This window comes from Rattus norvegicus, chromosome 19 (assembly GCF_036323735.1).
Source record: "Rattus norvegicus strain BN/NHsdMcwi chromosome 19, GRCr8, whole genome shotgun sequence".
NCBI lineage: Eukaryota > Metazoa > Chordata > Mammalia > Rodentia > Muridae > Rattus > Rattus norvegicus.
Genome location: NC_086037.1, coordinates 32,754,626 through 32,815,573, shown reverse-complemented (window position 1 = coordinate 32,815,573; position 60,948 = coordinate 32,754,626). Strand labels below are relative to the sequence as shown.

Below are 60,948 nucleotides of genomic sequence, written 5' to 3'. Positions count from 1 at the left end.
CAAAAAAACCTAGTAGCAAAAAGTACTCAAGTGAAAATTAATTCCTAGAAATAAGAGCAGAACTGCATCAAGCATTTGCTTGTAGTCTAAGTCGTTCTTCAATGAAACTGTTTTAGAAGCCAATACCCTTAACGCGATCAGGAGGTGTGCAATTTTCAGTGTATCTGCCTTTAAAAAGAAAAAAATCCATTCACAGAACTCCTAAGCTGCTGTCCCGCCTGTTTGCTGAAACATATTCTATTTTTCTGAAGTGAAAGAATGACCTCTTTTGCAGGAACAATTTTCAGAGACAGCGTGTTTATCAAATGGTTTCTCTGTTTTCATAAAAACAATTTATTTCTCACTGAACTCTCCGAGATAAGCATCAAAGCCAGGAAGGACGCACAATGAAGTTTATAATTACACTCCAGAAACAAATCCTAGGTAGTTTTTATTTTGTTCAAGTAAAAAAAAAAGGTTGGTTTTTTTTTCCTCGAAAAGACAAAGGCAGTGGTGGCTGGTGAGGAGGCTTCCACAGGAGTAGAAATGAGGAAACCCAGCCAGTTTACAGCAGGAGGCCCCTGCAGGGCTGCCCAGAAAGCCCAACTGAACAATGAAGGCTGAAGACCCAGTATTTTCTCTCAAAATGGGGTGGGGGGGCGCAGTCCAGAGTTTATTCTTCATTAAGGAATACCTATAGGGGTGTGAAAGAGAGAAAATCCTCAAATAGATATACATGAAACCTCCTCATGACAGATCCAAAGAGCACTGCATGGAAATGTATCTCCATGGCTTCCTTTCTTGGAAAGGCCTCAGCACTCCTAGTCTCCATTTCTATGGGATGTTCTCTTTAAGAACCAGCTCACCATCAGCTTGTAAGAACTCACAATAAACAGATAGTGGAGAAGAGCCCCAGTCTAATAAAGAGTGTGTGTCTTGAGGAAGGAGAAACAATTGCGTTTGATCGGAGAGCAGCCGAGGACTAGCTGCAAAAAAAAAAAAAAAAAATCATCTCCCTTAATTTACATAGATCTGTGCATGCCAAACAGATGAGTGTTTGCGTTTCCAGGAACAGTGCAGGTGCGTCTCCTGCAGGGTCTAAATCTCTACCTCATCAAACTGTTTCACCAGAGTGGGACATGCCCTCTTTCCTGGAACGGCTTCAAGTTTTCTCCCCAGCATTCCAGCCACCTGTTTGTGGAGTTCATCCTGTGGAGTCCATGCATGCAATTAGAAACAAGAGAATGAAAATAAATGACCTTGTTTGTTATTTATAACAAAGAAACTCAGCAAAATTAATGCTGTGGAACGTGACCTCGTGACCCGAGAGAAAAGGCCACCTCATGGCTTTGTGACCAACACACAATAGCCGGGCAGCTCCCATTGTCCGGCCAGTGTGACTTTTGGATGGTCATTAAAACCGTATATCCAAAATATTAAATGTTTTACAAGTTAGATTAGAGGATTTGCACTCTTTTTTTTAAAAAAAGCATGTGTAAAGAGATGAGTCTAGTTAGCCCAAGAGCTTTTCCCTTTAAAGACAGAAAGTAAAATCATTTAGCTTTATCTACTTATTCTGTCCTATGTCAACATGTTGAAGAAAAGGGAAATATTAAAAAATTTCAAATGAGCACCCTGGGAATTGGAGAGAGCTAAGTATATAATAGAAATCAAACAGAAGAATGGTCTTTGCAAGTGGTCCAGGGAAAACACTGTTTCCTTCCTGTTGACGCCTCTCCTGGGCAAGGAAGACACAGCTTCCTTCGAGATAAACACATTGTAAATGCTGCCCCTGGAGTTGTGTGGCGAAATAGCATTGCCTCGTTCTCTCCACTGCTCTCAACCACACAGCCCAGAAGCTGTAGACAGGAAGAAAACAACGAACACAAGGAAGTGCCTAAAGGTCTTTCAATATTGATCTTGAGGGGTTGGGGATTTAGCTCAGTGGTAGAGCGCTTGCCTAGCGCAAGGCCCTGGGTTCAGTCCTCAGCTCCAAAAAAAAAAAAAAAAAAAAAAAAAAAATTGATCTTGAGACGTGGTTGTTCAGGATAAGCAGCAACTCTGGGTGATGAGTCTCTGGTTTACCAGTTGCCTTCCGGGCCTCCTTTTTGGTCCCTTCCCTGGTTAATATCGAAAAGTGTTGAAGTTGCCGCATCAAATATTTATCTAATACTTAAATTTTTTAACATTAAGAAAATTCATTAAGTTTTGCTTTTATCTATAGTAAATGAGACAATTATGTGACCAGCAAACCGTCTTCATATATCTTTTTATAATTTATTATCAGCAAATGTTCGGTTTGTATGTCTATTAAATAGACCTGTATACCCAGGCCAAATAAAAATGTCTTGGGTAGAAAAGAGTTCCAATGTGGGAAAGTCTAGGAAAAGCTGGCAGGATGCGCAAGCCTTCAGAGATGCTGTGGTCATAGATCAGCATCTAGAGCAAGAAAAAGTGATAAATTATACCAGGAAAGCTCCAACTCCCTGGAGAACCTCATTGGGACTAGCTAGGCTTAAATGCCAAGAAGGAAACTATGGGAAGATTTTTAATTTAACTAGTCTGAAGAAACCCACTGGATGGACCAAGACAACAGACCAATTATTGTTTGTCAGAAAGTCTAAGCTATTTTTATTTATTCTTTCATAACTTTATTCACATACACACATTGAATTTTTTATGTAAAAATAAATAATGTGAACCCAACTCATTAGATTTGGCTTTTATCTATAGTAAATGAGAATATTGTGTGACTAGCAAACTACTTTAAAATACCACATCCTTTGACCACATCTACCCTGCGTGCTACTCCAGGATTCCGGCCATCTCTGACTCCTTCCTAACTTCGTGCCCTCTTCTTTACTTCTTTCTCTCTTTTTTAAAACCACTTAGTTCAATTGCTGCTGGCCCATATGTGCATAGATATAGAGCTGACCAATCTACCATGGACAATATTCCTAAAGAAGTAGGACTTTTTCTACTGGAATCACCTACCTTTAGTTCCTTGACTAGGAATGGGGTCTCATGAGGTCCTTCCCCATCCATGCTGGAATGCTGACAAGTCTTGTGTGGGCACACACAGTGAGCTCATTTGTGCAGTTGCCAATTCACATCCAGATGAAATTATTTCATACTTATCTTCCCCGAACTCTGGTTTGTACAATCTTTCTGTCCCTGATCTACAATGTTCTTCTCATCTATCTATCTACCACCCCACAGCTCTTGCTCTTTTGTATATTTTTATTTCTGAAGAGATACTGCTGTGAGACAGATTTTTTTTTCTGGGAAGATGTAACACGTACATCTACTCACCCCCAAAAGGAAGCCCATGAGAGAATGAAGAATAGATACCACCAAAGTCCAACTGTAGTGAAACAGTGAGTTGTTGGGGTTTCTTATGGGAATATGGCTGAAGGTGACTTACAGATGCAGAAATGACTCGAGGACAGCCCTGTTACCAAAGCATAGCCCAGTGTAGTGCCAGGTCACCAGAGCCGAGAGCCTGGAGCACATTGCAAACCTGCCGACAGATCAACAGGTTGCGTGTCCAGGAATTGCCGCACAAATCACATGGATACTGATTTCGGTCAGATAGGAATAGTTTATAGAGTAATATGCCCCAGGACTGGCCGACCAGGACCATGGTGCAAATTTAGGTACTGAATCATGACCCTGAGTTAAGATCCTACAGGGTTTTTAAGACCAAAGATCCACAATCATCTGTGCCAAGTTATTCCACCAATCAGGATTTATAGATAAGGAAAATTTCTTGGGAATAACATGTCTTTGTTGTACACATATCCTGCTCCCATTGGTTGGGCTATTCAACTGTGACACAGGACTCGCCTTGTCTAATATTCATGTCTTAACTTGTCTACCAGGATGGGACTTGTCTAACATTATGTCACAACTTGCCAACCAGGGTGTCAGTTATCTACACACCTGTCTCTTTCTGCCAAGTGCTAGACCACTACTCAACATGAAAGTCTTATTCCAAATAGTTTTTTATATTGGTCCAGGTCTTATGTTAGAGTCTATGCCAGGGGCAGCTTACAAAAGCAAATAGCACAAAAGCTTATACATAGGGGCAGGAAGTACTGTTGGGTGGTTGGTTCAGGTCCAAGCTTATTATAGTTTACTATGCAAAACAGTTCTACTGAATTCTATCATGATTGGTTTCCAAGGACACAGAATATAACAGAATATGTAATCAATCTTGGCATTAGAAAGTTTCCTAGTAACAGCAGAAACATATGAAAAAATTTCCTTATAATGGCAGGCTAGCCAGTTAACTGTTACCTAGGCCTTAACTTTTTACCTATACCTTAACATTCCATCTAGGTCTTCATATTTTACCTAGGGTTCTAACAGAGACTGTCCTTCTCTGGTGGCTTGACTGATCCAAACCTCTTCCAGGCAACTCTGCTGGTTTCTACTTCCTCCAGGCTGCTCCACTGATCGCTGTGTCTTCTTTGCAACTTAGTTTGTATGAAATTATTGTTTACTTTTACCAGGAAGAGGCCTATTGAATCTAATCAGTTTCAGGGACTTCCTGAAGCTGTTTTGAGGTTTCGGTTTTTTCTCTTTGAAGAATGGAGTATTTCAGTCTGGCCAGGCCCAGGGATTGGGTGGGAGTATCTGAGATAAAGGCGGGTGGAGAGAGGCAGGGATGAGGGGATAGAAAGTAGGGGTGAGTGGAGGTGGAGTGGGAATGGGAGTTTGGGGGACAGTGTCACACAACAGAGGCTTTTATAGGTGGCCTGTTGGTCTTAGGGTAAAAGAAAAATTGGGATGCTGTGGAAGGATGCTATGGTGCTCAAAGTGTCTGCTCACATCACTTCCATTCACCTTTGTTGGTCAAAGCAGGTCAGATACTCACATCTTGTGTCAATGAAGCAGAAAGTATAGCTTTTCCAGAGGGACTGGCCTGGTCTGGGGAACATCTAATACTTTGCAATAATCAAGTCGGTAATTCTCAAACAAGTGTGCTGCAGCAGTATTGAAGGAGGAAGTACTTGACAGGGTTGGATGATGGAGAACTAGGTAATAGGTAGAGGACCTGGTAGGAAATGGAAACGTAGTAGAATCTGAAGGCCAGGCAACCAAGTTGCACTTGAAACAAGAGGATCACATAAAATCACAGCCAGGAATTAAACCCTAAAATCTGACCCATATTCAAAAGATTCACTTAACTGAATTTCAACTACATTTGCTCTACACTATATATAGACACCCACGTACTATATAGAACACTATACTATATAGACCACATATGTGTCTTTTAAGTGTACTATCATGACTTTAAGTGTTACGGCTCTCAAGGGAAAGATATCCTGGCGGTCAAGAGCCAAGAAATACCACAATATCACACTGCACAACAGACCACACATGAATATTTCTTTAGGGAAACCACTAAAAGATGGCTGCCTCTGCTCGGGAGAGAAGCAGCAAAGAACTAAGCAGGAGGTAGTCATTATATGGGGTTGAGGGGAGAGGGATTTCCAGAGTGGCTTGGGATTGGTGGGACTCTGTGGTCTGATCTTCAGGCAAAGTCAAGGATTGGTGGGATTCTATGGCCTAATTTTGGAGCAAGCACAGGGACTGGTGTGATGTTGAGCTCAGGGATTCGTGGGATTCTGTGGCCTGATCTTGGAAGTTCAGGGATGGGTGGGATTTTGAGCTCAGAGATTGGTGGGATTCTGTGGCCTGATCTTGGAAGTTTAGGGATTGGTGGGATTTTGAGCTCAGAGATTGGTGGGATTCCGTAGCCTGATCTTGACCTTTTTCTTTCTCTGTAGCGTGAAGCGTTGGCTGCCTGTGTCTCAAGGGGCTGGAAATGGCCCTTTACGTTCACTAGAGTCGTCAGCAGGTGGGACCTGGCAAGATCCTTACAACGATATCTCTCCGGGTAAATACTACTATCGTTGTTCCTGTTGAAAAGGGAGTGTCACAGACGTGAGATGTTATGCTTAAGGACAAAAATGAAAAATGGTGTGCTGGCTATTTTAATGCCAACTTGACACAAGCTAAAGTCACCTCGGAGGAGGAACCTTCTATAAGATGGGGCTGAAGACAAACCTGTAGAGCATTTTCTTAAATCGTGGTTGATGGGGGAGGGCCCAGCCTCAGCCCATTGTGTGTGGTGCCATCCCTGAGCTGGTGTGTCTGAACTTTATAAGATAACAGGATGAGCAAGCCATGAGGAGCAAGCCAGCAAGCAGCACCCCTCCATGGCTTTGACATGAGCTCCTGCCTGCAGGTCCCTGCCTCATATGAACTCCTGTCCTGACTTCCCCCAGTAAAGATCTCTAAGGAGAAAGTTTAACCTAATGAAGTCTTCCTCCCCAAGTTGCTTTGTTCATGGTGTTTCAACACAGCAATAGTAACACTAATGGAGACAAACAGTGGTACAAAGTCAGGTGTTTTCTTTCATCACTACAGGGCAAAGAAATAAACATGTCACTTTTCTTCATCAGAGACTTCTTTATCTTCTCATATCTGCAGCCTGAATGCAAGGGGACAGATATGTCACAGTCTACAGCACACCTCAAGCAGAAAGTGTCACTAAGATGGAGTTTTTATAAACACTCCCTGCATGGTAGAATGTCAAAAGTGGCTAGAAAACAACACATAGTTCTAGGAGATGTTCTCTACAAAATCCTGTCCTGGAAATGGACCATTTTCCAAGTGTCCCTGCTGGAGGATGGGGGCGGTGGGGAGACACTGTCCAGCTTTTCTTATTGTTACTGGGGGTGGAGGGGAGAAGTCACGTGAGCAGTACTGGCAAGAGGGTTGTGAGATAACATATGATAGACAACTGAGAGCTCATAAACCTCTTCCTTGTCCTATGATGGTGTCCTAGGGTGATATTAGATATTCCAAATAACACAGGTACAAGATAGAAGCTAGCATATATGTTCATGTATGTAAACTAAATCCCGTATCCTGATGGTGTTCATGCTTGGTGTTTACAGCAGCATAATCCTCTCAGCCCATCCTCACTAACAAACATCCTTCAGACTTTATTTACAATAAGGAATGAGCACATTTGTCTTTCTCAGACCCTGATTCCTAGTGCGACAGACATAGAGAGGGCCTTTCATACTACATACACAACACATTGTTGGGATAAAATGAATGAATCTCAAGTTTAATCTAAGCTTTGGCTGCTATAAACTCAAGCTATCCATGATCATCTTTGGAAAGTAGTAATTGACACATCTTCCTGGTCTATCACTTCATCATGTGACCTCTTGTAGTAAGGCTTTTTCACTGTCCCAGGAGGCTAACACCCCACAGTCATGAGGAAGTTGTTTCAACTATCTGAGCTTTCCGTGAGTAAGTTCCATATTCTGTACTATTACCTGCAGGAATGAAATAACACGTCTAGTTTTTTAATTATCCAGGAAGATGAAAATCCATACCAATCTTGTGTTTAGTCTTCTTAGGACATATCAATAAGATAGGTAGGACAGGGAGGATGTTTAGAAAGACCTCTGTCCAGTAACATGTTTGCTGAAACGTCCCTGGGCTACCTCATACATGAACTTGAAATCTGGGGGGAGGGGAACTGTTGAATACTTCCTCCAAATACATTCCTTATCCTCATTGCTTCCTCTTTAGTTGTACTTGTTACTTATTCAGCTCCTCCTTCTCTCTGGGCATCAGTGTTCATCCAGAGTAGATCTTTCACTACAGCCTCGTTTTCGTGGTCAGGGATTACAAGTTCACTGTGGGAGTTAACCTTGGTTGAGAACTTGATGGGATTGGAAAGTGCACGGGTAGTAAAGGCATGTCCACAGACGACGAACTAAGAAGGAAGGCTTCCCCTTCAATGGAGCAGTACCGTGTCATAGGCAAGAGATTAAAACAGAATGGAAGGGGGCAAAGGGAGAAAGCTAGAGGGCATGAGAATTCTCCACACTGTCCCCCCAGCTGCCACGATGTGACATTGTTGACATGCTCTTCTCCATCCGCCCCTCCCACCTTAAAACCTTGACAATTGCAAGCAAAATAAATCCCCGCCTTCTCAACTTGTTTCCTGGGGCGTTTCCTTACAGCAGTGAAAAACTCTGACTGATACAGTTAGCCGCCGGCCATGATCTATTTCTGCTCCACAAGACGGGTATAAAAGAGTGCAGAGGTGTATTCCATGATTTTTTTTTTAACTAAGAAATCAAGGAGCAATAACTTCTCCAGACAATGCCAATGCTACGCCTCAAAATTGCATGTATATTGTGTCAGCTTACGGTGATCTCTGAGGTCAGAGCCACTATGCAAATGAGAAGATGGCGGAGCAGAAACATGGAAAGGAAGGTGATGTTTGTTAATGTGTGAGTTACTGACGAATCAAGTCTGGACCGCTTTTTGTCTTGATTGCTAGGTATTTAAAATAAGTGACTGGGCCTTTGGTATAATTGACTCTATTTTCTGGTACAATATGGCAATTAATCCCACTGACACTCACTGCTTTAGTCAGTTGGGGATGCTGTAGCAAAATACTGCAGACCGAGTGTCCCTTGCAACAGAAATGTCCTGCGGGCCAGTTTTGAGGCTGGAGTGCCACAACAAAGAGTTGGCAGTGTCACCGCCTTACTTTTGCCTTTGATGTCTCGTCTTGGCTTAGAGATGGGTGTCCTCTCACTGTTTTTTCTCACAGCCTTTTCCATACTCACATGTTCTCAGAGACTCTCTGTTCTCATGGCCCCCTTTTATAAGGATCCTGGTCAAACTGTCTATAGCCTACCCAGTAGGCCTCATTTTAAGGTAACCTTCTCTTTGAGGTCTCTATCTACAGGAAACAGTCACTTTCTAAGGTACTAAGGATGATGACTCCAACATATGAATCTGGGAGAGACATGTTCAGTTCATATTTATGCTCAAATTTTGGTTTGTTTTCCATTACAGAAAAGCCCTTATAGAACTAAAGGTTATTGTTCTAGTTTGCTTCTCTATTGTCGTGATAAGACACTGTCCAGAAGTCCTTTGGAAAGGAAAAGATCTCTTTCACTTGTAAGTTATAGGTCATCTGTGAGGGAAGCCAAGGCGGAAACTCAAGGAACCTGGTGTCAGAAACTAAAGCAGAAACCATGAAGCAACTAGGCTTATGGGTTTGTTGCCCCCATCTTGCTTGGCTGTCTTTCTTACACAACCGAGATCCACCTATTCAGGAATGGTTCTGCCCACAGTGGGCAGGTCCTCTTACATTGATCAACAATCAAGGAAGTGCCCCCAGGCCAATCTGATGAAGGTGATACCTTAGTTGAGAGTCTCTTTTTAGAGGTATCTAGGTTTGTGTCAAGTTGACAAAAACTTACCATAACAGTTACAGAGTCAGATCTCGTAGACCCTGTGGACTGTCACTCTCTCTGTCGTCTTTCCCCATTTTGGTTTCAATTTCTAGCCAATGGCTAAGTTCATTCACTAAGAAGATTTAAATGACAATAAGGTTTTTGGCAACTCCAGTGGGCCAGGAGATCAGTTCATACATTTATGTTGTAGTTAAGGGGACTGGAGGCAGACTAAATAGTCAAAGTTGTCTGTTTACCATTGATTAAATAAAGAAAAGTTTTTAGTGAAGTTGTACTTTATTCTGCTGTTAGTTCTGAATTATTTTTAATTATACTATTTTAGTGAATAGATTAGGAAATAGAAGACATGCCTCTGGAATTCTTAATTGATAAAATGACTGAAGCACGAGTTAATGTAGCTGGGAAAAGAACTCAAAGTCAAAATAATCTTAAAGGACGAAAAATCTAGGTAGAATCAAAATGAAAGAAAATTAACTGAAATTGATATTCACTTCCAATTTTGGAAGCATTGCTGGTATTAGCTGGCAAAATAATACAGCGGAGCTTAAATTGAGCCTTTCTGTAAATTACAGACCTCTGTGGAGATGTGCCTCTCTTTCTGAGAAAGAAGCCTTTTAATTTGTTGTGTGTTTGTATAATGTTGGCTTTATAAATGTTAGAATAGAATATTCCTGTAATTTTGATTTCCCTGTTATTTAAAACAGGCATATAATGAGAAAATAATTTGTGTCCCTTAAGCTAATTCCACAACCTAGAAACAACCCCGAGGAAAGAGGCCTCTTCCTACGAGAGCTCGGTGTAGTATAGCTACTGTAGGACACAGCCTAGTCTCCATGACTCCCTACCCTGCCATCAATAAATGAACATCCATGTGCACATTTCTCTCCAAAGGACAAAAATAATATACATGAATCCATTTAGAGCCATTTTGTTATGCTATTTTATTTCTTTGCCTTTTCAAAACAACCATATTAAATTCTTCTTAAGAAATAGATCCTTATTGAAAACTGAAACCCAAACGTTATTTGAAAAAATGTACAGGAAATGAAACACCGTATAACAGGTAGTCCGGGTCCGTAGCTACGTGAGTCTTCTTTCAAGTTACAGGTCCAACGCATATTCAGTGAATCATCGATATTTTATGGAAGACCATGCTACACGTGTTCTTAAGCACTTGCTTTTCCAGTGTAATCATAGACCCTTCAGTAGGCAATGGTAGATTTGTTTATTATAGGTCACTCTGTCAGCTATCAACAGCTAGCAAGGCAGGATGTGTGTATTTGATTGACTTCATTTGAAGACAGTGTAGAGCCCAAGGCAGCAAGTTGGTGAAGAGCTAAGATCTCTAAGAAGTGCAAGTGCAGAGGGGTGAGTTCTATTCTCAGTCAGCTTCTGTCATTAGGCCTCAATTAGCTTCATAGCCCAGATTTAGAAACTCCTCCGGGACAATACCAAGGAAGAAATGGCAATTCAGAACCTGCTATGATTTGAATATGTCCACTAAGGGCACGTGTTGGGAACTTGATGTTCAAGGGCACAGTGTTGGTAGGTGTGGCCTAATGAGAGGTGATTAGTTATAAGGGCTATCACCTCATGAATGAATTAATCTCTTTATTACTAGAACGGATTAGATATCAAAAGAAAGATGTTTCAAGGTAGAGGTCAGCCTTCAACTTACTGTTATGTTTCTTGCCATTTGGTTTTCCCTGGGGACAGGAGCGGCAGGGAAAGACCATAGCATAGAAACCCTCCGAGGGTGCCAGGATGCTAAGAAACACATCTCGTTCTTTATGCGTCTCCAGCCTGCAGCATGCTATTATAGCAACACAAGATGAATTATAGTGAAACCCACTGTGCCAAGCATCCTAGGTTTTCAGTTGACATCACAAAGGGGTATGCCTTAGAAGTGAGAGTCAACTAAAAATAAACCAGTTCTGTGAAGAATGAATTCAGATCTGAACAGCCTTAATCCCTGACCAGATTAATGATCCACCTCTACCTTGTATGCTGGGTGGGGTCAGAGTATGGGAACAGGAGAGCAAATCTTTTATGAAGTACTCAGATTCCCAAACTACCTTAATTTTGTTTTTATTCACACACTACCAGTCACCTCTGAAGACGGAACCATGTGACCAGAGGTACAGATTTTGAGGACATACCCAAAGTGTGCCCAAATGTTGAAATCATTAGACATGAACTTTTAAAAGCCACGGTTGTTGGAATAGAAATTGTGGCTCGAATCTGGACAAGCCACACAAGGCCAACACAGTCCCATGTGGAAGAGGTTTATTGGTACGACAGAGACAAGGGGGGGGGGGTGGACAAGAGAGGGAAAAGAGAGAGAAATAGAAGAGAGAAAAAGAGAAGAGAGAAAGAGGAAGGGGCAGAAAGGTATGCCTTGTACTTGAACTGTGACATAACTACTCCCAGGTAAAGGTGGGAGTTGAACCAAATGTATGAGGGGATGCACAGCTGACCAGGTAACGTCTCTGCTGGAGACGAGAGTGGTTCCTGATACCAACAATGGTGAAACCAGTCCTCAGCATCCCAAATCCTACTCAAGAGAGACAGATGCTCCTGAGCTACGATGGATGAGGTTACATTCTGATAAACGCACTGTAACTGAAGGACACTGCAGTCTGAACTTCAATCGTCTTAGTCTTACCAAGCATCCTAGCCTAGCTTTAACCTCTCTGGAACATACTCAGAACACGGGTGTTAGCCTAGAGCCTGGTAAAATTATCTACCTTTACACCTGTTTTATAATAAAGCATTAGCCATCGCATATAGCTACTAAGTAGCCATATTTTCCAAATGCTGGCAATACGGTACCGTGTAGGACACTTTCTCGTTTACCCTGGTGATTCTACACCTAGGTGGGATGTGTGGCTGCTGTTGCCCAACATTGTAATAAATGCCATGGTATATTCACCTAGCCTAGGAGAGGATTAAAATCCAAAAGTCCAAGTATAATTTCTACTGAACATATATTGCTTTTATAGCATAGACAGAGCTAAAAATTATTAACCCAGATCTCCTAAGTCATGGAATTTCTGCACTTACTTAATATATAGTCTTTGCTCAGTGTATTTCCCCAGTAAATAATTAGAGACGTATACTAGTAAATCAATCCCAATTAATGGGACTGGTATATTGACAATTTAAGCCTAAATAATTTATGTGTAATTTAATGTCGATTTCTAGATAGCCTACCATAACCCCAAGATCCTACCATAAGTCAAGATGATTTGCAGTAGTGCACAGGTACTAAACTACATGGGAAAGTCACTCACTCCTCCTCTTCCTCCTCCCCTTCCTCTTCCTCCTCCTCCTTGTTGTCTTTTTCCTCTTCATCTTTATTAAATTATTTTATTTATTTACATTCCAAAAGTTTCCCCTGTCTGGGTCTCCCCTCCCCAAGTTCTTCACCCCCTCTCTTATACTCCCCACCTCTGAGAGAGTGCTGCTCTACCCACCCACCTTCCTCACCCCCACCAGCAACCTCTTCCCTGGGGCATCAAGTTACCACAGGATTGAGGACATCTTCTCTCAGTGAGGCCATACAAGACCGTACATAATTCCCTGGAAGTGTGAACCAGCCCATGTATGCTGCTTGGTTTTGTGGTTAATCTCTGTGAGCTCTGAGGGGTCCAGGTTAGTTGACACTGTTGTTCTTCCTATGAGGCTGCAATCCCATTCAGCTCCTTTAGTCCTTCCTCTAACACTTCTATATTGGTCCCGACCTCAATCCAATGGTTGGCTGCAAATATCTGCATTCGTCTCAGTTGCTAGTAAAGCTGCTCCTAGGACAACCATGCCAGGCATGCACAATATGGCCTTAGTAATAGTGCCAGGATTTGGTGTGCACACACGGGATGGACCTCAAGTTGGGCCTGCCACTGGGTAACCTTTCTCTCCATCTCTGCTCCACTTTTGTCCCTCCATTTCCTTTAGACAGGAACAGTTATGAGTTAAAATTTTTGAAGATGTGTTGGTAGCCCCCTGCCTCAATTGGGGGCCGTGTCTATCTACTGGAGGTGAGCTCTTCAGGTTCGATCTCCCCACTATTGGGCATTTTAGTTAATGTCATACCCATTGAGTCCGGGTAGCCTCTCACATCCCAGTTCTCTGGGACTTTCTAAGGTTCCCCTGCCGCCTAACCCCCACTGTTGCATATTTCATTTCGTTTCATTCTCCTGTCACTCTGGAATTCCTTCTGTCTCTCCCCATACCTGATCCTTCCCCTTCTTCCCCCCACCTTTCCTCTCTCACCCAGTTTCCTCCCTCCCTTTGCCTCCCTCCATTATTTTGTTTCACCGTCTAAGTGGGTTTCAGATATCCACATGTAAGCCTTCCTTCTTGTTAAGCTTCCTACCATCTGTGAGTTGTATCATGGTATTCTGACATTTTTGGTTAATATGACATTTTTTGGTTAATATCAACTTATCAGTGAGTACCATACCATGCATGTCCTTTTGGGTCTGGGTTATTTTCTAGCCCTGTCCTTTTGCCTGCAAAATTAATGATGTTACCATTTTTAATAGCTGAATAATAGTCCATTGTATAAATGAACCACGTTTTCTGTATCCTTCCTCTGTTGAGGGACCTCTGGATTTTTCCAGCTTCTGGTTATTACAAATAAGGCTGCCATGAACATAGTGGAGCATGTGTCCTTGTGGTATGGAGAGTATCTTTGGGGTATATTCCTAGGACCATTCACTCTTGACATTTAATTCTAATGATCATGTCATGAAGAACGTTTCAGCTTAATGACAACTGCCTCCCACCCTACCCTAACACTATTAGATTTTCTCTTTTAAGAAGGAAACCACAGGCCTCCAGCTTGGTTCATTGGATAGAGAGAGGTCATAGCTTCTCTACTTGAAATTGTTTAGACAGATGCCATGGGCTTCTTGGCTCTCTGGTATAACTAGAGCCTTTCATCAAAATAAATAAACAAGTAAATAAATAGATAATAAATGCCTAAGATAGACAGAAAAGGAAAAATGTAATGAGCTAGGATTCTACCTGGTTTTCCCTTGGCTCTGAGGTAACAATTACTCGGGCTCCTCTTATGACTGCTTTTTGGTCTATGGAGAGTGCTTTGACTTCCTTTACGATTAGGAAGTACAACTGTAATCTTTGCATTTATTTGAAGTAAACAAAAGTGACTTAAAGAAAGATTACTTAAAGAGTAAGAAGTGTGAGAAAGACAGGGTAGGCCGTGATGGAGACAGCATGCTGGCTTAACCCAGAGTGGTATAGTTAGCTATGAAAGTGCAGACTTGTGGCTATGTGTCAGGCTTGGAGCTAACTCAGATGTCCACTAGTCAGCATTCGCTTACTGAGCAGCACCAGAGGACACGGACATTTTTCCAGTTGCGGAAAATTGAAAACTGAAAATATTTATAGTATATCAGAGGGACAACGACAATATGCAGGCTGAAGGTACTCAGAAACAAGCTGGCGTTTCTATAGGAAGGTAACTGAAGAGCCACCAACTTGAGCAAGGAGGAGAAGAGTGAAGGGAGCCATCTTGCTTGAGGCTGGGTCAGAAAGAGACCCGCTTCCCACTCCAAGGGTGCCTGGAAGAACTAAGAGGAACAGCTGGCCTCTCCGCACCATGACTGTGAGCAGAGGAGGAAGCCTGAGTCCCCTCAGTTGTTCCTCTTGACACCTGGGTGAATGACTGTTTACACAGGCAGATCACCCAGCCGCTCCCTGAAAGGCAAACAGCTGCTTCCTGCCTTGTTAGCTGGCACAAATTGGGGCCCTGACATCGTGCACCCCACGAGAAAGAGGAGGCATCCTTCAAGTGGGTTTTCATTTGCTGGTTCAAGCAAGGCATCATGGATGCCTCCTAAGGACAAGGATGTAGGTGGGAATCGGAAATAAAGTAAGGACAGGAAACCTGTCACTCTTCACCTGGTCTCTCCCCTCCACTTAAAATCCACAGTTATCCAACTTCCCAGTGCCTAAGTCCATCCACACACTACCCAACACATACGGGTAGAGACTTTCCCAAGATCCAGATCAAAATGACTGTAGATTCAGTCAAGTCAGATGTCTGAGCTCTCTTCTTGATTGTATTCAATGGCTCCTGACTCTCTCAGTTTGTCAATCTGGGAAGCATTTGGATTGATTCTTCCTAATTTTGCTTTACCAAACTTTCATGGTTGAGTGAAGACCATGAGTTCTCTCTTATAAGTCCACCAAAATTCAATACAATCCAAGCCCCTAAATTATCACATGGACCCTTTGGACTCAATGAGGCTTATGTTTGTTTATCTTCCTTCCCATACGATACCTCTGAATATCATTTCCCACATGGATATTAATACAGCCTATGGTTAAGGCAGCTGTACATTCCATTTGGCCATGTGTCTATTTGCATACATGTTGTGTTTTCCAGTGTTTGTTTGCTCTGTTAATTCCACAAGTGTTCCTGAGCTCCCCTTGAGACTTAATGGCAGTTGAAGTAAAAAAACAACCCCAGATCTGGTCTCTGCCTTCATAGTCCAGTCCTAAAGTGTGTCAAATGATTGTGCATGTCAAGTCTTCAGTATACTAGATACTCTTCCCTTAGTTTAGGTCCTCCAAGAGCCACGTGAAAACAGAAATAAGCAAGAAGGCAGTTTAACAGGTCTAAAGTAGGTGAAAATGAGAGAGACCTAGAGAGAACTGCTGTAGACATCAGGTGAAGTGCTTCTACAAAGGAGAGAGGATAGGAGGGGTGCTTGCCTTTGTTACACAAAGTACATGAGGCTAGGTAGCTTATAAAGAAAAGGTTTTGATAACAATTCTAGTGTCTAGAGGGTCCAAATAGCCATAGACTGCACCACAATGTAGAGGAGAACAGAAAGGACAATGGCCACAGACACAGAAGTACGAGACCATGGAAGTGGCAGCCTGTTCTTATTAGGGCAATCCTCTCTTGGGGACTTGGGGACTATGCCTTACTAGACCTGAACCACACTCCCAAGACAGCATTAATGCACTCCCAAGGATGGTACCCCTGTGGCCAGATTCCTTTCTCTCTGACCCTACCTGTTAGTTATTCTTGCCTTGAGGACCAAGCCTCCAGTCCATGAGCCTCTGGAGGACCAGCCAAGTCTAGACCTTTGTTTGCCGTGTCAGACCACACGATGGCTCTGAGGGAGTTCTGGGAAGGCTGCATTTGAAGACTTGCTTTTCCTTCTGTGCTCAGTGATGGGCTGTCAGCAAGACTGGACCTTCAGACTTGGCATAAATAACAAAGCAGTTGATTGTGAACAGAGAAGTAAGATTTAGAAGCCAGTAGGCAGCCTGGCTGCTGGCCTGATCTCAGTCAGAATGAAGAGGGATATAAAATCAAGTCCAGAGTATGCTAGCGCCTGTTCCACAGCCCACTCATCAGGGAGAGAAAGTCTGTATTTGTAGTGTGCACTGATGTTCGTGAAGAAACTAAAAGACTCCCACTCCGATGAGGTTAGGACTCCAGCCTGCTGTGCCTACACACAGAGTTGGAAGAGATATGTATAACCACGTCTCGCGAGATGGCCAACCTGGTGCGAGCTCACCACTGCTGTGTGTGAGGCTGGAATTACTAAATTAGTGGAATTGTGACCTTCTGGATCAGTGCCTGGAGTACAGCAGGTGCTTTGCAAATGGCTGTTTACCCAGGAACTGGGTGGACTGAAGCCCACAGATGGGAAATCAGAGAGCAGTGGGGGAGGGCAAGAAGGAGGACATGGAGTTGACGATGTTAACCCTGGGTGCACAAGTCAGAGAGAAGTTGTGATTGCTTTTGAGCAATTACCTTTCAGACTTCTAGATACTTTGTAGGGCAAGTGGAGAGGAGGTTTCTGTGGTCTCTGTGACCCTTTTATAATCCTGTGATTGAGAACAATAGTTTTAATCATTGCTTAAAAAATACAGTTATCCTTACAAATAAAATATCACAGATAAAACAGATGAAGTATGCCCTTCTGTTAGGGTCCCTGTTCTGCCTTCCTTGAAAGACCCCACTAAGGTAACACTGACTCCATGAGTCCCAGTGAGCTATACTTTCTTGTGCCTGTGCTCTGTGAAGTTTCTACTCCCTTAGCTGTTGACTTGTCCTATGGTCCGATATAACCAACAAGATGCGTCAGAAATGAAGATGGTCTTGGGGCCTCTCCTGGCCTCCTCATTAGAAAGTCAGATGCCCTGCAGGAGAGGACATGGAGAGTGATCACAGAATAACTCAGGGATGCTGAGACCACATGAACCCAGAGAAAGGGAGAGAGCCCTAGGTATGTAGCATTCCAGATGAACATGGCTGAGGCCTAAATCATGTAGAAAAATGTTAAAAACTGTGAGTACACTGGATCGTTGTTGTTTCGGGGCTTGACATTATGCTCCTTTGGATTTAAACTATGTCAAAGTTAATCATTTGAAAAGCATGCTAGAGTGGCTGCTTACTAGTTAACAGCTCTGGCTAGGGCTCCAGAGAACCTGGATTTGGTTCTCAGCACCCACATGGTGCCTTACGACCATCTAAAGCTTCAACTCCAGGATATTCAATGCCTTCTTCTGACCTCCTTGGGCACCAGGCACATGTATAATATATATATGCACAGATGCAGGAGAACATCTATACACATAAAATAATAATAATGATAATAATAATAATAACCATTATTATTATTGTGGGGTGGCAAGCTGTGAGGAGTAACCTGATTCCTGGTCAAGATAAGTAGAATCTGCAGGGACCCTAAAAGAAACAGCAGGCACATCTCCAGTCTTCTAGGATATCAAGGTAGCACTGTCCCCCACAGACCCCTGTAGAGAGGTTTGAGACAGATCAGTCACAGAGGGCAATGCCCCAAGCCCCTCTTCCACAGGTGAGGATTTGACTGCACATAGGCTCAAGACAGAGCAGACAGAAAACCAGGACCACACCCCCAGATATGTAGATAAGGTCTTCAAGCTCTCAAGCCAAACCAATAGGAAGCACCTGCTGTCGGACACTGACCTATCCAAAAACTGTATTTAAGAGTCGTGTTCAGGATTAAAAGTGTGGAGAAATTATTCCATCATCTGAGAGCTTCTGTCGTAAAAGCTGTAACACCACAGCTTGGGGAAGAGATCTGCTCTCCTGAAATCACTGCCAGAAGCTCCCCTGCGGTCCTCACCAGCTAGTCAGTCTCCTGCTGGCTCAGCCTGGCCGAGCAACAGAAGCAGCGGTGGAAAGGAGAAGAACCAGAGGCAGGAGGAGGCAACAGAAGCAGTTCCCGCTCCCTGCCTCAGTTCTCCCCCCCCCCCCCATGCACCTAGCCAAGTGAGAGATCTCCATGGAAAGCCCCAGGCACCAGAGCCCTACAAATAATAATAAGACTGTAATAATAATAATAATAATAATAATAAGGATGATGATGATGATGATGATGATAATTAATCAACCAGGCAAAGTGAACATTGGGTCACATACTTTGATTCTAGTAGGGAGAGAACAAAGTAGGAGGATCCCTAAAGTGGAGAAGGGGAAAAAAAAGAAGGAAAAAAAACCAATGAAGAATATCAATGACTCAGCATTGGGCTCCAGTCGCGCAGGGACCATTGCAGAACAATGTAGAGCATGCTTTCCAATCCTCCCCACCCCCAAAAAGGAAGAATCTGAGATATTGCCTTCTGTCTCTGGGTTCATCCGTTCTGTAGGATTTCTAGGGAGCCCCACTGAAAGGCTGAGATACAGAGAAAGCGATGATAGAAGAGCTTCAGGCAGGGCACTAGGATCTCCTCTCCTCACTTATAAACCAGAGCTTCAAGCCAAAACTCATATGCTAATGGAATGAGGAAGAAAACAGAGCCAGAAATGACTATGCACCACATTTGATAGGATGGCTGCTTAGCCCTACTGGATGTCTTCTTGGAGGCCATGGGAAGCTGCTTGATTGCCCCACCATTCCTGGAAGAGGAGGAAGGAGAAGAATTGCCCACTCCTTGGTTACATAAATGTTGATGGTAGTGGGTCAGTGGGTCTTCCACATCACACATAACTGTTAAGTTCTGGGCTGACTAGTGAGTGAGAGACCTGTGATATAGATAAAGGAGAAGAGGTACCTAGTAACCCTGGGAGGCTGAGAGCCACTACCTCAGTAAGTTCTTCTATCTTTCCTACCACCTGTAGAAGCTGAAATATCCAGGAAATATCATGAGAGGAAGAGGAATACTTTTACATCCAATACCAGGATGAAACTTGACGTGGTAGGCAAATTAAACCCATTCCAGAAATCAATGAGAGAGACCAAGACAAAACTAGGTGGCATGTTCTGAAAGTCACAGATCTTCGCCAATGAGAAGGTTCATAAAACACTTAGAGATTGACTCTAAGGAGAGAGACATTATCTCAGTATTGCTTTCTGATCATTATAAAGTAGAGGATATTAGCACAGAGAAAAGAAATAAGAGGTTGCTAAGACCCAAGCCTAGTTCCCCAAAATATCATTTTGTACCAAATGTCCTCTCTTGATGAAAATGTTGCAGTTACAATACTTTGTAGTTTGACCTAAGCAAGGCATCTTTCCTACTATAGACCAAAGCACGACAGCAGACATACGAATTAAAAGTGCATTCGTTGTTCCTTTTAGACAACAGCGCTCACATCTCCTGGGCTCTGGTTTGTGTTGCTGTGAAAGAAGAGAGAACAACCACATTCACCGGATGCACAGATGGTGTAATAGACCGAGTAGTCCTTGTGTTTGGCTGCAGAATTAAGGCTCAACTTGTATCGGCAGGACAGGACATTAGGGAACACCAGCTTGGCATAATATTTAAAGATAACAGAATCTTTATTTAACAATACAAATGAGTCAATCTTGTCTATATAGAGTTGGGGAGCTAGATTGATAGCCACTGAATCAGAAAACCTGAGGGTTTTAATTAACCCAAGACTCAATAAGATCTACCAGCAGAATATTTATTTTTTTAAAAGCAATTTTAGGCTGCAGCAGCAGGTCTTATTTTGAGCAGAAGGGCAGTGATGATCTTAATAGATTCTGTGAGGGGCACACTACAGCTGGAGCAGTGTGTGTTCAGTTCTGGGTGAAAGAGTAAGCAATTAGATGCAGGCAGGATTTCAAGCACGTGTCATACAAGGAATGGTTATCAGCGTTAGGGATAAATGAGAACAAAATGATCCCATTTTGTAGGAATAATAGTGGCCTCCATCCATCTGACGAGCACTCAGGTGCAAAAGGGAGTCAACAAATCCTCCTGATTCCGCATTTTAGTCAGCTACGGCCACACTAATACTGTGTGGGCTATAGCAACATCTGTTTACCTTGCATGCATTTACAGGTGAGCTAATTTCTCTGGCTCTCTGTATCTCTTCGCCTCCTCCTCCTTCTTCCCTCCTCCTCCTTTTTGGAATTTATATACTCCTGAGAATAACTCTCTGGTAGTAATAGCAGAAGCACAGGAGACATTGCAGGCTTCATATTGACCAACATCCCAAGCTAAGTCATCTAAAGTTGAGGGGCCGGGAAGTATATCGAGTCTACTCTGAGACCACCAGAAGGGAGTTGCATGCATTCCTATCACGATAGACAAGAGCCAGTGATCCTCTTCACCCACTCGAAACTAATAAGCTAAAACTACAGCCTAGGTCTAAAGTTACTAAAGGAAGATATATTTGGATTTAGGGCAGTGAACATCTGGATGGCAGCTAGAAACACCTAAGGATGGAAACGTGTGGCAGCTCAGAAATTGAGAAGGATCCATTGGCTCATTCCTAAGAGCATCGGAGACCTGAACCAATATCAACTGGAAAGTTTACCATCCACTGAGCATCTCATGGTCCCATTCTATATCCCTTTCCCCTGACTATACATGCTAGGCTATTTCTCTCTGGGCTGTTTCTTGGAGGTCCTAAAAAGATATGGCTAATTTGTATCCATGGCAGTTTCTTCCCTTCCTAACTGCCCTGAAAGCGTAGGCGTGGCAGGCAGCCATCAGCTTCTCTTGCCTCACAAGTGATGTTAGCTCACTGGCAGGCACCAAGTCCATAAGATGGCATCACTGAACATCTAGTTCAGTCTAGTCTAGGCAAGCCATCATTCCAGATTCTATACCCAGTCTCCTCTATAGTCCACTCCAGTGTCGCTAGCTGCCTGTCCCTAGCCACATGCTGTACGTGGCAGGGCAACTTCAGACATAGCATTCCACCCTCACAACCTCAGATCCCTACCCATTCCATCAAACCAAACCAAACACTGTCTTCTCCCAGATGTTTCTGCTCAGGGTCCACCCAGAGAAGCTCCTCATACTCATAGTCCTACCCAACATCATGGTATTTAGCATGTTCATAGCACAAGAAGGGTGACCTGGGAACATTTAGCACATACATACTCAGATCCCATTTTTACCATAGCCTCACATGATTGGTCTGATAACTTCAAGCAAACTTAGCTTAAACACTGAAGACGTTTGGTTAATCCAGGGTGTACAGAATTGAGTGGTCCAGGGTTAGCACTGCAGTTATCTGCCATTCTTATGAGTCATCAGTATCTGTTAAAACCTCAGGCATCGCATCCTTCAATCAACAGTAAGCAGTTTATGCTGTCTCTCTCATCAGAATAAGAGATTACAAGTTTCCTGTAGACAGTTCCTTTCACCTGAATGGTTAATACTGGTGCCCAGGCCCGCCTCCCTGGCCTGTCACTAGCAAAATGAAATGGATTGGTAAGATAGCACTAGGTCAAGCATGAACCATTTTGGGGGCTAGACTGTGCTGAAAAAATTCCAGGCTTCAAACTGTAGCCAAGAAAAAAAAAAAAAAGAAACAAAAACCACGTGTTCACATCTCATCCTTACATGGCTTCAGGATTTGTTCTAACTAGGGGTGACAAGGTAATGAAAATGACAGACAGACAAAAGGAAGCAAAGAAAATCTGGGACTGGGTACATGGGGCTTTCTGATAGAGACTATATGGCTCCTTGAAAGCTCAGCATGTTTATGGTACACACCTGAAAAGCAGAAAGGATTTGTGGTAGCTGAATCCAAGAGGCAGGTTTAGCTATGCTCTGTAGGAGCAGTCTCTGGAAGGGAACAGTTGAGGGAGAAAGCTGTCATGGTAATATTTTCTGCACACACTATCAGCAGCCACACACAAACCAGAGACGCTTTAGATCCCTCTGGATTTGACCTAGGGAAGGTTTCACCTCCCGCATGGGTCTGAGGCATTGGGATTCTTGACATGGCTGTGACATTCATTTGGGACTTTACTTGCTTGCTACACACTCATCTTTGCTAACCCATCACTAAGAATGGCCTCTTACTGAGCTGTCCCTGTGAGGAAGTAAGCTTGCCAAGATTGGGCATATGTCCTGACATCCTTCTTCACAGTGCAGATGTAGTTACTGACCCTCTCTTAACCATTAGCTCAATGCTGTCTTAAAGCTGTTGTATAGCACACAGGTACCAGTTTCCCTTGTCTTGTTTCTGAAGCTGCCCATCGCCTCAGGACCTCCAGGAGTGTTTGGTCTTCACTGAAGCTGGGGACTTAGAAGTGTAGCAATCCTATCAACTCATACTGATAAGTTAAGTTCCCAGAGCAACGTCTGAGTAAAGCACCTATGAGTTAAGCCTAGCTCTAGAATAGGCCTTTATTTCTTCTTTTATTGCCTGCCATAAGGAAGGATGGGGTGTGAACATATGAGATAAATGAGGAATCAGACCCTATCCTAACACCTAGTATCCACATGAGCACGGGGAAAGGATTTAACTTTCCTGAGATTCAGTGCTTGGGTTTGCTCATGTGAAACTATGAGCCTTTCCCAGGGATGCTGACCAAGGCTAATAATAATGCAGGCTAGACCCTATTCTAGATGTCTAAGTTCAAAGTCATTTCTAGAGCAGGTCAATTGCTCCATATTTGTGGGTTCCCCTCCCTCCAGTCACCTGATGCTCTCAAACCCCTCTGTGTGATTCCCAAAGGCATTCCTCGTCTTGATTGTAGAGTGTGTGTTTCTGTTTTCTCCTGTTCCTGTTTTGTCTCTAGGTAAAATTGCAAATTTTTCCTTCAACAAAATGCCCATATATTGAAAAAGCCCTGTGAATATACCCTCTTTGGATATGTACACATGTTCAGGAAACAAAAGAGTGGAGGGAGAGGGAAAGGAAGATGTGACCTGAGAAAGCCTCAGCGGCTCTCTGCTTTCACTTCAGAATGCTGTGTCACAGGGGAGTGGCCTCCTGGTCATCTCTCCTTCTCAGGATAGTACCAATCACCTTTCACTTCCCTTTTAAAGTGACCATGGACTTTGTGCCCTGGCCACTGTGCCTGCCTTGGATTCGCCCTGACAGGATTCCAAAATGGCAGAATGAACTTTTGTACCTAGCCAATCACCACCTTTATCCCAGATACCACAGGTACAGTCCCCTGGATCCACCTGCCCTTCTTCTTTCATTCAGGCCCAGTTTCCATTTTTACTCTCCTTCCTAAGAACTAGGATTATGTTTTCCCCTAGTCTTTGAGTTACTAGTTTCCATTTTTTCCAGTTCCAATTGTTGTGGGATGTGAGTTCACCAGGATGGTCTCCCAAGACTGAGAGGCCTGTTCTGCATGTATTTCTAAATAACTGTTGGATAACCCTCAACCCCCAACACACACACACACACACACACACACACACACACACATACACACACAGAGACACAGACACACACACACATACACACACACATATTCTATATCAGCAAAATTCAGTAACACATCACAGTCTTTCTTAAGGGACTGCAAGTCTTGCTGGCCATCATAAAGAAGACATTACTGCTGGACAGATGGACTCACATCAAATGTGGCTTAGCTTGAATTTAAAGAGAATATACTCTGGATGTTTAGAAAGCATAGTATCATAAAAATCTTGATGTGATTTTTTTCTTCTGAAATGTGAGTCTAGCAAAGAAATTTGAAACAAGACCAATATAAGATCATTATTGTTTAGCAATGCCTAGGTGCACACATAAATAAGTAGTATCTTTGATTGAATCCACAACAGTGCCATCAGTCTCTTCAACATGTCCTACATGTGAGGTCATTTGATCTGTATGACGAGTCTCAAAGGAATATATGACCACCTCAGGTTTTCACAGAAACTTAAGGCTAAGGAGGGGCTAAGTGGCGCGTCTCCTACCCCACAGTCACTGTGCATCAGAGGGATCTGAACACAAGCCTTGGCTGCCTTACAGTAACTGATACCATTCTGCTTCACTTGCATCTTTTTCTATGGACTGCTGCTTGCTGGTCCTTCCGTATTTACCTTCTGGTTAATATTTACTGCCTTCTCCCTGGTACACCATGTCAAGGGTGTGGCATGAGCCTTTCACTTCCCGAATGTTCATTACATTGTTTAAATCAGATTCCAAAAGGACACCAAAAGTGGCAACCCTGAGCTTGTGAAGAATTAAAAGTTGACACATGCACAATCTAGTAGTGCACAGACGGTGGCCTTTCCTTTTCTGCAACGGGAGTCTCTTGAATGGGAAAATGGCCCAACCACCTTCCAACCTTCAGATAATCCCAGACAACATGTGAGAAACTGTCAACTGTACAGGGAGCTTCCTGGGAGATAAATAGACTCAAGAACTCTGGTAGATGGGATCATTGGAGCACAGTAAGAGCTTGGGTAGGGAGAATTAGATGATTTTTCTCCCTCTTGCCAGATGGTGGAGAGAATGTTAGCTTTGAGCCCCAAGCCTGTTGATTCTGAATTCTCATCAGAATTCTGGGCAGCTTCCTCCCTGGTAAAATAAGAATGATAGGCATGGGAAAGTTTTTTATGGAATTATAATATTTTGTGTATAAAGTACTCTGTAGATACTTGGAACACTGTAGATATTCCCAAAACCAAAGTGACCATTATATGTGGAGGCAGCTCAAGTCCCCTTGGCATTGACACATTAGTGATCTGTCAGCATCCTTCTAAGCCACTGGCTGGAACTGGTCTTGTTCATTCTACTGCAGAGTCCAGGTTCCTAGCTTGGGCAGGGGGACTCCTCAGTGCACATCACTGTCTCTTCATGTGTTCTGATGAGAATCACTGAGAAGTCTGTGGAATGTTTTCAAGATCTAAAACACCCAACAAGATTGTTCTCTGTTTGCTTATTAGAAAGAAAGGAAGAATAAAGGAGGGGAGAAATAGAGAAGCCAATCCAAGGCAGATGTTTTCAAATTTGCAAAGTTCTTTGATGGCTTATCCTTCCCCCTTACAAAGACCAGAGTATGTTCAAATCACCTTAGCCAGCCTCTAAAGAGATAGGTGAGAGAGGGGGGTGAATATTGATTACACCACATAATTATACCACAGAGAAAACTGCCTACTTAAGCCAATGGCCTCACAGCCTGTCCTCTCATCCATTGAAATATATATTGAGCAATAGTGGCCGTTACATCCAGGTTGACAGAAGAGCATAGTGCAGAGGGGATTGAGAGACATGAACGGTGTTCATTTCAAGGTGAAAACTCCCTAAGAAAGAAGGATTCTCTGGTTAAGAAAACTGAGGAAGAGCCCTCTATGAAGGCATCTGGAATATTGCATGCACGGGACACATCATTTCTCCCATCTTCCAAGATCTGATCTTTAGTAAAGGTACCTGTCTTTCTTATACAGAAAAGTAAATTCTTCAGCCATCTGCATTTTTAGCAGCTGCCTCTGGGGTTATTTTATCGCTCTTGACCTCTTCAAACCCTTTATTAAGTTTAACTTAATTAGCTTTAACTGTCAACTTGATACAGCCTAGAGTTATCGGAAAAGTGAGTTTCAATTGTGGTATTCCCTAGATGGAATTGGCTGTGAGCATGTCTGTGGGGATAGTGTTGATTATTAATTGATACCAGCCCACTATGGGTGGTACCATTCCCTGGGTAAGTGGTCCCTCAATGATGGACTGTGACCTAGAAGTGTAAATCAAACCAATCCTTTCCCCCCTAAGTTGCTGTTGGTCAGAGTGTTTTATTACAGCAAGAGAAAGAACACGGAGATGAGCCTCGAAGCAAGCAAGCTGAATGTAGGACAAACCAAACATGGGCACTGAGTTAATGACACAAGCCTAGAAGGAGCAACTGGAAACCAGTGGCAGTAGACAATGGCCATGAAGTAGAATGGGTTCAAGGTGTTCACAGCTGATTTTCAGACTTCCATTGCTCTCAAGTCTTCAACAACAAAATCTGCTGGAGTTTTTTTTTTTTAAATAAAGGCTAAACAATTGTAAACACTGTGGAGGACAAATGCTTGCATCATTTGGTACAGCTGCCCATTGTTGGCGGCTGAAAACCAGCTAGTAGTGAGGGACGCTTGGCTAGTCCCCAACCAAAAGCTGCAGCCACCTGGGTCAAATGCACTCTTTGTGATTCTTTGCTGGCCATAGCCAGGTGTCCAAAGTTCCTAGGCAGCATTTGTCCCATTATTTTGTGTTTCCTTCCTGTAAAGGAAAGAAGTGAGTGACAAAAAAAGCAGGTGGGGAGAAGGTAGTGAAGGAAAGAGGGGATCAGTTTCTACCTATATAACCTGTGAGCTCCCAGAATGCCTTTCAGCAGAGCAAAGGTGGATACACGCTTCCCTGCCTGCTCCAGCACACCTGGATTGTACACACTTGATCACCAGAATCCTGCAGGACACTGGCACTGTCATGGTACTCTGAGGCTTGAAGGGACTTTTTTTCACAAGAGATTGGCTTATTAAAGGCTGGCGGGGTTGGCTCCATTCCTCTCTCCATGCTATTGTGCCAGGTGAAGGGGAAGTAAATTGTAAAATACTTTGAATATTATCAAAGGTCTCTCTCTCTCTCTCATACACACACACACACCACCACCACCACCACCAACGCACCCCAGCTAATTGTGCTGAGCTCATGATAGGAGGCTGGAGGCATGGGTCTTGATCTTCCAAATGTTCCACAATTTCTGACTGGCCCTTGGTCCACCTGCTTTCTCTGGGATGAGTTGAGAATACGCTTTTCCTCTTTATTTTATTCACTGCCTAGTCCCTTCTTCAGAGGCCCAGTTAGAAGGGATAGCACAGTGTGCCTCAGTGACTGGTGTCAGGACAGGTCAGTGTTTGGACAGAGCTGTTTACCAGCCATGTGGTAAAGTCATGAGTCTTGCTGTCCTTAGCACCAAAGTAGTAATGATACACAGCTCAGCCTCGATGAAGAACTCAGTTCAAGCAAATGAATGTAAAGTGCCTGTCAGAGGATGAAACACCCAGGGAATGTTTAACAAAGTGTTGTTCTAATGAGAGAGGGCATCTCTAGTGTGTCTAGTGCTTCTAGACTTGGATTCTAGGCAGAGAGCTGTATGACATAGTCAAGGCTCTGGTGCCAGGCTGCCTGGGTTAGAAAATCCTATGTTAGCAAGTTGTTTAGGGTGCAAGATGGAGACCACAGTGGGATCTTCACGGGATGTTTTTGCAAGCTGAGAGATAACATGTACCACGTACTTAGCACCATGCTTGGAGCGTGTGCCAGGCCATCCATGTGGCAATGGTGTTCATCAGGTGGTCATTACAAATGCAGGCTGATGTGTTAGCTCAGCCTTCCTTGTCCTTGGGGACATTTATAGCGTCCATGAGGTTTTCGCCTGACCATGCTGTGTCCACTTATATCATCCCATGCCTCACCAGGACAAGTAACTAATGACTCCAGGAGGCTGTTAGCATTGGTGGTCCCAATGTCTACTACTGCTGTTTCTGCACTTCACCTCACTGGCACCTTCCACCTATTCACAAGAGTAGGAAGCCCGTCCATGTTCCTGCAAGAGCATCTTTCTACCAACAACACGCAGGAGCTGCTCTATAAACATGGCCAACTCCCTAGTGAAGGGGCTCTGAGACGGGTGCTCCTTGCAGTTCCTAGTGGTCCCTAGTAGGCCTGAGTCCAGATACCCAGGGCTTCACGGACCTCATTCTCCACCTAGGTTTTACTGGGCTCATGATTTTCAGTGCACTCAAATCCTCACCTTCTGCTTTTAGAGACACATTAGGATGGTCTTCCTCATTGCTATGAGCAAGTACTCAACAAGAGTAACCAAAGACAGGGAGCCTTCCAGTTTAAGGGGATGCAGGACCCAGTGGAGGCATGACGGCAGATGACTCCATGTTGTCTTGAGCATAGGACAACTACATGTTACATACATGGCCCATAACAGGAAGCAGAGAACTTGACTGAAATATGGCTGGCTGGAAATCTTCTAGTCCTGTCCCCACAACCCTGTCTGCTAGCGAGATCCCATGTTCGAAAGGTTTCCCAAAATAGCATCATTAGTGGGGACCAAGGGTTCAAACCCATGAACCTGGAATAGATGGCTACATCCCAGGGTTACTCTGAAAGGCCGAGCACTATGATTTCTGGTTGTTCTATAAGAACATAGAATCTGTGGTCAGCACCAGAGGAAGAGACCATAGCTACGATTCCCTGTTGCTGTGTTCCATGACTCTGTGCTGAGTCCTTGTTTGGAAGCAAGCTTCCTTGGTGATGGCCCCTGGAGGCCAGGAGCCATGGGTGGGCTGATGCAAGAACCTGAAGTTGTGTCTCTAGGCTATGACCATGCCCCAGCTGTGGACTTCTTAATTTAAGCACATCTGTGAGCAAGAGGAAGCATACTTCATCCAGGCTAACTAGAGCTCTCTGTTTCCTTTTTCTTAACAGGAGGAATATAAAAACACTTAACTCTTGGCTCTTCGTCTGGGCTAATAATAATAATTGGAACAGTAGATCCAACTGAGAGAAGTTCGTCTCACACTAATGAGAGAGACAAAAACCACACTCCAGAACACACAAATAAGACAGAGGCTCCCACTCCTTCCCCCCAAAAATCAACCTAAGAAGTTCTGCACCTGAACTGGGTAATTGCGTAAGTCACTCAAGTTCTAACCTAATGTCTTATAAAAGGTGAAAATAAGAAAGAGAAGAGAGTCTAAATGCCAGCCATGGCACTCTGAAACGTTACCCCCTCACCCCCGCTAACACCTCCTTGTGGTCTCATGCAGACAAGATTTGAAAACGCAGCAGTGACCTATGTTGCATTCAGCATAACCACTGTGGTTGAGCAGGCTTTCGGATGAATGAAAAGAAAAAGGAAAAGGGCTTCTCTCCCAAGAAATTAAACTTTTGCATCAAATTCAGAATCTGGATTGGACATGCACATAAAGAATAGCCCTGTTCCCCTTTTCGTCCCCTTTCAAACACACAGAGTGGAGTTTCCAACCACTCACAGATGTGTCTGCTCCCAAAACAAATACAGCAACAAATATTTACAGAACTCTGCAAAGTCAACACAAGTCACCTGGGCACAAGTTTTCCTTGCCTGGGCCTGAGCTCTCTGGCTTGGGATTATTAAACAGAATGTCACACCTAGTTTCCATTGCTGTCAGGCCAGGAAACCCTTGCACCCCAAGCAGCTTAGTTCCCAGAATGTATTCATGAGAATAAAGACCACATCTTTTCAAGAAAGCGTTTGCAGCCCCAAGAAAGAATAGACTAGAGACAAAGATATTGCTGGTAACATTTTCTCATTGGCCAATGTGTGCAGTAAACACCCCCGGGAGAGCTCATGACCCCTTCGCAAATCAACCCACTGTATTTAGCAACAGCACAATGGCTGCTGGCGGCCCATTGCCCACCTTGAATAATTTCTCATTTGGTCATTTGCGGGAAAGGCTCTTGCTTGCTTTTCGTGAATGTTCCAGACGTGAACAGGTCTCCAAATTAGAAAACAGAGCAGCGATTGCTGTCAACAGTCTCTATTTCACTGTGGGGCTTTCTTCCACAGAGCTAGAAAGCCTGACAAAAAAAGATGGGAAATGGCGTCATGCAAGAAAGAGAAGGAAGGTAGGAGGGGGGGGGAGGGAAAAATGGGGAAGGAAATGAGGGAGGGAAGGAGGCAGAGAGGGAAGGAGGGAGGGAGGGAGAGAGTAGAGGACAGTGAGGGAGAAAGGAAGGGAACAGGAGGAAAAGCAGCAGCCAGGTAAGAAAAGAAGGACGGACTAGGCAGAGAAAGCCCCGCTGTGCTCAGACACTAGCTGGTTCACACGGAGGGAGGGACCGGATAGCCTCTCAGTGAAAAGCTGAGATTAAGCCCACAACATAATTTCCATTATGTTAATGTTGCTTTAAAATATATTGCACAGAGTGCTGCAACAATCAAATTATCAATTATAATGTCTACTCAGAGTAGAAAAGTGTTACAAACAGAGGGCTGATGACTGCTTCAGCACATCCAATCTGCATACTCATTGTTCAGTACAGGGAAAACAAATTATCTGGTGTTGGCCCCAGTTCAAATTTAATTAAATGAGTGCAAAGCAATTATAATAAAGTACAATAGTGTAGTAATGAAAGGAAAATAACTCATTAACCTATTAATCTTTATTTATGTTCCTCTCAAATAACTATGTAATTTCTTTATCACCACGTCCCATAAGAAAAAGTAGGGTCTCACTGCTCCTGGCCTGCTTTAAAGATTCTATTTGGTTAAGATTTTTTTTTGTGACTGCCATTTATATTAATTTTCTTTACCTACAGGGCCGCCTCTTCCTTTCTCTCCCATCATGCTGCCTGTCCACATGTTCATGTGTGTTGTCTAGATTCAGGTTCCTCTCTTACATGCGTCCGACACGTGTTAACTGTGCAAGGTAGATCTCTCTGAAAGCTGAGATGTGGTTAGCTTAGCAAATAAGAGATGGAAATCTTCCACTACCCATTACATAAGACAAGAGAGAGGGGAGGGGGGAGGAAGTTGACCATTTCTGGGGTAGAGGGAGCCCATGCTTAAGGCTCGATGTGCTTACCAGCCAATAGTGTTTTGCCTTGCATCCCACTAAACCACTTTGTGAAGGGGCCTGATTGACAGTTGAGAACAGAGTCTTGGCGTGAAGAAGTGTTTTACCCAAACCTCATATGACAAGTAGGAGCTCCTGGACTCTGACTCACATCGACAGTCCCTATTTATACCCTCGTAGACTTCTTGTACAGAAGTGGTTCTCAACCTTCCTAAGGCCATTGTTTAGAACAATTCCCCATGTTGTGGTGACCCCGTAACTATAAAAATTATTTTTTGTTGCTACTTTAGGACTGTCATTTTGGTACCGTTGTGAATTGTGATATAAAATCTGTGTTTTCTGATGGTCTTAGGCAGCCCCTGTGAAAAGCCCATTCTACTCCCAAATGGATCATGACTCACAGGTTGAGAACTGCTGCTTGAGGATCTCTATACTCAAAGTATAAGGTGCTAGACAACAGCTCAGAATCTTTCCCTGTGATTCCTACAGAGTAGAACCTGGGTTACACACTCCCCTGGTGATTCCTGTGTATCCTAAGGTTTGAGCGGCAGCATGCTGCCAGGTACCAGCCACACAGCTTCTTGTGAAGAGTAGCAATTTGGGGAAGCCTCCAGGGACATTATTCCTTGAACTTCCATACCATTTAGCTAAGAATTTCCTTAAAACGACATAACCCCCAGATACAATCTCTAGAAGTCAGGACTGACTCTAGCTTCTCTTGCACAGCCTATAAGAAGGTAGAAAATATTGTATGATCACAAAAGCAGAATATTTTCTCTTTCCTGCCTAACATCCAACTCTACAATCTCCACCCTTTCCTTCAAGGAGAATTTGGGGAATCACCAGGAAGAAGAGAGATCTTGATGGATTGATGAAGGTTTCTAAACATTGCCCCAGTATTAGCAAACTTAGTCTTTGAGACCCTCTTCTTTTTAGGTGAGGTTACTAACGAGTCTTAAGTGTCATGGTTAAATGCACCTTGGTAGCAAAAGTAGGCTTGGCTTCAATGCCAGTATTTTCACAATGCTGAAAGGAGCTAGAAAAGGAGGAGAAGAAAGAGAAAAAGAAAAAGGAGAAGGAGGAGGTAGAGTAGGGAGAGAAAAGGGAGAAGGAAGAGGACCAGGGGGAGGAGGATTAAGAAAAGGAGGAAGAGCAGAGGAGGAGAAGGAGGAGGGGCAGGGGAAGGAGGGAGAGACTAAGATACTAATTAAAAGATGGTGTAGAGGTCACTAGGGCTAGTCACAAAGTTTCTCTACTTCATATTCTTTTCGACACCTTGGGGACTGTACTTCCTCCCTCTCCATGTCTGGGTGAGACTACACGTGTCACGCTGACCAACCAGCAGGTTTCACTTCTAGATCAAATACTTAATTGCTTGTGGACGCTGTACAGAGCTGTCTCTCTCTTCTCTGCTTCAGAGATCGACAGCATTCAACATGCTGGCTGCGCCATCAGCCTGTGTCTTGAAGTGAATGAGAATCCCGCCCAAGGGTCCCATGTCAACTTGCTATGACGCATGGTCTGAATGAGGGAAAAAAAATCAACTTTGGTTTTTTTGTTCAAGCCACTTAGGTTAGAGGTTGTTTGTCACTGCAGCACAGCCGAGCTTATCCTGACTCAACAGACACTACTCCTCTCACCAGAGACAGCACTCCCGTAGAAGAAACATGGAGTGAGTCGTATTCATTTTGTATTGAATCCTTACTATTTATTTTACAGGTAATTAACAAAAACATGGAATAAAGTGCCCTCCCTACCCAATGTCACAAAGTTTCTAAGTGGCGGGGCTAGGTATGGAGCATAAGCCTCCTCAGGACTAATCCTTTCTCAGTACAGAACACTGCCACTGAGTCTGGAGTGTATTCCCCTTCCTACAAATCAAGTGTGCCCCAAATTGTTTCTGTATATAGTTTTTACCAAGGCTTCTTTCCTCTCACCTCTTAGGAGGAACACAAGCGCTCTCTCTCTCTCTCTCTCTCTCTCTCTCTCTCTCTCTCTCTCGGTGTGTGTGTGTCTGTCTGTCTGTCTCTCTCTGTCTCTGTCTCTGTCTCTCTCTGTCTCTCTGTCTCTCTATCTCTCTCTCTCTCTCTCTCTCTCTGTGTGTGTGTCTGTCTCTCTCTGTCTCTCTGTATCATGGAGAGACACACAGATACACTTACATACACAGACATATTGAATGCTAACTTGCACAATAAAGACTCTCTCTTCCATAAGAACCACTTAACCGTTTCAGTAAATTAGCCAAAGCGTTCTCTTCTTCTAAAGCACACCACTACTGTGTCCCACCCGGCAGACTGAAAGCTTTGACAAGTGGGTTCCTTTGCCCCCCAGTCAGGCTTTTGCACTCTTTGGGCACAAGTGTTCCTAAGAGTCCGTTAGGATTTAGTCCCAATCTGCTTCAGTTGCATCCATTAGTATAATCACGCACATGAACATGAGTGGGAAAGGAAACAGAGCTGTTACTGTGAAAACAAGAATGCGTTGGAAAGAGTCAATAAAGGAAACTCTAAACACAATGCTGCAAAAAAAAAAAAACTGCAAAAAAACCAGGAAAATTGTGACAACTTATATGCAAACTGCCCTAGAGTACTCCTTCAGTCTCTTAAGGTTTCACATCATACTTTTAAAGAAACAGAACCTTCTAGGTACAGTGCTCTGAGTGCGGTTTATATAAGAAAGAGAAACTACATGTCTCTCCAAAAACTGTTAATTGAAGGAAACAGTCAGAAACCTTCATCAAACAGTGCAGACTTGGTAGTTAAAATTCAGTGTTGATCGATCTCTCTCTCTCTCTCTCTCTCTCTCTCTCTCTCTCTCTCTCTCTCTCTCTGTGTGTGTGTGTGTGTGTGTGTGTGTGTGTGTGTGTGTGTGTGTGTAGGCAGGCATATATGTGACTGTATGTGACTGTGCTTGCCTGTGCATGTACTGTAAAGGCCCAAGCTTGACCTTAAGGACCTTCCTCTGTGATTCCCCCTCTTATTTTAGGGTACAGAGTTTCCCACTTGCTGTACTCGGCACAATTCAGGGCTTGTCCTGACACAGGTCACAAAGGAATGAAGAACGTACAGACACAGAGATAGCCAAGCTGGGGTTGGGTGGGTCATACATGTTCTGATAAGGAGGCAGCAGCAGCAGCAGCAACAGCGTAGAAGCTCAGACAGTTCATATTAGACATCTGAATCCAAGAGACAAGGTTATTATACGCAGCCAAACAAGAAGTCAGGTTTATGGTATAGAGTTGAACCAGGAAGGAGATTTAGTGCATCTTGCTAGGAGATCTTTGTCCCGACTTCATCCCGAAGGAGGAAGCTCTGAGGGACAGCTTCTGCATACATTGTCAGAATTCTCACTCAGACTATAAAGGTCTGATCCCTCTGAGCCTAACCCATGCTTTACCACACCCTTGAGTCTGAGGCATCAGGGTCCTTGGCTTAGCTGCACTCATGCCAACAACTCACTTCATTCAGAACTTCCTCTGCTCCTCATTCACTCAGCGCTTCTTCAGTCCCTCTGCTGAACCTTGAGCACATTAATTAACTAAACAGAGGCTATCGTGGTGAGACCTAGGATCCCCCTGTTTCTACCTCCCCAGGGCCAGGAGTGCAGGCATTGCTATCATGGCCAGAATTTTACATGGGTACTGGGGGCCCAGTACTCATGATAGTACAGGAAGCATGTGAACCCGGTGAGCCCTCTCTGCATCCCTTGTATGGATCATTTCAAATTGCAATCTTCCGTGTTTAGTTGCCTTTGATTAGAGGAGTTTTGCATTACTGCCTTTGTTGCCCATGCTCCCCTCATCACATAGGAACATTATATATTTTTATGTGTAGTTGCTCATACAGTCTTTATTTAATTAGCTAATTCAATAAGTATTTATGGAGTGACTCCTGTGGTAAGTGTTGGGCTGGGTGCTAAAGAGGGGTCAAGGAACTGTAGAGCATCTCAATTTGTGGATCTCAGCCCTTTGGAGAGGAATGACCTTCTTACAGGGTAATATAAGATCATCAGAAGCATATTTATATTACAATTCATAACTAGCAAAATCACAGTTATAAAGTAGCAATGAAATTAATTTCCTGATTGGGGGTCACTGTATTAAAGGGTCACAGCATTAGGAATGTTTAGAACCACTGCTCCAGAGCCTTATGGAACTTTAAATCATCACAGAATCCTTAATTGATCAAAATTTGAATGCTGTGTGGAAAGCTAGGACCCACCGCTTCTCTATGTAACTCAGATCAGGGATGATTTCCTTCTTCTGATCTATGAGCCACACACCCTCTTCCTTGGGTCCCATGTGCCCAAAGTTCCTAGGGCTAACTGGCCACTCTCATCCTGAATGACCTGAGACTATAATTCTGTAAGTGCTGGAGCCACTTGGAGAAAATTCCACCATCAACCCACATCTCTCCATATTCTTCTCTCTTTTGCTACTGGGATGTTCTTCCCTCCATTCTGCACCATGTCATGTCTATCCCTGTCATGGGCTCTATGACCTCCTTTCCTCTCCCTGTGACCTCAAAGGGATGAGGAGGGTGAGACTAACTAAGTCTGTAGTTTCTGTCCCTCACCTCCAGAGAGGTGTCTGTGTATAGCCCACTCCAGGAAGGATCAGCAAATCAGGTCCATACTTGAGGAACTAGCGGGTTTGGAGGACACGCTCACTCTCAGGGATAAGAGTTAGTATTTCTGTAAGCTTTGTGCCACAAGCGCCTCATTTCCACATGCTTGCCCTGGTCCTGCAGCATCTGTCTTTTGTAAAGGCTAGACCATGAATGTCTTAGCTTCATAAGTGGTGTGATTGCCATTACTATAGTCAGTGCTGTCTTTGGACTATGCGTGACTATGTTGGAACAAATCTTTATTTTCATAGACCAGTGGTAGACCTGGCCTGGTGCATGTCCTGCAGCTTGCCAACCCTAGTTCTAAGAGAGATCATTGCTGACTCCAGGGTACAGCATGATCCTTCCTGGTTTCTTGTAACCTTACACACATTGTCATGAAATGTCCCTTTACTAAATTCCCCTCAAATTACCCGCATGGAATGCGCCATCTGGCTTTTGCTAGGACTTAATTGATGCACTTGGCTTTGCATTTCTCCAGGCTTTAAATGCAAACTAAGAGCAATAACAACAACAACAACAGAAAGGAAGACAGACTGCGACCAATTACTGTACGATGGGGACATGGTGCTTATCATGCATGCATGCATGCGCTCCCACACAGGACAGAACATTTCGCCAACCACAACACACTCATAGAGTGGACCAGAGAGGAGCTAAGCACACCTCCTTTCTTGGAGCCTATAGCCACTGCCATCCTGCTGCCCTGTTTGTCTTATAAAAGAAGCTAGGTCTATTCTAATTAAACAAGAAAACACATCTTTTCACAAGGAGAGACGGGACCATTGTACTCCGTGTCTCGAAGAAAGCATGCTTTAATAAGAATTCTTTTGTAATCCCTGCTTTTATTTGTGGCTTCCCCAGGCTTTTGCTGCTAGTAAAAGGATTGTAAAGTTGACAAATATAAGGAGGGACAAAGAAGTTTGGGGAGATAATGCTGTGGTGAATGGGCAAGGTTTTGAAAGTGTATTGATTCCACAACACAGAGATGATCATGAGAAGCCAAGACTGCCATCCGTTAGTGTGATATTTCTATTACAAAGTAAAAGTCTCTCTCAGAAGGATCATGTCTTTCTTATATCACATCAAATTATGCTCTGTGTTGAGGAAAATAGTTCAGTCCGAGCATATCTAAAGATCTATTTTCAAATCTGGATTCATAGCCCTTCCCACAACTCAACGTGTTATCATGTGTACTTGGCAAATGGAATTTCAGACACTGGTGTGCATTCTTTTATGTGTGTCATGGGTACCCATTGTCCTTCCACACCTTGACCAGTCACAGTAACTGTTCCTTCTTCCAGGAAGTGCTCCCCGTCTCCCCTGGAGGTTTTCTTTAATCCCACACTTAAAGCTTTAATACTTCCTGTGAGACCCCATCTGGGTTCATGTTCTGGACAGTTCACATACTGTGTGCCCCTGGACATACAGATTGGTTTGATCATATAGCCATATGATCTAGTTACAGGCAGGAGGGTTCTCTAGGAAAGTGAGCAGACAGATGTTCCTTTTCTACTAACCTTGGCTGTGGGGCTGGAACTGTTGAAGCCATTGTAGTGATACAAGGAACCTGAGGCTGAAGTCAACAGAGTCGGGTGACGACACTGGTCAAGCTCCAAATGCAGCCTTAACTAAAGCCACAGATGGGAAACAGGTAAATATATGAACGCCGTTCAATGCTTTTCACCTGTAAACCCTTGGTGATGTATCTTTTCAGACTCTTTACCGAGACAATTGAGAGTGGGAAACATTTCCTGCCCCCTTCAATATGCACTGAAACTCCTTTTGGGCAATGTAGTGAATGGGTGATATGCATTTTGGTTTTTCTCTGGATCCAACTATCATACAGAAAAACCTGGACTAATCTTGTAGGAGCCCAGGACAGCATGATAAAGAATTATGTCATGTCGACAAATAGCCAGCAAGCTGCATGAAGTAGGGCTGCCCAGCTCCCCCTCAGCTTTGTTTGAGGGATAAAGAAGACCCAGAAAAGATACCCAAGTGAGTCCAGCTTAAATTGCTAACTCACAGACTTTGAGAACACAAAAACAAACAAATGAAACCCTCCAGCTGTTTTAAAGTTCATCACCCACTAGCTGATGCCTGCCCAACCCTGGCTTTCTTATGTCTATGAGCCAACAATGTAACCTTCGTTTTAGTAAGAACTGGTTTTTCTGTCATTTGAACTAAAAAAGCATGTGCCTCTGTTCCCCACTCAGGTAATACTTGCAGGGGTCCTGTTTTACTTGTACTCCAAAATAAGTGAGATATCTATAAATATTAGGAAGTTATATCATGTTGGTAGATTCACAGGTCACATTTTGAAGAGCAAGGAATACATTTGAGTCTCTTAGACTGTATCTTGGAGAAGGTGGTTTATACAGATTATTTTAGACCATTTTCTGTTGCCATTAACAAAAGACTCATGGAAGGGCTAACTTACAAAGGGAAAAAATGTTTTCCTTCACAGTTCTGGGAGACCAAGACTACAGCTTCATAGTCAGCTTGGGTTTTCGTGATGTCCTCATTCTTCACTATATTGTAGTGGAGCAGTAGACAGAGGTCACACATGAAAGGGATGTGCTTTGTGAAAGGCATCGGACTTGCTTTATAGCGATTCACTGCTATGAGAACTCTTCCACTCCTCCTAGAACTAATCCAGTCTCAAGAGAACTGTGCTGGTCTCTAGAGGAAGCCACTAGCCCAGTGTGAGGGTGATGCTCTTGTGAGCTTCCTTCCTCTTATGGGCCTACCACCTCCCAGCATCATGACACTGGGGACTTCGTCTCTAGAACAGGGATTGAGGTAAGAAAGGACAAACCAGACTCAAGCCATCGCACTTCACAATAAACTTAGAAGACACAGCTTACCTCTCTAACCCACACAATAGCCGAAAACAGGCACATCTAAGAGACATATTCAAGGGAGCACACTCAGCCATCTCCCTTAAGGGAATCTAGAAAAATCCAGGCCTGGAATTTTAGGCCTGAAATCTGAAACTAGGAATAATTCTTTTTTTTTTTTGGTCTAAAATGGAATAAGCAAGCAGGAAGCCCAGCTCTGTCTGCCCTTTGATCTCCCAGACACTAGCTATTTATTGCTGTAAGGGGAGCATTATTCCTATTAATTAATTCTTACTTAAAACTAAAAGGCCTGAAGCCAGGTACCCACGAGGTCATGCCCCATCTGACCTATCTTCCGTATCAGACTGGAAGTCGGTTCTCACCAACTGTTGACGAATTGTGCATGTGTGTGTGGGAAAAGGGGGAGGGGTGCACACTCTAATTTTTATTCTTAGAGGGTTGTCCACCCTGTTCACCTCTTAGCTTATTCTGCAAGTTCTCAAGTATCCCCTCTCCTCACATCCTCAGGTGAAGGTCAGAAACCCTTGCTGAAGTCCAAAAGGATGGATGTCCTCGGCGGATAGAACACACCCCAATTCTCACCATGCATTTCACAGTTTACCTCCTTGACCTCTGCAAATCCCGTGTATACCTCGTCTCTCTGGACAATGTGCCTAGCAACCTGTTAGCGACTTATCCCCACCCCTTCGCATGCATCAGACTGTGTGTACACCCTCTCTGAACAGCGGGACCACTTTCTTCCCGCTAAGGGACCATCACACTTAACTTCTATTTACAAGTGTTTCCAATACACCCTGGTACAGGGTAGCAGAACAGAGCCAGCTAGGACTCGTTTTGGCTACCTGGGTAATAAAGCAAAATTGTGTTCTCAAATGAACTTCAAATGAAAATTCCCTAATTCAACATCTTCTTTAATATCTTCTGCTATGCATCATTGGGTGTCCATGTGATTAAAATCAGATTTGTCCTGGAAATGGATGTGTGCAGTAGAGAAAGGATGGTCTCGTCTATCCATCAAAACAGAGACACACTCTCATTGTAACCCTTAGTAACTAAACTCCTCTCTTGAACCCCTTAAAGGGAAGACCCACACAGTGACCAGGAGCCTTAAGTAGCTTCACTCATGTGGCCCACTGCCCTCTCACAATGAGCTCTGATCTTTTTAATTGCTAAGCTTGAAATGGAGTTCCCTTGGTTTTTTTGTTTGTTTGTTTGTTTGTTTGTTTGTTTGTTTGTTTTTGAAAATCAGTGTGACCCCATTCTTTAACTTAGGGACTAATTTAAAGATCTGGCAAGACCTAGTCTCCTTCCTGCCCTCCCCCAGACCACAGGTAATACTGCCTTTGTCTCTGTTGTAGACTATGGGATATCTACTACCCCTCCTGACACCTGCTTGGAACATGGTAGAAATCCAGGACTTTCTTAATGGAAACAAATATAACAAAAGCACATTTGGGAAGAAAAAAAAGTGTTAACTGCTAATAATGAAATATGATTTTATTTCATTAGCTATTAACTTGTTTCTTAAAAATAAAATATTAATTATCCTTATAGCAATTTTTCCTTAGTTTTTGAGGTTGTGCCTCATGCATTTTTCACATTCCTCAGGACTCACAATAAAAGGTGGCAGCGCAGGAAAGCTCATAGGGAGCTACCCTGTGCTGCACTGCGGGGTCACTTGCCTGACAGTCCAGCAAGGACAGACCCCAGTGTGTCTTCAGTGGCAGAGTGGGGAGTGCCTTGGAGTTGCGGAAATGTAGGTAGAAAATAAAAGCCACTTGTGTTGGTTAATCTTCATTGCTAATTTGATGGGATTTAGAATCACCATAGCAATAAATCTCTGGACATGCCTGTGGCCGATAATCTAGGTTGGTTGACGTGAGGAAGCATACCCTAAATGTCGGTGGTAGCATTCCATGTGCTGGCGTCCCAGACTGAATGAAAAGGAGGCAGGAGCTTGTATAAGTCATTTTTCTGTTGCTGTGATGAATCACCATAACCAAGACAAGACAACATGGAGAAGAAAGGACTAATCTGACTTGATGGTTCCATGGGGGGAGCTTGCAATGCCAGGGGAGGCGTGGCAGCAGGTAGCTGGAGAAGGACCCTGTAAATTCACACCCGTCACCACAAATAAGCAAGGGGTGACTGGGAAGTGGGGTAAGGCTATGAACTCTCCAAGCCTGCTCCCATCGAAGTACTTTCTCCAGCAAGGCTGCACCTCCTAAAGGTTCCATAACGTCCCCCAAATGGCACCCCAAACTGGGAGCCGTGTGTTTAAATACCCAAACCTACTCAAACCACAAGAGGTGCTGAACCGCAGACACGATAGGACCAGCTCCTGCTGCCACCCTGCCTTCCCGACCACGATGGACTGGATTACCTGGCACTGTAAGCCCAAATAAGTCCTTTGCACCTTTCACCTTTCAACCCTGCTTATGTCAGTTACTTTGTCACAGTGACAAAAGAAGGAGCAACAACTCCTACAGGTAGTTGCCGGTTTCCCACAAATATTACACCTCTCACTCCTACACGCTGAGCAGACCGCTTGCTCACTCCTTCCCTTCATGTCCACAGAGCACTGGATTCATGTTTTGAGTGCATTTAGTATGAAAGCAGATATCCTGAAGGCAAGAGGGCCAGCCCCATGCCAGCCAGCGTATCCTTACAAACACATGCAGAGGAGGCCTAACAATGAGAATCCTCCCTCTGGCTGCTGTGAATCTGTGTCAGGCCACTGAAGCACCTTGGGAGTTTGTCTACTCACTCCCACTTTTCCTGCCTCAGACAGGTGTTCCTTCCCTTGCTGACAACTCTGAAGGGCAGGCAGCTCTGTTACTGTCCAGCTAATCCAGGATACAGGGCATCCCACTTCCACCGAGCCCAGTGAACAAAAGTAAATGTGGGGTGAGTCACAGGGAGGACATGAGCACTACGAGCCCTGTGAAGGGAGGGTGGGACTCCGGTGTTAATGGAATGTTCTTCTCATTTCTATTTCAGCTCTTTCCATACTGAACAAACCAGGCCATCGGTGCACTATAACAATGAACCAGGGACCTGTCACCTTGTGTCTGACCTTTGGTCACTCCTGTTCCAACCCTGATAGCATGTCCTAGTCACAGAAAAAAGTTCAGACTATGTGCTACCATAGTTCCTTGGTTCCTTCTTCTATACTCCCACTTCCTTTGACAATAAGCCTTTTAGTAGCTTTGGAAGGATACACAGGGACCTGTACACAGATGCATGTCATGCTTCCTGAGCCTTGGCGCTTGATTTATGCTGTTTTCCAAAGACTGTGCTGACCATTGTCATCCTTGGCTACAGTATTTATTCTTTAAAGGGCTCTCCATGTGTATGTCCTCAACCTATATTGTCCATTTTCTCACCCAGAGCATATGAGAAGCAGTAGGCTCTCATTTTGTTGTTGTTGTTGTTGTTTTGTTGTTGCTGTTTTTTGTGCCAGTCACCTGACTCTTAAGAATATATGACTGACTTCATTTATTACACCATAGACCACCAAAAGTGGTAAGCCTTTCACTTAAACGATGAAGTCAACTGAGCATCATTTCTTTTTTTTTTTTTTTTTTTTTGGTTCTTTTTTTTTTTTTTTCCGGAGCTGGGGACCGAACCCAGGGCCTTGCGCTTCCTAGGCAAGCGCTCTACCGCTGAGCTAAGTCCCCAGCCCCCTGAGCATCATTTCAAATAGAGGAAGAGATGCTTCCAGAGAGCGAGGAGCTTTATAGCTTTATGACCCAGAGTTACATCGATGACGTCACATCGGTACTTATCAGTGAATATAATCCCTTCCCAGAGTTACAAACTGGCTGGTTCACAGAAATAACACAGACCCCTAACGCTCATAATCCCAACTGTGAACAATTAATTTCCAAAATCCATCCTGAAAGACCCAGACGAGCCTGGCTTGGTGAGTTTCTCACTAGTCACTGTTTAAACCTCGAAACTTGAAACTGTTGTCAAGACACCGCTGACTTAGGCAATCAAGATAACAATATTCAGCAATAACCCGGGTGAAAGCAGGGACTAAGTGTGAATTAATAAGTCGGCTGACACCGGGTCCCAGATGTTTTCAACACAGGCAATATGCTCGAAGTGATGCTAGGCAGATTTACATACTTAACTAATATGTTTATTTAAAGGAAATTTCCAAATCCCAAATAACATCCAGATTTCTTCTTTGGCGGCAGATCAAAAGACAGCCTATCAATAAAGACAGACTCCAGGATAAACCTTTCAACATCTGCTTCAAACCACTAAACAACAGATTTGAGAGTTCTGAGAAACTCAATTGCAGACAAATTTCACTGCCTCTTACATAAATATATATGTTCGTGTCCCTGCGATGGTGCTGACCTCATCCATTTCCACATTCACAGTGTTCAGTCACCACCAGCAGCAGCTCAGTCTTCACAGAGAATTCTAGAACCGGGCTCTTCTGTCAGAATGAGGGATGGATGAATAGACCTTCCACCCTGCCAGAAAATGCTACACAGAACTTGGTGGGCACGATTATTTGAACATGGAACGTTGTAGAAAAAGAGGCCCCACCCTCTACCAGCACTTGCTTTGTTTGATTGACAGTGAGGGTTTGCTTCCCCTGAATGTTCTATACTTCTGGTGGGGAGGGGCGTAGAAGCAGTGATGCCTCTGATTTAACAAGACGTTGTATCTCAGTGTTGTCAGCGACTCCTCATAAGGAAACACAAGGACCAAATAAAAGCATGAATAGATCTGTGTTCATGAAGGGGATGCGAACAGGAGAACCTTGGTTCCATAATAGCTCTTTTCTTTGTAGTACGAACAAATTCACGTCCTATGGGTGGTACCTACCTGAGATTGGACTGTGACCGCTGAATACAAGAGGTATCCTTCCTATGCAATAGCCATGATTGTAAATAAGAACCTTTTTCAAGAAAATGCTATGTCATTAGTGACATAATAATTAGCCCTATGTGACTGCCATGACAGTATCTATACTGAGCCTGCTCAAACATTTTTCTTGTCATTATCCCCTAAAGACATTTACAGAACTCTTAGACTGTATCAGACGTGGCACGTAACTTAGACACACTATAAAGTCTCCAGAAGTGAATACCTAGGTGACATTTTAAATGAAGAATTAGAGGATTCCAGGATGGGGTATCCTCAGGGGTCCTTGGAACCAGCCCTGCATGGATACGGAGGGGCTGCTGTTTTGTGTATGTGAAGACACGTTTCTTTGCTACAGTAGAACAGGGAAATTCTATTAGAGAATGGACTTTGTAGGGAGACATTGTAGAACGAACCTTCAGGGTTGTGGGTCTAAAGCCTCTGTTCCTCTGGAATGAACCGTCTTCTGTCTGGTGCACCCCAAAGCTTACTTCATACGCACATGTCCACGGTGCCTCCACATGCTGATGGCACATTTTCCCCCATGGACCTCTTGCATTGACACTAGCTGTTGTAGATGTCATGGCTGTCTTTGTGTAAATAGTGGTGGGTTAGTCAGAGAAACAGAACTGATTGAATCGATGCATATATGTAGGATTTATTAGAGTAGCTTAGAGTCTGGGTAGTCTAACAATGGCTGACTCACAAAAGAAAAGCTGAAAATTGAGTAGTCATTCAGTTCACATCCCAATCTGGCATTGGAGTCCATAAGGATTCCTAGAGAGCTGCTGGGTTTCAGTCTATATTGGATCCCAAAGATGCTGGACTGCATCCTGGCTGCAGCAACAAAGTAGATGTAGTTGCTGGCAAGAATGGAGGACAAATGAGAAAAAATCAGAGCTTCCTTCTCCCATGTCTCTTTTTTTGTGGGTTTCCACAAGAATGGCCCAGATTCAGGGCATCTTTTCCTTTGAATACCCTTATTAAGAAAAAATCCTTCACAGAAGTGGCCAGTAGCTTGGGTTTAGTTAATTCCAAATCTAGTCAAGGAGTTGACGACCAAGATTAGTCATCAGAAGTGCCTAGTGGAGAACAGGCACAGAGTAGAATAAGAGCCCAGTGTGTGCCTTCTGGGTATCTTCATCCATGCATGGATGGATGATTGTTTTGACTATAAGGAGGAACAATAACAGCTACCTCTATGGTTCTTGTGGTTTAAATGAACCAACACAGGAGGTCCAGTCATGTCTAGATCATAGCAAGCATGCTACATACATGACTGATTGTTTCTGTGCTGTGGTTTGTATGACTTATTTCTTGTAGAACAACTTTTCTTGTTGCAATGGGTAGATGATGATGGTCGTGATGATATCATAACTCTCATATCTGAGGCCCTGTGTGCTACATAGTTTTAAGTCGTAATAGCATTAATTTATGATTAATATTATCTGGATTATTTATTTAAATCAATGTGTATATGAGTACATCTGGTTAGATGTCTTTAGAATCCAGAAGAGAGTATTGGATCCCCTTGAGCTGGAGTCACAGTGGTTGGGAGCCACCCAATGAGTGCTAGGAACTGAGTTCAGGTCTTCTAAAAGAGCACCAACCACTCTTAATTTGTGAGCCACCTACTACTTCTTTTTTTCTAGTAGTAATTGGAATAACACACATGAGGTCGTGAAGTCAGCAGGTGATGAAGCTGGGAGTCAGACTTAAGCTTACTAGAATCTAAGTTCTTTAATCCCAGTCATGCTGTCTCTTCCAACACTCTGTCCTTTCCACGGTGTGTGTGGGTGTGTGAGTGTGTATATCTGTGTGTGTTTCTGTGGGGGTGTTGGTGGTGGTATATATGCATATTTGTTGGAGTCTGGGGGTGTGTATGTGAATTTGTTTGTGTATGTCCCTTCCAGCACTCTGAGCTTTCTACTGGAAAGTCTCTGACTTACCAGCAAGGATGCAGGAAGCCAAGAAGGAGGTACAGGTCATATGCACAGGAAGAGGTAGACTACTCAGGAGGAGACAGGAACCAAGCAACTTTGGAGACTACAGTCAGTAGTACCCTCCCTCCCTTTCCTTCCTTCCTTCTTTCACTTTCCCTTCCTTCTTTCTTTAATCCTTCTTTCTTTCATCCTTTCCTTCCTTCCCTTCTCAATTGGTAACTACCTCCACATATGACAGAAAATACAAATATTAATGGCTGGAGCAAGATAGAATTTTTCCTTTTAGATAAAAAAATACAGTGACATTTTACTTAAAGCTGGTGTGTTGTATCCTAGTCCACAGGAGCAGGCTTCTGTGGTCTTTTGCTACCAAAAATAAGTGGCAGACCACTTTTAACAATGCCAACATGTGGAATTAAAGTATTCCCTGATAAAGGAATTTGTAAAGAAAATGCTGTGCGTACACACACTGGAATCCTGCTCACCCATAAAAGACGGAATTGCCATTTGTGGCAACATGGATAGAAATAGAGTTTATTGTGTCAAATTAAATAAGTTAAGAGCACGAAGATGAAGAGCATTTGTTCTCACTTAAATGTAATATAAAATATTGATTTCATAGAGGCAGGAATTAGAACAGAAATTACCAGAGCCCAGGAAGGGGAAAAGGGATGGGAAGAGGATGGTTAATGGGAACAGGAGTGCAGCTGGATAAAGGAATGGCTCTTCACCTTCTATTTTTAAAGGCTCTGCATTGGTCAGTAATGGGCATCAGACCCACAGCTCTGCACATTAGGCAAATGCTCTACTGCTGACCTACATCCCTAGTCCACTTTAGTTTTTAAAATCTCAAAACAAGCCTGAGTGTGTGTGTGTGTGTGTGTGTGTGTGTGTGTGTGTGTGTGTGTGTATTTGTGTCTCTCTGTGTGTATGTACATGTATATGTATTTGTTAGGGGTGAATTTACATTTTGTGTAGGGACTGGTATGTGTCTACATATATTTGTGTCTGTCTGTATGTATGTATATATGTGGAATTGTGTGTGGAGGTAGATGTGTGTACTTCTGTGTGTGTGTGTGTGTGTGTGTGTGTGTGTGTGTGTGTGTGTGTGTGTACGTGAGCGCGTGTGTCCTCTTTACTTAATATGCTAGAATTTGTTGGGGTCTTTCATTCTGATGATTAATGCCCTGCAGTTCTTGGAAATTTTCATGCACAATTTCTTAAATAATTACCTCCCGTCTTTCTATGTTCTTTCTTTCTGGACTCTCTCCCCTCCCCCCACTTCTAATGTTCTACAATGCAGTAATGATGGTTGACAACAATTAATTGAATATTGCAAAAGAGCTAGTAGGGAGGATTTTACATGTTGCCACACCAAGATGACAGATATTTAAGGTGGTGGATATATTAATTATTTTGAACTGATCACTACACTTAGTGTCTCTGTACTGAAATACTAGACTGCATGCTTTCTCCATGTGTACGATTATGTGTAATTAGATTTTTTAAAAAAAAATGTTTAAAAAGTAATCAGCCAGAAACATGCTCTCCTTCTTCACAGAGTTGGAATTGTCCTCCTCTGCTACATGTTTCTTCTCTACGGGTTAGGAAAACCCCTTTCTCCTTTCTTTCAGCTCCCTAGCGTTCTGTGGAAGTCCAACAACACCAGATGGGCAGCAGATCAAAACAATACTGCATTCACTCTGAGAATTAACTTGTTACAGGAACCATAGACCACAATACTAAGCAGGACTTCTGAGCTAAAGCTGTCACAGAGTGGCTGACTGGGAAAATCAAAGATTAGAGCAGAGTCAAGAGTGTCCTGACGTAATAACCAAGATGTCCAGGGCACAATCAAAATGCACCATATGAGGAACCTCTTAGCCCAGGAGAATCACAGTTTGAATGAGCAAAGATAATCAACAAACCCTAAGGCTGAATCAGTTGTTGGAATTATCTGAGAAGGATTTTAAAGTGGTCATCATAAAAATACTTCAGCAATCACAAATTTTCTTGAAACACATAAGAGAGAAATAGAAACTTTCAGTGAACAAATAGACAATTATTTTTTAAAGAACCAAATGGAAGTTGTAAAATACATAAGCAGAAATAGAAAGAACATGCCCTCAGACAGGGTCCACTTCTTCACGGAACCACAGAAGAACCATTTGATGATCTCCGCCTACTCACATTGCTATTTCCTAGCTGCAAGGGAGTCTGTAATATGAAGTCTCAAACTTGGAACAACTGGGCCAGACTGGAGTTTCTTGAGTAAATTGAAAAAAAAATGGCTTATTAATGTCTATGTCTGCCATTAGAAAAAAAGGTTTGGTGAGATTGAGATAGGCTGTGAAAATGTAAATTGGAATATGTACTAACTTGCCACTTACCAGAGAAATCAAGTGCCCTCTAATGAGATCAGTGTCACTTTTGATTCAGACTGGCATGATCCACAGTTACCATGGTTTCTCTGTCTAGCATAGAGGCAAGTTGATGTGACCTGATGTCACAAACACCTTGGCAGGGTCACCTTCTGGGAAAAGGCCACTTAATTACCTGATTAATTTTCTCATCTTAATTAACTTGTCCCCATTGTTGATAACCTTATATTGATTGCTCTGCTGGTAGTAATTAGAAAAGTAGGGAAGAAATAAATAGAGAAGTCATGGAAAGGCCATGGCACACAGACTCCTGTCTTCCTGGAATCGTCTATCTAGGATTTGTGCTTAACATTTTTGCTTCCCCTGTTGGGTGAATGTATCAGAGACACCACTAATCATTTCTGTCTACTCTTCATTCCCTCTTGTGGAATATGTTCTTATTTTATTTTCCAGGAGACTAAAGTCTAACTACCACATGGTCTAGTCATTCAATCATGGCTCTTCAGACAGTAGATAAGCACTTGACCTAAGTTGGGGCAACCATTTTCCGTTCTGTTTTGCCTTGGAACATGAAGATACGGCATCATCTCATTTCCCTTGATGAGACTGTTGGATAATATAGATGCAAGGAGCGGCAGAGGTAAGCATTTTGCAGAGCCAAAAAGAATCCATTAACCTTCCAGCAATCAGGGAAGACAGGCTCATCAGACTCACGGCTTTCCTGTTCCTAGACCCAGCCTTTTAGCCTTTACTGTGGTTTTCACTCTAGGGGTTACAGGGTACCCCTGTTTATTGTTTTTTCAAAAAAATTTCCCATATAAGATAGTTCACTCAAGTCATCGGCCACTTCTTATGACCTAAAAAAAATTCCCTAATAAATCACTCTCACAACTCCTGTGTTAGCTTTAAACACTCCTAGTGAAAATAAAAATCTAAGCATCTATGTTTAAAACCAGCAAAGAGTGAATTGTCTTGTAGACATATACACTGATAAACTGCTATGAACTCCCTGAGGGGCATTCTGTATCTACCTCTCCTTCCTAGTGAGTCAGGACTCTCCTGTCTGACATTGACTATTTCTCTGTACTGACTTCAGTCCTGCAAGATCCCCTGGTTCTCATACTCCACAAGTTCCCCAGAATCTCCTTCCTGAAGTAATCCCAGACAATATGGCCAGTTACTTTGGCTTGGGGCCGTGGCCTTGCAAAGCTGGGACTGAAGTGATGTTCACCGATCCAATGTGACTGGATTGAGTGCTCCTGTAAGACTGGTGGTGTGTTCTTGCCTTGGGGTCCATAGGAATGAGCAAAGGCTGCCTCACTTCCATAGGGGCTGTAAATAAGGACTTGCAAAGAAAATATTTACAAGCACTTCCGGGTGACTCTGAGCTCACACACAGGGTTATACATGGAAATGTGCTGGGAGAGTCTAAAATAAATCTGGTTCATCCTGTTCATTATGTTTATCATTCAATATTTGTTGTATCGGGTGTGTATGTGCATAAGTGTGTGTTTGCGTGTGCGCTTGCGCGTGCGCGTGTGCATGCTTCTCAACCAGGATTTGAATCACCAACTTAAAGCCATGGCCCTCCAGAATCCCAGACTCATCCCTTGTCTGGAGTCTTCAAAGCACTACCTGAGTTTCCACATACCATCCAAAGTAGAACGACTCTCAACTCAGGGAAAAACAAACTTGTTCTCTTGGAGCAGGAAAAAAAAGGCACAGTAGACATTCATGCACACCGCTCTTCATGGCTCCTGGGTGCCGAGGACTCTGAATTTCTCACCAAACAGAACTCTGGAAACCCTGTTCTAGAAAGACTAGCCCAATGGTAGCTCCAGATTCACATTAGAGAGATGTTCACTACATCCATCCAGTGCTGCCATGACAACATATTCTAGAATAGACCATTCGCAGTTAACAGAAAGAAGGTTGTTTCATACAGTCCTGAAACTGGAAAGACCGAGATTAAAGTTCTAAGTCCAAGTATATGATGAGGTCTAATTTCTGCTTCATACCATGGCTGGGCATAGAATGGCTAGAGGAGGTAAGCGTGAAAAACAAAAGGGGCCAACCTCACTTTTTTATAGGGAGCCCATTCTCCTGAAAATGGCATTGACCTAGCCATGAAGTCCTAAAAGAGGCAGAGTCCTCACAGCACAGTAACCTTCAAAGGCCACATCATCCCTAAGGAGGTGGTTGTCCTTAGATCCAGAAAGTATTCTAAGTTGAATACACAAAAACATAAATAAAAATAAAGTATGAGTTTTACAGCCATACAATCTTCTTTTCTGTTATCTGTAGTCTAGTCTACCGCTACTCAATGCGCACACGCCTATTATAACAAATATGTATCTACAGAGACATTTTCGATAGCTGCATGGTATTCCAGGATGTGAAAAGACCCCAATTTTCTTCGCTAGTCAATATTGTGGGATGTTGAAGCTACTTTCAAAAATTTCTGTCTGTTAAAGCAGTAACGCCCATCCCAGCCCTTTTCTTAGAATAAATTCTGAACCTTTTGAGGTCCCGTTCCAGCCGGACCTTGGTAAACTAATGCATACATTTCAATCTTTTGATGCTCATTATCAATGAGCGTCTCAGACAGGTGGTATAAAATGAAGCTTTCGGGGCTTTGCCTCTTCATGCTCTCAAACACGGTAGACCTCGTTTTGTATCATTTGGCAATTTGATTCACGCTGAGGTTTTGCAACCAGGCCTGGAATCATGAATCAAATCATATCCCTCCTGCCCACTACCATGAGTACTACCCATTCCTGTGCCACAGGAAGAGCAATGCCAACAACATTCTTACCAGATTTACTTCATGAGGGGCAGAAAAATCTCACCCTTCATCCATCCATTCATCCCGTCAATATTCTTGAGTACCCATTGTGCTGTAGGTGTTGATATACTGGTGGCTGTGACTGACAAGGGGCTTATCAGGAAGTATGTGCTACCATCCACACTACAAGCTGTCTAAGGCCCCTCGTCTGTTCCCATCTCGGCATAATAGAGGCAACTTCAATTCCAGGTCTTACATGCTTTTCTGCAGGTGATTACTCCTTGTGCAGAACGTCGCGGTCATTTCCTTCTGTCCTCTTCTGGCTGTGATGAGAAGCATCCACTAAGACTCACCACCATACTGGTCTGCTGGTAAGCCATCTCAGAGTGGTCCTCATACTCTAGTGAGGAGGCTCAGCCAACCATCCCATAGAAAGTTGTTGTCCTGAGTGAAGTTCCTCATATTCTGGAGTGTTCCATGGGTTGTACAATCCTTAAGGTAGATGGAATTGTGGAACTCGTGTATAATCTTCTTCCTTTTCCTCCATTTTGCCTTAGACATCCTGATTCTTCATCATTGAGATATTCCAAGATCAGTGTAGAGAGGACAGGACCAGAAGCCACAATTCTTTCCCAGATGCAGAAAAGAGTCAGCAGCAGCAGCAGCAACAACAACAAATGTTCAGATGCTTTTACCTCAGGCACTAGAACCTAATAAGCTCCCTAAACAAACTGGGGTGTCTCTGAACTTTTTACAAGGCCAATGGGCTGGTTAATTTTTGTCAACTTGACACAAAGTCACTGGAGGAGTGGGAACCTTACTTGACGAATCGCCTCCATTAGATTGCCCTATGGGCATTCTGTGGGTCATTGAAGATTTGTGTGAGAGAAGCCAGGCCACCAAGGGTGGTGCCACCCCTGGACAGGCAGTCATGGGAGATATAAAAAAGATTACTGAGCAAGCCAAGGGAAACAAGCAGATACACCCTTTTGCCCCCAAGTTATTTTTGGTCAATGTTTTACCACAGCAACAGAAAACTAAAACTGGGGAATCATCGTATTTATCATTAGGTCTCATTGGCCAACTGTAGATTTCTGTAAAAAGATAAATGTGCACTTTAAGGGCATTCTGTGTGCAAGAGGTCTGTACATGTGAGTGTAGATTGGGGTGTGCATTTGTGTGTGTGTGCATGCGTGCGTGCGTGCGTGTGTGTGTGTTTATTTGGAAACCACTCAGAAAATCCAGATGAGAAAGTCTTATCTAATCTATGTTTGCAAGTTTCCTCTACTTCGTTATTATCCACAACATCAAGAAAAGGCTAGAGAAGGTTGATTTCATAGGAACCATCACATCCATTTGGGATTTTTTTCCATATTCCCTGAGAGAAGGAAAAATCTGTTTGGGCAGAGAGCCTGCCTTCATACTTCGCAGTATCTCTCAATAGCATAGAATGATGCCTGGCACCGAACTATACTGTGAACAAACACATCACATTCCCTTCAATGAACTGTTCTATAAGGAAATGTCTACTGTTTTTCTGAACACTTCTCGACACTCCACCACATGCCTGTCTCCACATCACTCCAACACTCCGGAGCATCTTCTACTTCTGCTCACTCTAGCATCCTTAGGGACCTGAAATACCACAAGGGATGAGCATGGGCCTTAGATAGCAAGTTGTAATGACACTTGAAACTCCATTGGCTCCTGCAAACTCCGCACAGAACTAGAGAGGAGTATTGCCGTAGAATCTGACAGAAATGACTCAAGGGAGGAAAGAGTTATCTTGGTGCCTCGTTTCAGAGGGACTCAAGAAATGTGGCAGGAAAACCAGGATGGAGCAGCTAAAATTATGACACTAGGAGTGGGTGACAATGCGGGTACACAGGGCCAGATAAAGCAGGGTAAGGTGATAGCCGGAGGCCTACTCTTAGTAACCTACATCTAATGTCTAAGGCTAACCTCCTAAAGCTTCCATAGCCTTCCAAAAGGATGTCCTCAGCTGGAGATCAAATGTTCAAACACGGGCTTGTGGTGACATTTCAGATTTAAATATGAGAGGGAAACAGAAACATTTAATTTATCATGGATGGTGTAGATGACTGGTTGTCTCTTTTCTCTACCTCATTACACTCACTATAAATGTGAGGGGGATATAGAGCCAATAGATAGACATGGCGAGGGGAGAGGGAGGGAGGGAGGGAGGGAGGGAGGGAGGGAGAGAGAGAGAGAGAGAGAGAGAGAGAGAGAGAGAGAGAGAGAGAGAGAAATACATAGTTAGATCTATACCCCAGTGCAAGCAGGCAGGATACCACCCATTTCAAGTACAGACTCAAATTTACCATCTCTCTTCCCAAATATCGAGTCTCACCTATGATTGGACTCCAAGGAAAAGCTTTTTCTCATCCCATGTTGAGGAACCTCCAAGGGACAGGAAATTGAAGCTGCTAGTGATCTCATGGTTCCCAAGGGGAGCTGGAGAGAAGGGTCCCCAGAAGGTCCAATCTGCAGCAGCAGTTTGCTGTTGATTGGCAGCTAGGCTTAATGGACCAGGCATGGTGCCACACTGACAGATGGCCACATGAGTAGATGGCCAACAGATAATGTATGAGCAACAAATGTGTTTGCTGAGGGCAGCTTTTCCAGGTAAGAGCTTTAAAGCTACCTCAGCGGGACTCTCCACACTTGTGCTCCACTCTGAGAACCTGTGAGACTGTGGGCCCCAGTATCGGACCTGCACAGGTGACACGGCCCTCCCTCTGAGAGAAAGGGGTGATCCTGATGTGCAATGGAGCCATCTGAGGAGCAACAGAGGCTGCTACTGTCTCTTGTTCATGGAGGCAGCAGGGAGAAAGTAGGCCCCATGCACTTGCCAGGGTCTCCCCACTCTCATAGATGACAAGTCAGGAAAACGTAATTTGTGGCAATCCGGGAGTCGTGACGAACTTTGAGGGAAAAAATGAAAGGTAAAAAGAATTGACTACCGCCCTGAGGTCATTTCCCTCAAAATAGCCTGTTCCACTTTCCTGAGGTATAAGTGAGGGCAGGTGCCAGTGTCAGCCTGAGGTTATCTTCTCCTATGCCTCTGTGGCAGTTGCGGTGCATTGAATGCAACCCATTCAGTGTTTCCACCTGAACCAGCTTTCAGGACTTTTCAAAAGCTGGTGTACTTACAGGTACCAACTGTGTAAACTATGAAAGCGTATATGAGGAAACCTTCCATCCACACAGTTGCCTTCCCGCACTGAGACAGAATTAGCCAGTCTCAGAATTTACGGGAGACTCCAATAGATTTGAAAGGATGTGGTTCCGGAGGTCAAACTGATCAATTTCAGAATCTACCATATTAATATCAGAAAAGCATCTGGCTCATTGGTACTTTCAACTGTATAAAATGTATATATTCTTTTAGATTTCACACATGTATGTAATAGATTTTGGTTGTACCCACTCCCCATTCTTCTCCTCAGACTTCTCCCAGACAGCGTCCCCTGCTCTTCTCTCACCTTCACAGCCCTTTCCTTTTTACTTTTATACTCAAAATCTTTCTTTCCAGTGTGTCAGAGCAGACTGACTCTGCAGCAATGCTCTAAGTCCACAAAAACAATTTTGCAAGTTTAAGTGCTTCGGGAGCCATGATGAATCAGCTTGGATGGTCCAGGACTCCCGAGGTCAACATCCACTAAACAGTGTCAGAAGACCTAACCTTTACCAGCAAGACTGGACTCTTAGAGTTGGGGGTTGGGGTTCAAGAATAGATGCCGTACTCAGAAATTTCAGAGGACTTTGAATATTGAGGAAACCTTGAGTAACACAGGGCTCCTTTCTCCATTCTAGAATCAACTAGCTGATGTATCTAGAGCTCTATTTTCTTTTTCTGAAATAAAACACTCTGCTAAAGAAGGAGATTTACTTTCGAGTTAAGCCTGCTGGACCTGAAACTCATCTTCACTGACTACCAGCCTTGTGACCCATATGCAAGACCGAAAACCATTGGGGTGGAGAGATGGCTCAGTGGTTAAGAGCACTGTCTGCTCTTCCAGAGGTCCTGAGTTCAAATCCAAGCAACCACGTGGTGGCTCACAACCATCCATAATGAGATCTGATGCCCTCTTCTGGGGTGTCTAAAGACATATGCATGTGTCCTTATATACATAATAAATAAATAAATCTTAAAAAAAATTAAAAGACATAAAACTATTTCTAACCTCCATTTTTCTCCTAAAATAAAGGGAGAATAGTAAATGGAGTTACTACTGGGAGAGCTGATGGGCTCAGAAAATGTTTAAGATATATATATATATATATATATATATATATATATATATATCTCCTAATGCATAGCACTTGGTACATTGACTATTGTTTAAGGATTACCTTCGGGGGGTGGGGCAGTAGAAAGTATAAGGAAGACATGAAGGATGATTCACTTATTTTAATATCAATAGTATTGTTTTCCTCTGTGTTGTGGTCAAATACCTAGAAAGAACACTAGGGGAGAAGGGCTTATTTACAACTTGAGTAGGGACATAACTAGAAGGTAACGTGTACTAGCATGAATGTGAGGCAGCTGGTCACATAGCATCCATGTGAGTGGAACATGAATGTTCAGTTCATGTCCCCCCATTTCATTCGCTCTGGGCTTCCAACCTATAGAATATTGGTGTCCATATTCAGGTAGGTCTGAAACATCTTAGATAGCTTCACAGATACTCTCAGAGGTGTGTCTCCTGGGTGATTCTAGATCCAGTCCAGTTGGTAAGCAAGATTAACCATCACTGAAGCTGGAGAGATGGGTCATTGGCTAAGAGGACTTGCAGCTCTATCAGAAGACCAGAGTTAGGTCTCCAAAAACTCATCAGGTGCCGTAACACTATCTGTAATTCCAGCTCCAGGGGATCTCTGTGGGCATGCATGCACTTACTTACACACACACACACACACACACACACACACACACACACACAACACCACAAATCACAAATACAGACACACACACACACAAAAAAAAAATAAATCTTAAAAATATCCACCATCACAACTACCAATGACCCTGGTTGCTAAGTAACTGGAAACTCTTCAGTTGGCCGCCACTCACATGCTTCAAAGGCAGGGCTACTGACTGTCACGTTTGTTGACTCAATCTAAATGTGTTGATAATGCTCTATGCTTTTATCAAGATCAAGCATCCACTTTAACATCAAAAACACTGCTTTAGCCAAAGGGAAAAACAAGAAAATGAGCCATTTAACATGAGCTCTTGGCTTTTGTCCTCGGTAGAAAAATGTCAAAGATATGTTTGAAATGCTCTAACACTCTTGCCCTGGTGAGATGTTAATACTCGTAGTGAGGAGTGTGTCATTCTGGACCTCACCCAGAAGGCATCCCTGTTCATATTAGACACATAATTCTATATGTCATGTACTCTATAAGGTTTTCGACTCTGATACCAAACTTGCATCAAATCTCTTTGCAGACATCTTCCTGTGATATAATTAAAAATTCTTACATGTGTTAAGCTGCACTACCTCCCCACCTCCCCACCCACCCAGCAAACCAACTGAAGTCTGAACTCTGGATACCTGTGAATATGACCTTATTGGGAACTAGGACTTTCACAGATTTAATTAAGCTAATTCTTCATCACTGTGATATGCAATCATACTGACTCAGAGTGGGTCATAATCAATATACCTGGAGGCCTCAGAACAGGAAAGACACAGAAAGAACATGTGATCATGGAAACAGATTGCAGCAATGTGTCTCCAAGCCAAAGGGGGAGCCAAAAATGTCCAGCAAGTCCTGATAAACATGTAAGGCTTGTTTTCCTTCCTCCGTTTTAGCAGTGTAACCCTGCTGGTGACAGCTTTCTCTCAGATGCCGAGCCCATGGAACTGTGAGGAAATGCATTGCTCTTGTTTGAAACCACGGAAGCACCCCAGGAAATGGTGGAAGTAAACTAGGGATTTGGTTTTAAAACAATTATAAAGGACTCTCAGATAAGTTATTTAGGAAAATATTTGTCTATCCCACATGCACATGTTTAAAGAGTTATGCATATAAGGGCTATGCCACTTCAACCCACTGTTCCCATTTCTGGAATCACAGCTGTTCCCTCATTCTGGAAAGCTCTTGCCCTGGTGAGACGTTAATACTTCTAGTGAGGGTTGTGTTGTTCTGGTCCCTACCCAGAAGCTAGCCTAGCTTATAAAAGGCACATAATTCTGTATGCCATGTACTCTACAATGACCTCAGTTATAGGAGGTATTACTCTGTGTATGTGACATTCAGAAAGATTCTACCAAGTAGCTCTGACTGATAGTGGAAGAGAGCTGCTCCCCAGCCTTGAAGATGTTAAACCGAAAAGAAAAGAAAAACTTTAGAGATGGTGAGAAATGGCAAATGTTCAGGTAAAAATGACAAAAACGTCTCCTGACCCTTGTGGAGACCAACACAGAAACTTCAGCACTGACCCCAGACAAGGTCCTAGGACTGTTAGGTCCTCATGTGTACAGAGTAGGAGGATGACAGAGTGGGTCAGGCCAACATGTCTATACCCAAGAAACTTGTCATCATCTCCAAGGCTCCTGACAGTGTCTTGAACTTCAGAACCCCAGCAAAAGTTAAAGGTCATGTGATCCACTGAGGATCCAACTGTTGGTGGGGGGGGGGGATTCACTTTCAAAGGGAGAGCCTTGCTTTTCTCTCCTTTTTGGGGTGCCTTAATGCAGACAGTGAGGGACCCGAGGTTCAGCTAACTGCATTGACGAAGGTCCACAGGTAGTTGGTATCATAGCTTGGATCCAAGCAAGCTCTCCAAATGACTCCAGTGCTAAACCCAGGTTACTTAAAGAGCTTGTACTTAAACAGTTGCTAAACAGAATTAAACCACAGTGGCATTCTGTAATGAAGATTCTCGAAGATTCCTGAACCTCTGGACCCTCCACTTAGACACATATCCCCATTCTGAACCCAGGGACCTTTCTGTATGACTAAGCCACTGCATCATTGTCAGAAGAGGGGTCTGCGCTCCTTTGTGGGCACATTCTGACGTAATTTGCTGTTTACTTAAAGCCTGGGAAAGACTAAGAAGTGATCAATAGTGAGATGGGCCTGAATCTTGGAAGTTCGATGAAGGTGGTTTTGAAGTCCATCACAGCACTTGATCTGCAACTTCAGCAGGAGCCCAATGACTAATTTCTGTCAGCTTATTAGCTGAAACCTTTTAAGGTTTGTTGGCATCGTCTCAGAAAGCAGTAACGCCTTACGATGTGCATGTTGCAATTGACCAGCTGGTTGAACTCTCTCAGCTTGGCAGCTGAGATAAACTAGAGTCTGTGGGAGCCATCCACGGCACTGAGGCAGAAGAGGCAGCCCAGATGAGGCTCTGGGTAGTAGGCACACTCGCTGCTATAGCTGCTGTCTCCCTGGATGCAGGCTTGAACCTGATATTTCACATCTAACAAGATGCGACGCCATCCTTAGAATTCAGAAAGCAGTTGTCAGTGTGGTGGACCTCTGCAGGAGAAGATAATTCCAGAATGAGGTTGATACCAGTGCACACGCGGGGCATCGGGTAGCTTGATTACCTGAAAGATGGGACTGACTTTTCGTGACACTTTACCCAGGTTGCCAAGGGAGCTGTGGGTCACTTGGGACTCAGGGTCACTTCCAAATGGAATGAGAATGCAAAAGCTATCTAACGTATCATAGAGTGGAGTTCTGACCCCAAGTGCATCCTACCTGTCCTCAGGGTCAGAACTTCCCCCCAAATCAACCCACAACACGTGGAAGCATTTCGGTAGGAGCAGACTGGACTGCTGCAATGGAGCACAGGCTTGGTTGGTGGGTATACCCTGGAGCAGCACAAACATTGGCCTTAAAGACTCCCACACCTACTCTGGAAACAGGTCCCATTGCCTAGTGGCTTCAGTTTTAGCAACACTGCAAAGCTTCCTGGGTCCCCTGGCAACTGTGGGGTTTGGGGTGCGAATGTAGATGTTACATACTCAGCATCCAGCAAAGCCGAGGTGCATCCTTTCTACTCAGCACCGATTCTCTAGCTTTCCCCCTACTCGGTTCTCTGTGGTTAAAACTGTGTCTTCATTTTTGTCCCTGGTTTTCTAAGTTCTCTCCTGCTCATTACGGAACTCACAACGGTAAGTGAAACAGGTGGTAGTGGTCCTGTGCCTCATGTTGGAAAGAAAAAGGCAAAGAACCCCCTGATGTCATACCATGGAGACCAAAGGCTGGAAAACCACTAGATTCCCAACCACTGCTCCAAATTTCTCCATTCATATTAATAAAAGCAACCAACACGCTGAGACCCAAGGCCCGGAGCCGAGCTTCACCGAGCAAAATTCCCAATGATTTAAAAGCGCTTGGATTTGTGCTTGGCTCACAATGGGTTCTTACTTTGGGGCAATGACACGAATGTGTTGGTGATCTATACTGTCTCCATCAGGATTTTGGAGAAGCTGGAAGCCTTGTGAAGTATAAGAGACAAAGTGGTGTGATGGCAGAGACAGAAAACACTGGACTTGTGCAGCTGCCTGTGATCATTCAACAAGCACACGGAAAGTACACTCCTTTCTAAATCAAAGGCAAGGCCGACTCTAAGAGCAAGGGGCAGAAGTTCAGGCAGCTCTGAGTTGGTAGTGCCTGAAGGTTGAGCTCTCCAGGTAGTCAGGCCTCACTTCCCACACCTTCTGCTAGAAGATAACAGTTGGCAACTTAGCACTGGGGCTTCTTCAAGACCCTTGGAACTTGTCTGAACACACTTCACATCCTTGGTCTCCAGTCCCTGGCTTCCAACTCCACTGCAGTGCTTTTTCTACATGAAATGGTGAGGTTTAGGTATGGCCGGTTTTATTACCTCTGCTTTATGGCTAAGGAAAAGACAGAGAGTGAACCCACTGGGAGATCTTCATTTTCTTATAAGTCTATTTAAATAATTAAATAGCCTCGTCCACAATAGCATTGTCTCAGTGTGGGAGATGCTGTGGTAAAAGCAGTAGGCAATGCCCGGCCCTAGGGGAAAGAACATTCTAGAGAAGAGAGCCAAGGGGAGAGCATGTCCACATCACGGTACTGAGTTGGAAGTTCAACAAATAGTGAAGGTGGAGAACCAGTGTTTTCAGGGAAATCTAACTGGGACAGTATGGTCAGAAAGCTGGTCAAAATACTAGATGGGAAAGACTTAGGAAACAAAGATACAGAAGAAAGAAGGGGAGGAGAGGGAAGAGGAAGAGAAGGAGGAGGAAGAGGAGGAGGTGGAAGAAGGGGAGGAGGAAGAGGAGGAGGTGGAAGAGGAGGAGGAGGAAGAGGAGGAGGTGGAAGAGGAGGAGGAAGAGGAGGAGGAGGAGGAGGAAGAGGAGGAGGAGGAGGAGGAAATGCAGTAGAAGCCTCCATAAGAAATTTTAACTTTGTGAAAATGGCAAACTGTGCTCGGTGAAAGAAAGCTCATCATGTAATCTGATTTGGGGAAGAGCTGAGACAGTCTGAAGAAATAGAATGAGTGCCAGGGAGTAGATGTGAGAGTCTTTAAGGCCAGTGTTTTTACTGCTCCAAATTCAAAATTCAGGCGAGCATGAAAGCCTGGGGTGTTAGCCCTTGGGGAGGTGTGAGGTAATAAGATAGATTTCCCTTGCTTTGCTCTGAGAATCAACACTGACCCCTGCCACTCCGTTCTAAGGCATACAGAGCACCTACCTTCCCTGTTGTTGTTTAGTGAACATTAAATACCACTGCACACAGAGAACAGCCAACACTTTCGATAATTTATTGGCAGTAGCAAAGCCGACCATCTCGGTGCAATGCAAAGTGCTTTGGCTTCCACGTGGCTCCTGTCGCTTCTAGTGCTGATGGTAAATAGCCTTCCTCAGCACTGTTATCAAGTATTCATTCTAACAACATTAATTTACAATGTGTTCTCCCACTTTGCACTGTGCTACATGACTTATTCACAGAGCTGGCCCCTTAGTGACACATAGATTCAGTCTATCATTGTCCCCGCCTAATATCTTTCGGTTAATGGAAACCAGAACAAAAAGGGATTGTGGCCGGGCTATTTCTATGGGAATGACTGGTGCCAAAGGAAAGGGGTCTCTTGGAAAACCTTGCCCATCTGGCTGGGTTTGGAGGGAAGAGGCCATTGGAAGTATCTGGGTCAAATTAGTTTACTCATGGGCGGAGTCCCTGGCACTGATGAATTTGCCAAACCCAGGCTCTCTTGGTGGTACACACTTCCCACATCTCTTCCAAGGTGACCTTTCCAGGATGACCATGTCAGGCACATGGAGGAGTGACTTGACTGTGACAACTGGAGAATGATTTCTTGGGTTGTAACTTGGATCTACCATTCCCCAGCCAGGTG

General features: G+C 43.6%; 1 long non-coding RNA gene across 6 annotated transcripts; it reads right to left on the bottom strand.

Moving 5' to 3' along the window:
* Positions 1-405: 405 nt before the first annotated feature.
* LOC120098523 (uncharacterized) lies at positions 406-44,821 on the bottom strand. Of its 6 annotated transcripts, XR_005496792.2 has the most exons (5): positions 43,426-43,830; positions 37,234-37,344; positions 30,826-30,958; positions 29,931-30,090; positions 1,205-2,418 (listed from the first exon to the last, which is right to left on the bottom strand). It is a non-coding gene; the product is annotated as an uncharacterized LOC120098523 (long non-coding RNA). The 6 variants fall into 6 exon arrangements; XR_005496796.2 differs by lacking the exons at positions 1,205-2,418; positions 29,931-30,090; positions 30,826-30,958 and adding exons at positions 406-673; positions 1,090-1,188 and having other exon boundaries at positions 43,426-44,821; XR_010060421.1 differs by lacking the exon at positions 1,205-2,418 and having other exon boundaries at positions 18,625-30,090; positions 43,426-43,816.
* Between the last annotated feature and the right edge of the window lie 16,127 nt (positions 44,822-60,948).